This window comes from Somniosus microcephalus, chromosome 24 (assembly GCF_052327205.1).
Source record: "Somniosus microcephalus isolate GS21.2 chromosome 24, FLI_Smic_1.0, whole genome shotgun sequence".
In the NCBI taxonomy this organism is placed as follows: domain Eukaryota; kingdom Metazoa; phylum Chordata; class Chondrichthyes; order Squaliformes; family Somniosidae; genus Somniosus; species Somniosus microcephalus.
In genome coordinates this window covers 25,288,256-25,360,344 of record NC_141010.1, presented here as the reverse complement: position 1 = coordinate 25,360,344, position 72,089 = coordinate 25,288,256, and the positions used below count along the sequence as shown (strand labels likewise).

General features: G+C 44.0%; 1 protein-coding gene across 2 annotated transcripts; it reads left to right on the top strand.

Annotated features, from left to right (window-relative positions):
• Positions 1-27,625: 27,625 nt before the first annotated feature.
• tut1 (terminal uridylyl transferase 1, U6 snRNA-specific) lies at positions 27,626-66,969 on the top strand. 2 transcript variants are annotated; one of them, XM_085966325.1, is made up of 10 exons: positions 27,626-27,836; positions 32,320-32,414; positions 35,148-35,357; positions 40,522-40,636; positions 46,989-47,119; positions 48,213-48,451; positions 50,176-50,285; positions 59,602-59,724; positions 62,194-62,286; positions 63,546-66,969. In XM_085966325.1, the coding sequence occupies exons 1-10, from the start codon at positions 27,761-27,763 to the stop codon at positions 64,625-64,627; spliced, it is 2,274 nt and encodes a 757-aa protein (XP_085822451.1). In that variant the 5' UTR covers positions 27,626-27,760; the 3' UTR covers positions 64,628-66,969. The 2 variants fall into 2 exon arrangements, with proteins under 2 accessions (XP_085822451.1, XP_085822450.1); XM_085966324.1 differs by having other exon boundaries at positions 27,632-27,836; positions 32,320-32,510.
• The last annotated feature ends 5,120 nt before the right edge of the window (positions 66,970-72,089 follow it).

Below are 72,089 nucleotides of genomic sequence, written 5' to 3'. Positions count from 1 at the left end.
GATGTGTCTTCATGAGATTGTTCTGGCGGTGAATGACAAGATGCAGTTGCGGCATGGTCATCAATCTGCTCTTGAATAGTCTCTTGTGTTTTTAGGAGGGAACGGCGGTTCCTCCTGAGAATCTGTCCTTCCTCAGTTCTAACAGTGTATGACCTTGGTCCTACTTCCTCAAGAACTGTAGCTTTCCTGTTCCATGCATCTGGATCCTCAATCCTGACAACATCATCCCTTGTCAATGGTTTTAGAGTTTTGGATGACTTGTCATAGTATGATTTCTGTTTCAGCTTTAACAGTTGAAGTCTCTGTCTCAGTTCCTCACTTTGCTGTTCTTTTACACAGCAGGGTAGCGTGGTGCACAACTTGCGACCCATTAGTAGTTCAGCAGGTGACGAACCACAGTCTAAAGGTGAGGCTCGGTAGCTCAGCAGGGCGAGATAAGGATCAGACTTGCTTTCTGTCGCTTTTTTCAGTAGCTGCTTGAGAACTTGAACACCTTTCTCTGCCTTACCATTTGACTGAGCATACAAAGGACTGGATGTGATGTGCTGAAAGTCATACTGTGCTGCAAACTGTTGCCACAGCATCGGACCTGGGAGTGAGCAGTGAGGTGAGGCGAGGCGGAGCTTAAAACCGGCAGCGACCCGAGGCCCGACTACAGCATCGGACCTGGGAGTGAGCAGTGAGGTGAGGCGAGGCGGAGCTTAAAACCGGCAGCGACCCGAGGCCCGACTACAGCATCGGACCTGGGAGTGAGCAGTGAGGTGAGGCGAGGCGGAGCTTAAAACCGGCAGCGACCCGAGGCCCGACTACAGCATCGGACCTGGGAGTGAGCAGTGAGGTGAGGCGAGGCGGAGCTTAAAACCGGCAGCGACCCGAGGCCCGACTACAGCATCGGACCTGGGAGTGAGCAGTGAGGTGAGGCGAGGCGGAGCTTAAAACCGGCAGCGACCCGAGGCCCGACTACAGCATCGGACCTGGGAGTGAGCAGTGAGGTGAGGCGAGGCGGAGCTTAAAACCGGCAGCGACCCGAGGCCCGACTACAGCATCGGACCTGGGAGTGAGCAGTGAGGTGAGGCGAGGCGGAGCTTAAAACCGGCAGCAACCCGAGGCCCGACTACAGCATCGGACCTGGGAGTGAGCAGTGAGGTGAGGCGAGGTGGAGCTTAAAACCGGCAGCGACCCGAGGCCCGACTACAGCATCGGACCTGGGAGTGAGCAGTGAGGTGAGGCGAGGCGTACCAATTCAACAGCAGAGGAGAGAGGTAAAAAATAATCCAAGAGTGACGTCACCAGGAAGCAGGTAAGTGATTGGTTGGATTGGTTGGTGAGTATTTCTTTCTTCTTTTCATTACAAGCTTAAATTCTGCGGGTTTTTTCTAGGGTCTCTGTGCTGTAGTGGGGACAGTTGGTAAACCATTTAACTGGTGTAATTAGAGGGATTGATTTAATTTAAATCCAATTAATTAAAGGGGATACTAGCATCTATAATCGGGCAGAGGGTGTCCATAACTAACAATAAAAAATTTAATTAATTACATAGAATGGAGCAGGTGATGTGTTACTGTTGCAAGATGTGGGAGCCGGTAGACCCCATTGAGGCTAACGGTGATTACATCTGTGACAAGTGTCTGCTGCTACAGGATCTCCAGCTCCGTGTTGATGAGCTGGAGTCTGAGCTTCAGACACTGCGACACATCAGAGAGGGGGAGAAGTACCTGGACTCTATGTATCAGAAGGTGGTCACACCTATGAAGTTAATTAATTCAGATGTAGCCCATGGTCAGGGACAGGACAGTGTGACTACGAGCGAGGCAGGTACAGGGATCCAGGAGGTAGTTTTGGAGGAGGCGCAGCCCTTGCTCTTGTCCAACAGGTTCGAGGTTCTTAGTCCCTGTGGGGACGGGAGCAGGGGCTGCAGGGAGGATGAGCAACCTGGCCACAGCACCGTGGAGCGGGGGGCCATTCAAGAGGGGGGAGTAAATAGAAATGTTGTAGTGGTAGGGGATAGTATTATTAGGGGGATAGATAGAGTTCTCTGCAGCCAAGAGTGAGAGTCCCGTAGGCTGTGTTGCCTACCCGGTGCCAGGGTTAAGGACATCTCCTCTGGGCTGGAAAGAAACTTGCAGTGGGAGGGGGTGGATCCAGTCGTCATGGTCCATGTTGGTACAAACGACATAGATAGGACTAGGAAGCCGGTTCTGTTAAAGGAGTATGAGCAGCTAGGGGTCAAATTAAAAAACAGAACCTCAAGGGTAATAATCTCTGGATTATTACCTGAGCCACGAGCGAATTTGGCTAGGACAAATAAAATAAGAGAGTTAAATGCGTGGCTCAAAGACTGGTGTGGGAGAAATGGGTTTTGCTTCCTGGGACACTGGCACCAGTACTGGGGCAGGAGGGAGCTGTTCCGTTGGGACGGGCTTCACTTGGCCAGTGCTGGGACTAGAGTCCTGGCGGATCATATAACTAGGGCTGTAGAGAGGGCTTTAAACTAACTAGTGGGGGGGAGGTTCCTAGAGAACAAATAATAAAAATGACAACAGAGAAGGTCATAGACTTAGGTAGCAGTGGGGAAATTAAAAACCAGAGCGTGTCAGGAAGGGGCAGAAGGTATGGAGTAAAAGGTAAAGTAATAAAAAGGGCAAAAGCAGAAACTAAGTGTCACAAAACACATTTGAAAGTTCTCTATCTGAATGCACGTAGCATTCGTAACAAAATAGACGAGTTAATGGCACAAATAGCTACATATGGGTATGATCTTGTGGCCATTACAGAAACATGGCTGCAGGGTGACAATGCCTGGGAATTAAACATACCAGGTTATTTAACAATCAGGAAGGACAGGCAGGAAGGAAGGGGAGGTGGGGTGGCTATGTTAATAAAGGAAGGAATCACTGTAATACAGAGAAATGATATTGGGTCAAAAGATCAGGATAATGAAACAGTTTGGGTGGAGATAAGGAATAATAAGGGGAAAAAAACACTAGTGGGCGTAGTCTATAGGCCTCCGAACAGTCGCAACTCGGTTGGACGGAGTATCAATCAGGAAATAGTTGAGGCTTGTAATAAGGGAACATCTATAATTATGGGGGATTTTAACTATCATATTAATTGGACAAATCAAATTGGGCTGGGCTGCCTTGAGGATGAGTTCATTGAATGTATTAGGGATGGGTTTCTTGAGCAGTATGTAACTGAACCGACCAGGGGGCAAGCAACCTTAGATCTGGTCCTGTGTAACGAGACAGGATTAATTAAAAATGTCCTAGTAAAGGATCCCCTTGGAATGAGTGACCATAACATGGTTGAATTCCATATTCAATTAGAGGGTGAGGAGGTTGTATCTCAAACAAGCGTGCTAAGCTTGAATAAAGGAGACTATGAAGGTATGAGAGCGGAATTGAGTAAAGTGGATTGGGAAAATAGATTAAAGGGTAAGACGATACATGATCAGTGGTGTACATTTAAGGAGTTATTTTACAACTTCCAAAAAAAGTATATTCCACTGAGAAAAAAAGGGTGTAAAAGAAAAGACAGCCATCCGTGGCTAAGTAAAGAAATTAAGGATAGTATTCGACTAAAAACAAGGGCATATAAGGTAGCCAAATCTAGTGGGAGGATAGAGGATTGGGAAAACTTTAAAAGACAGCAAAAAATAACAAAAAGATTGATTAAGAAAGGGAAGATAGATTATGAAAGTAAATTAGCAAAAAATATAAAAACAGATAGTAAGAGTTTTTATAGTTATATAAAAAGAAAAAGGGTGGCTAAAGTAAATGTTGGTCCCTTAGAGGATGAGACCGGGAAATTAATGGTGGGAAATATGGAGATGGCAAAAACACTGAATGAATATTTTGTATCAGTCTTTACAGTAGAAGACACTAAGAATATCCCAACACTGGACAAGCAGGGGGCTATGGGGGGGAGGAGATAAACACGATCAAAATCACTAAGGAAGTGGTACTCAGTAAAATAATGGGACTCAAGGTGGATAAATCGCCTGGACCTGATGGCTTACATCCTAGGGTCTTGAGGGAAGTGGCGGTAGGGATTGTGGATGCATTGGTAATAATCTTCCAAAACTCCCTGGACTCAGCAAAGGTCCCGGCAGACTGGAAAACTGCTAATGTAACACCCTTATTTAAAAAGGTAGGTAAAATTTTGGAGTCCATTATTAAGGAGACAATAACAGGACATTTGGATAATCATAATTTAATAAGACAAAGTCAGCATGGTTTTATGAAGGGGAAGTCATGTTTGACAAATTTGCTGGAGTTCTTTGAGGAAGTAACATATAGGGTGGATAAAGGTGAACCAGTGGACGTAGTGTATTTAGACTTCCAAAAGGCATTTGACAAGGTGCCACACAAAAGATTATTGCTTAAGATAAAAAATCACGGGATTGGGGGTAATATTCTGGCATGGATAGAGGATTGGCTATCTAACAGAAGGCAGAGAGTTGGGATAAATGGTTCATTCTCAGACTGGCAATCAGTTACCAGTGGTGTTCCGCAGGGGTCAGTGCTGGGTCCCCAACTCTTTACAATCTATATTAACGATTTGGAGGAGGGGACTGAGTGTAACATATCAAAGTTTGCAGATGATACTAAGATGGGAGGGAAAGTAGTGAGTGAGGAGGACATAAAAAACCTGCAAGGGGACATAGACAGGCTAAGTAAGTGGGCAGAGATTTGGCAGATGGAATACAATACTGGAAAGTGTGAGGTTATGCACTTTGGCAGGAAAAATCGTAGAGCAAGTTATTATCTTAATGGCAAGAAACTGGAAAGTACTGAAGTACAAAGGGATCTGGGGGTCCTGGTGCATGAAACTCAAAAGGTTAGTATGCAGGTGCAGCAAGTGATTAAGAAGGCCAATGGAATGTTGGCTTTCATTGCTAGGGGGATAGAATATAAAAATAGGGAGGTATTGCTTCAGTTGTACAAGGTATTGGTGAGACCGCACCTGGAATACTGCATACAGTTTTGGTGTCCATACTTAAGAAAAGACATACTTGCTCTCGAGTCAGTACAAAGAAGGTTCACTCGGTTAATCCCGGGGATGAGGGGATGGGCATATGAGGAGAGGTTGAGTAGATTGGGACTCTACTCATTGGAGTTCAGAAGAATGAGAGGCGATCTTATTGAAACATATAAGATTGTGAAGGGGTTGGATCGGGTGGATGCAGGGAGGATGTTCCAGATGATGGGTGAAACTAGAACTAGGGGGCATAGTCTTAGAATAAGGGGCTGCTCTTTCAAAACTGAGATGAGGAGGAACTACTTCACTCAGAGGGTGGTAGGTCCATGGAATATGCTGCCCCAAAAAGCTGTCGAAGCTACATCATTACATAAATTTAAAACAGAAATAGACAGTTTCCTAGAAGTAAAGGGAATTAAGGGTTACGGGGAGCGGGCAGGAATTTGGACATGAGTCTAGGTTCGGATCGGTCATGGCCCTGTGGGTAGCGGAGCGGGCCCAGGGGCCGTGTAGCTTGATCCTGCTCCTGTTTCGTGTGTCTAATTCTGTTAGATTCAGGAGATAGTCCTGTCATAGTGGATTGGCGGTTAGGATCAGATCAGCCATGATCTTATTGAATGGCGGAGCAGGCTCGAGGGGCCAATTGGCCTACTCCTGCTCCTATTTCTTATGTTCTTATGTTATGTTCTTACAGTTGAAGCACGGACCATTGTCGCTAACGGCAGTCCTGGGAATTCCATGTCTGACGAAGATGGATTTCACATGCATTATGACACTGCTTGCTGTGGTGCTTGAGAGCAGCGCCATCTCAGGATAGTTAGAATAGTAGTCAATCACTATTAGATAGTCTTTACCATTTAAATGAAAAAGGTCCATACCAACCTTTTGCCATGGTGCTGTTGGTATGTCAGCTACTATCATTGGTTCCTTTGCTTGTTTGTTTTGGTGTTTCTGACATGTCTCACATTTGCCTATCATGTTCTCAATGTCCTTATTTATGCCAGGCCAATAAACAGTGTCTCTTGCTCTCCTTTTGCATTTTTCAATTCCGAGGTGTCCCTCATGAATCCTTCAGAGCATGTCTTGACGTAGAGCCTGTGGAATGACTATTCTGTTCTGTTTTAGTAATAGTCCACTTGCGACACTCAATTCTGACCTTATGTGAAAATATTTTGGACAGGAACCTTTTGGCCAACCATGATGAATGTTCTCTATTACTGTTTGTAATACTGTATCTTTTACTGTTTCTTCTGCTATTTGCTTTGATTTTGTGTCTGACACGGGCAGCGCAGCAGTGACCATACTCACATGAACATCCACATCTTCTTCAGTAGAGCTCACATGACTCATTGTGGGTGCTCGGGATAGTGCATCTGCTAACACTATGTATTTGCCTGGTGTGTAGATCAGTTCAAAGTTATATCTTTGCAGCTTCATCATGAGTCGTTGAATCCTTGGAGACATCTCATTCAGGTTTTTTTTAATGATGGCAACCAGAGGGCTGTGGTCTGTCTCAACTGTGAAGGTGGGAAGTCCATATATGTAGCCATGAAACTTTTCTAGTCCAACTACCAAGCCTAGACATTCCTTTTCAATCTGGACGTATCGACACTCAGTATCAGTCATAGACCTGGAGGCATAGGCAACAGGCTTCCAATCTTCACCCTCTGCTTGTAGCAAGACCGCACCTAGGCCATCTTTTGATGCATCCGTTGACACTTTGATTCTTTTGGTTGGGTCAAAGAAGGTGAGTACAGGTGTGGTTGTCAGCACTGTTTTGAGGTTTATCCACTCTTGTTCATGTCTTTCTGTCCATGCAAACTCATTTGTTTTATGTAGCAGGTCTCGCAGACAGGCTGTCTTGGCTGACAAGTTAGGAATGAACTTTCCAATGAAGTTTATCATCCCCATGATGCATAGCACTCCTTTTTTGTCAGTGAGTCGGGGCATTTTGAGTATGGCGTTTACTTTTTCCATATCTGGCTCTATTCCTTTACCAGATAGATTGTCTCCTAGGAAAGTAACTTCCTGGATGCCAAACTGACACTTGGCTTTGTTGAGCTTCAGTCCATTCCGGTGTATGCTCTGTAGCATTTTAGTCAGTCTCTCATTGTGTTCTTTCAGTGTGGAGCCCCAGATGATGACGTCATCAACATAGACCCGAACTCCTTCCAGACCTTCAATTATGTGTTCCATCGCTCTATGAAAGATTTCAGATGCAGATATTATCCCGAAAGGCATTCTGAGGAAACAATACCTGCCAAATGGTGTGTTGAAGGTACAGTATTTGGTGCTCTCTTCATCCAGTTTTAGTTGCCAAAATCCTTGTGAGGCATCGAGCTTTGTAAAGTATCTGGCACTTGACATTTCACTGGTGATTTCGTCTCGCTTGGGAATCTGGTAGTGTTCACGTTTTATGTTTGCATTTAAGTCCTTTGGATCCATGCATATTCTTAGATCATTGTTTTTTTTCTTTACACATACCATGGAGTTAACCCAGTCTGTTGGCTCTTCGACTTTCCTGATGACTCCTAGTGTGGTCATTCTGTCCAGTTCATTCTTGAGCAGGTCACGCAGGGGTGCTGGAACTCTTCATGGAGCATGTACCACTGGCTGAGCATCCTGCTTTAGCTGGATCTTGTAATTGAATGGTAGAACTCCAAATCCTTCGAACACATCCTGGAAATTATTCACTACAGAATCCACCGAGTCATCTGGTCTGCTTATGGCACAGTTTATACGGTAGACTCTCTTGACCAGTTCTAAGTCCTCACAAGCTTTGTCACCTAGTAGAGAATCAAGTCTTTCAGCCACAACAGAAAACATGAGATGATGCACTTTGTCTTTGTCACTTTAAGTCTGCATACACCTAAGCTATCTATTTTCTGTCCATTATAGTCCTTCAGTAGTACTGACTTTTTCTGTATTTTGGTCTTTTCTTTCATATTGTTAATGTCACTCATACTGATTAAGTTTGCTTTTGCCCCAGTGTCTAGTTTCAAGGTAACTAATGCTCCATTTACCTGCAGTGGGATCATCCATTTGTCCTCTTTTACTGCATTGACTTTATGTTCAGCATTGTCCATTTCTGAGGGCTGCACATTTTCTGTATCATTTTTGATATTGTCACATGACACCATTCGTACAAAATATGTCTCACTTAAATCAGTGTCCTCAATTACATTAACTCGTTGCCCATTCTTAGTTTTTACTTTTGAAAAGCATTGTTTGGCAAAGTGATTCTTTCCATTACACTTTGTGCACATTTTTCCAAACGCTGGGCATTGTTTTAACTGGTGTTTGTAACCACAGCGTTTACAATTAAAATTTTCATCCTCCGATTGCTTTTCATTTCTGTTCTGCCCACGTTTCTTCCCCTTGTAGGACACAGCACCGACAGCAGCATTATCACTCATTACAATCGCATCATTATTGATTTCACTGAAAGTCTTCGCGTGCTTTCGAGCTAGCTCGCTGGCTTGGCATATTTTCACCGCATTTTCCAAATTTAGTTCGGTTTCTCTCAGCAGACGTTCCCTGACTTTTTTATCATGAATACCAAACACAATCTGGTCACGAATCATGGATGCTTTGAGCTCAGAGAAATTACATGTCTGTGCTTTCAGTTTCAGATCAGTTATAAAGCTATCAAAAGTCTCATTTTGTTGCTGTGTCCGAGAACGGAAGATGTATCTTTCATACGTCTCATTCTTTTTGGGAGAGCAATGTGCATCAAATTTTTTTAGCACATCTTCTAATTTTTCTCTGTTCTCTGGATTAAATACAAATGTATTAAATACCTCTATCGCCTGTGGGCCTGCAACCGTAAGCAGCAACGCTATCTTCCTTGCGTCTGGCTTCGTACCAAATCCGATGGCTGCAATGTAGAGTTCGAATTGTTGTTTAAAAGTCTGCCAATTGTAGTCGATTTTTCCTGTGAGTTTCAAACGCTCTGGCGGCTTCAAATTCTCCATTTCGCTTTTCACAATTTTCAGCAGATCTTCACCATCCTGGTACCATCTTATGTTCATTAATAAATAGACATTCTTATTATGAACACAGCTAGCTTTTGCTAGTTACTTTATTGAGCACATGTGGACTAGGTACTGTATCTGTAGAGGCTTCCATCTTGACTGCTGCCTTGTGGGTAGCCTAGTGCCTCATGGGTAATGTAGTCTTAATATCTATACAACTGGGTAGTGTAGTCTTATACATACAGCTATATACAGCTCTACACAGCTCTGCGGCTCCACCTAGTGTCCACTATAGAATGACATGTTATTGATCATTACAGTTCCTCGGGTTGGTGAACTACTACCATAAGTTCTTGCCGAATTTATCTACAATTCTGCACCCACTGAATGCCCTCCTTCAAGCTGGTGTAACATGGAAATGGAGTGAGGAGTGTAAGCGTGCCTTTCAGGAATGTAAATGCCAAATCACTTCAGAAGAAGTATTGGCCCACTACAACCCAACACTACCGATTCGGTTGGCATGTGATGCCTCACCTTACGGCATTGGAGCGGTGCTGTCACACAAATTCCGTGACGGTTCAGAGAGGCCAATAGCCTTTGCATCGCGCTTGCTAACCTCAGCCGAGCGTAACTACGCCCAGATTGACAGGGAGGCCCTCAGCCTGGTGTGGGGGGTGAAGAAGTTCAATCACTATCTGCACGGGCAGAAATTCACCCTACTGACTGATCATCAACCCCTGGTCTCCATTTTTAACCCAAATAAGGGTGTTCCGGTGATGACGGCGCAACGGCTGCAAAGATGGTCACTTTTTCTAGGGGCACATCAGTATGACATAGAGTACAAAGGTACAAAACAACATGGAAATGCTGATGGGCTGTCACGCCTACCGTTGCCTACGGCGGAAGAAGCACCTGCAGTGGACCCTGTGGAGATATTCCATGCGACCATAGTCGAATGTTTGCCTGTTACAAACGCAAGTATTGAGAAGGAAACCCGAAATGACCCGACACTCTCTCGGGTCTATGATTTGACAGTGAAGGGATGGCCAGCATATGGCGACTCACTGTTGCCAGCATTCTCGCCAAGGAGGGAACAGCTGTCAGTGTGCCGGGGAACCTTGATGTGTGGATCCCGAGTGGTAATTCCACCCAAGTTGAGAGATTGAGTACTCAATGAGCTTCACGAGGGTCATCTGGGAGGGGTAAAAATGAAGAGCCTAGCCAGGGCGTTTGTGTGGTGGCCGGGAATCGATAAAGAAATCGAGGATATGACCAAGAGATGCACAGGATGCCAGAAGGTCCAAAAGGCTCCACCACAGGCCCCACTACATCCATGGGGGTGGCCCTCATCTCCATGGCAACGGGTACACATTGATTTCGCTGGTCCATTTATGGACTCAATGTTTCTAATTGCTGTGGACACCCATTCGAAATGGCCAGAGGTCATTAAAATGTCCTCCACCACCACGGAGAAAACTATTGCAGTCCTAAGAACCACCTTCGCCAGGAATGGGTTGCCAGAACAGATCTGTTCCGACAATGGCCCACAGTTTGTGTCTGAGGATTTCCAGAGATTCCTGAAGAATAATGGGGTGAAACATTACACATCTGCCCCATATCATCCAGCCACAAATGGATTGGCGGAGAGCGTTTGTTCAGACCTTTAAAAAGGCCATAAAGACAACGTATAATGACGACATACCACTGCAACACAAGGTGGATAACTTCCTGTTTGCTTACCGGAATGCAACACATGCAGTAACCAACCAAACTCCAGCTGTACTGTTTTTTAACCGGAGACTAAGATGTCACTTGGATTTGCTCAAACCAAACATAAGACGAGATGTTGAGGATAAGCAGTTCCAGCACATAAATGAGAAGCCAACCAGGAGCTTCAAGATAGGACAACCAGTCTTGGCCCGCGACTACCGAACAGAAAAATGGCAGCCAGGCACGATATGCACACAGCAGGGACCACTAATGTACACAGTGGATTTTGGAGAGAGCATCGTGAGACGCCATGCTGACCAGATTCTAGAGTCACAGGAACAAGCCAAACCTGCACCACAAGCATGTGCACCTGGTAATGAGCCCGAAGTACAGATTGCGTCTACCTCAGAAGCGGGGGTATTGGAAGCTGACAAACCAACCAATGACAATGAGCCAGAATTGACTCCACCGCCAGAACAGGATACTCGAGAAAGGCGCTATCCAGTCCGGATCAGGAACCCTCCTCAAAGACTGAACTTATAAATGGCTATTTCAGTTGATGTATATAGTACAGAGAAAATTGTAATTGTAATTAGTTATTATTTAGTTGTTAAATGAATGTTATGTACTGTTTATCTAAAAGGGGAGGAATTGTTGTGTATGTACCTTTAAGGGAATAACTGGTCTTAGACTGCAGTACTGGCAGTGATCACCCCTGTATAAAAGGCCTGAGCAGGCTTCTGTAGTTTCAGTTTCAAGCTGCCTCTTGTTCAGTAAAACTGTTCTCCCGAAGTCCGTGTATTATTGAGGCGCGGACTTTACAGTTTTGGCTATGTAGTTCAATATCCTATCAGCTTTGTTGATTGCCTAAGAAGAAGAGTAGGCTTGAATGGCAGTCACTCGGAACCGAGGATGACTTGCTTCCACATTAAAAATGAGTTTGCAGGTGACTGATGAGTCCAATGCGGGACCTACAGTCTCTGTCACAGGTGGGGCAGACTGTGGTTGAAGGGGCGGGTGGGTGGGGTGCTTGGGTTGACGTGCGCTCCTTGCGTTGCCTGCACTTGGCTTCCGCTTGCTCCTGGTGAAGAAACTCGAAGTGTTCGGCATCTTCCTGGATGCTTCTCCTCCACTTTGTGCGGTCTTGGGCCAGGGATTACCAGGTGTTGGTGGGGATGTTACACTTTTTCAAGGCGGCTTTGAGGGTGTCCTTGAAGCGTTTCCTCTGCCCACCCGGGGCTCTCTTGCCTTGCCGGAGCTCCGAGTAGAGCGCTTGTTTTGGGAGTCGCGTATCGGGCATGCGGACAATGTGACCCGTCCATCGGAGCTGATCGAGCGTGGTCAAAGCTTCGAAGCCTACTAAGACTTTTAGGTCTCTCAATTTTATCCGTAGCTATTTCAAACCATTCATGGAGTATGCATGTTATTTATTTTTACTTCCGATATGCAGCACTTTGCATTTGTCTGTATTAATTTTCATCTGCCATTGTTCTGCTCCACCCCTCTTAGTTTGGCATTGTAATGGTTGGTATGAGCATGCTCAGTTCGCTCTGGCCTAATAAAGCTAGCACGTCGACTAGCAACTTATCGTGTCTCTGTCCTTCATTTGTTCCATCCAATATATTACATTTTTGTGACGAGGATGGGATCCCAAAGCCATTTTAGGGATCATGGAAGAACACAGAGTTCAACGTTCGAGTGGAAAAGTTTAAGGTGAATTTATGACACCTAAACTGAATTTTTGTGATGTTTTACTGTTAATACTGATGCAGAATCATCTGTGCTTCGCCTTCACGTGTATGTATACACAGCAACAGTGGCATTGTTTCTCACAGGTACACAGGTAGCGTGCTGAGTCATGGGATCAGAACAATCATGGCCGCGCCTACGGGATTCATCAGAAGCCTCGGCATGTATGACCGAGCTCGCAAACCATTCAGTTCTTACATTGAGCGGATGGAAATTTCTTTTAGGGCCAATAACATTATTGAGACCGAAGGTGCAGATGAGAATGTTCAAGCTCAAAATATAGTCATTCATGAATGGAAGAAAGCAATTTTTCTAATGGAGATTGGGCCAGATGTCTACGGAACATTGACAAACATACTCGCACCAGGGAAAGCGAAGGATGCGTCATTTGAAGACATTGGGCTGAATTTTCCGGGGTGGTGGCAGGCGAGATTGGTGGCTGGTCGGGGGGCAATGTTGTTATTTTTGACAGTGGGTCGGGAACCTTCTGTCATCTCGCTCCCACGCACCTTTCCCACAGGCGCATCTGTCATCGTGGAGCCGACCCGACCGGCAGTGGCCCCAATTGAGATAATTATCAGGTAGCTAACAGGCACAAAAAAGCCTTTTTTCACTTACTTTTTAAATTTCCCTGCATGGCCACAGGATTCACATAGCTCGGGAACCACATCTGTCAACCTGAGGCGGGAGTTCCGTGGCCATTGCTCCAGCTGATTACTTGACAGCATGAAAAACAAACCAAAATAAAAACACACTGATTACATCAGCTAACAGATTGATGGAGATTCTGTTGTACTTGAAAAGCAACTGGTAAATGTTAATTCAGAAATTCCTGAAGGGATGCGAGTGCTGAAGGCTCCCATCCTACCCTGGATGGTGAGGGAAATACATTTTTCACTGGCCATTCTCGGCTTTTGCCTTCTAACTCAACAGTAAATACAGTGAATTGATCTGCAATGACATATACCATTTAGATAAATTTTTGTGTTGTCTCTGGTCAGGTTTTTCTCACAGTATACTGTGATTGTCCAGTTATACATTAAATCAAGTCATCAACCATTAACAATTTCATTCTCATCACTCATTCCACTGGTTCAATTTGCTTTCAATCCCTGAGTATGGCTAATTTAATTTTTCAGTCTGAGACTTTAGGGTGAATTTCTCACTTGTCCATTGTTAACTTCAACGGAAGAGCTGCAGAAATCCCAGAAAAACATAATAAGCACCGCTTACACTGTTTGTCAGGGATTCCGCAGCTCTTCCGCTGAACTTGCATAAGATTTTAAACCCACCCTTTTACAATTACATTTAAAATCTGCTTAATTTTATCTATTACCTACACACACACATCTTTTATTTGTACCAGTTACTGAGACAAAAGTCTATAGATTTGTGATTAAAGCACCAATAACTTCTCAATTAATGTACTTTTTAATTATGTTCTTGATCATATTTGTAGATGGAGTTATATTTCATATTATTTAAATATTTCTTTGTCACTCATATATAACTTTTATTAAATTATTGTAGAGTAAAGATTCAACACCCACTTTGTTAGATTAAATGTCAAATGGAATGTTGCCAGGGTCCCTTTAAAGATCCCGGATGAAAATGCGAAATGAATGGTGTCACCAAACCCGCTCCATATTATTGGGCCGGGTAATGTGCTGGGCAGGCTTAATAGGCCCCATTAAGGCAAGTTCATTTTTAGCAGCGGGATGGAGCCAGCAGTGGGGTCAGGACCCGCCACGGACACCGGCCGCACCGGATCCACCCAGGTAGGCAAAATTCCAGCCATTGTTGAGAAACTTGAGGACCATTTCAACCCAAAGCCATTAAAAATAGCAGAGAGCTATAAGTTTGGTACCAGGAACCAAAAACAAAGTGAAACCATCAGTGAGTACATTGTAGCTCTTAAGAACCTGTCTTTGCATTGTAGCTTCAGCACATTTTTGGATCATGCGTTGCGAGATAAGTTTGTGTGTGGACTGGTGGATGAGCGCACACAGTCCAAGTTACTGAACACTCCGAACCTAACGTTTGACATAGCATGCAAAATTGCCCTATCTATGGAGATGGCATCTAAGGTTGCAAGGGAGATCCGTCCAACTCAAGTAACTAGTGTAGCTGAGGTCTACAGTCACAAAGCCACCGCCAAATCTAAAGCTGTGAAACAGAGTCAAAAGCATGTTGGTGAGAGCAGTTCAGTGAATTGTTATCGCTGCAATGGAAATCACTCACCACAGTCCTGCCAATACAGAAATGTGAAGCTGGGACCTGTGGGAGAGCAGCAGCGCGACCGGCGGCACTTAAAACCGGCGGGTTCAGCAGAGGCGAGGTCAGAGAGCTTGGACCTGTGGGAGAGCAGCAGCGCGACCGGCGGCACTTAAAACCGGCGGGTTCAGCAGAGGCGAGGTCAGAGAGCTTGGACCTGTGGGAGAGCAGCAGCGCGACCGGCGGCACTTAAAACCGGCGGGTTCAGCAGAGGCGGGACCAAATCAACAGCAGAGCAGAGAGGCCCACAGCCCCGAGACCGGAGAAGCAGCGGACCTGCGCGGGAGCAGCCCGAGGCGGGAGAGCTTAAAGGCTTGAGAGGGAGCAGTCAGAGGCACCGACCAATCCAGGTTCCAGGAGAGAGCTGGGGCAGTCGGGAGAGCAGGAGGCCAGTAACTGGTGAGTTTAAAAGCTCACCTTTCGCGGGCTTTTTCTTTCACAGCTGGTGCAGTCAGGAGAGCAGGAGGCCAGTAACTCTTATATAAGTGGAGCTGTTGCTAAACCCGAAACACTACAGTGTAGTGTCTCCCACCCTTCCACCTCCTCTAACCTTTTAGGGGTTAGGGGAAGTTGAAAAGGTAGGTTCAATTTATTTTATTTCAGGAGCCTAACCTAGGTGGAAAAGGTTCCAGGACAGGAGGCGGCAGTGAAAATACAACACCAGAAAACAGGTAGGTGACTGGTTGGTGAGTACTTTCACAAACTTATTCTAAGTAGAATTCAATAATTAAGCTAAATCATAGTAAATAAAAGGGTCTTGTAAGGGTTAAGTCATGGAAGGGCAGCTCAGACCCGTGTCATGCTCCTCCTGTGCCATGTGGGAAATCAGGGACACTGTCCCTGACAACTATGTGTGCAGGAAGTGTGTCCAGCTGCAGCTCCTAGCGGACCGCATGGCGGCGCTGGAGCTGCGAATGGACTCACTCTGGAGCATACGCGATGCTGAGGATCTTGTGGATAGCACATTCAGTGAGTTGGTCACACCACAGGTAAAGGCTAGCTCAGACAGTAAATGGGTGACCAAAAGGCAGGGTAAAGGCAGGAAGGTAGTGCAGGAGTCACCTGCGGTCATCTCCCTCCAAAACAGGTTTACCGTTTTGGGTACTGTTGGGGGAGATGACTTATCAGGGGAAGGCACCAGCAGCCAGGTTCAGGGCACCATGACTGGCTCTGCTGCACAGAAGGGCGGGAAAAAGAGGGATAGGGCTATAGTGATAGGGGATTCAATTGTAAGGGGGATAGACAGGAGTTTCTGTGGCCGAGACCGAGACTCCAAGATGGTATGTTGCCTCCCTGGTGCAAGGGTCAAGGATGTCTCGGAGCGGGTGCAGAGCATTCTGAAGGGGGAGGGGGATCAGCCAGTTGTCGTGGTACATGTAGGTACCAACGATGTAGGTAAAAAGAGGGAGGAGGTCCTACAAGCTGAATTTAGGGAGTTAGGAGCTAAATTGAAAAGTAGGACCTCAAAGGTAGTAATCTCTGGATTGCTACCAGTGCCACGAGCTAATAAGTTTAGAGAGAGTAAGATAGATAAGCTAAATACGTGGCTTGAGCAGTGGTGCAAGGGAGAGGGATTTAAATTCTTGAGGCATTGGAACCAGTTCTTGGGGAGGAGTGACCTGTACCAAGGGGACGGTCTACACCTGAACTGTGAGGGAGCCGATGTCCTCGGGGTAATATTTTCTAGGGCGGTTCGGGAGGATTTAAACTAATTTGGCAGGGGGATGGGAACCTAGGTAGTGGAAAAGAGGGAAGTCATATGAAGTCGGAAATAGATGGTAGAAAGGTGAGAAGCAATAAGCAAAGGAGAGAAACACAAAGGGCCAAACTAATTCATAATGAGAGTGTGAAAAAAGGAAGCCTGAAGGCTTTGTATCTTAATGCTAGAAGCATTAGGAACAAGGTGGATGAATTAGTTGTGGAAATAGAGGTAAACAAGTATGATTTGATTGGGATTACAGAAACGTGGCTGCAGGGTGGGCAAGGCTGGGAACTTAACATCCAGGGATATACAATATTTAGGAAGGATCGGCAAAAAGGTAGGGGAGGTGGGGTAGCATTGCTGGTAAAGGAGGGGATTAATGCAATGGAAAGGAAGGATATTAACTCGGATGAAACGGAATCTGTATGGGTAGAAATGAGAAATAGCAAGGGGAGGAAAACGTTAGTGGGTGTGATATATAGGCCTCCAAATAGTAATATGGAGGTGAGGGAAGGCATAAAAAGGGAAATTAGAGAAGCGTGCGATAAGAGCACAGCTGTCATCATGGGTGACTTTAATTTACATATTGATTGGACTACCCAAACTAGTAAAAATTCTGAGGAGGAGGAATTCCTGGAATGTTTTCGGGACGGTTATCTGGACCAATATGTCGAGGAGCCGACTCGAGATCAGGCCATTTTAGACTGGGTATTGTGCAATGAGAAGGGACTTATCAGCAATCTTCTTGTACGAGGCCCCTTGGGTCAGAGCGATCATAATATGATCGAGCTCTCAGTCGAGATGGAGAGTGAGGAAATTGAATCAGAGACTAAGGTCCAGAACTTAAATAAAGGGAATTACGAGGGTATGAGACGGGAATTGGGTAAGATTGATTGGGTGGTGTTTCTGGGGGGATTGACAGTGGATAGACAATGGCAAGCATTCAAAGATAGAATGGAAGAATTCCAGAACATGTTTATACCAGTTTGGCACAAAAATAAACCTAAAAAGGTGACTCAACCGTGGATAACGAGGGAAATTAGGGACAGCATAAAATCAAAAAAAAGGGCATATCAACTGGCAAAAAAAAGCACCAGACCGGAAGATTGGGGGCAGTACAAGATACAGCAAAAGAGGACAAAGGGATTAATCAGGAAGGGGAAAATAGAATACGAAAGTAAACTTGCAGCAAACATAAAGACAGACTGCAAAAGCTTTTATCGGTATATCAGGAGGAAAAGACTGGTAAAATCCCAAGTCGGTCCCTTGCAGTCCGATTCGGGAGAATATATAATGGAGAATAAGGAAATGGCAGACCAATTAAACTCATACTTTGGTTCTGTATTCACAAAGGAGGACACAAATAACCTCCCAGGAATATCGGCAAACATAGGGACTAATGAGAGGGAGGAGCTGACAGAAATTAGTATCTCTAGGGATATGGTGCTGGGTAAGTTGAGGGGACTGAAGGCCGACAAATCCCCGGGGCCTGATAAACTACATCCTAGGGTACTTAAGGAGGTGGCCCTGGAGATAGCAGATGCTCTAAGGATCATCTTCCGGAACTCCATTGACTCGGGAACAGTACCCGTGGATTGGAGGGTAGCTAATGTTACCCCAATATTTAAAAAGGGGGGTAGAGAGAAAGCAGGGAATTATAGACCAGTAAGCCTTACATCGGTTGTGGGCAAAATGCTAGAGTCCATTATTAAGGATAAAATAGCGGAGCACTTGACAAATGGGGAAAGGATCGGACAGAGTCAACATGGATTTACAAAGGGTAAATCGTGTTTGACTAATCTGCTGGAATTTTTTGAGGAAGTAACTGGTAAAATAGATGGGGGAGAGCCAGTGGATGTGGTGTACCTTGACTTCCAGAAAGCCTTCGATAAGGTTCCACACAAAAGATTATCATGCAAAATTAAGGCTCATGGGATTAGGGGCAAAGTATTAACGTGGATAGAGAACTGGCTGGCGGATAGAAAACAGAGAGTTGGAATAAACGGCTCGTTTTCGGAGTGGCAGGCAGTGACCAGCGGGGTGCCGCAAGGATCTGTCCTGGGACCCCAGCTGTTCACAATATATATAAATGATCTGGATCAGGGAATTGGATGCAATATTTCCAAATTCGCTGACGACACTAAACTAGGAGGAGGGGTGGGCTCTGATGAGGATGTCAGGAGGCTACAGTGCGATTTGGACAGGTTGGGGGAATGGGCGGATACGTGGCAGATGCACTATAATGTGGATAAATGCGAGGTTATCCACTTTGGGGGTAAAAACAGGAGGGTAGATTATTATCTAAACGGCAATAGATTGGGAGATGGGGAAGTGCAGAGGGACCTGGGTGTTCTTGTGCACCAGTCACTGAAGGAGAGCATGCAGGTGCAACAGGCGATTAAGAAGGCAAATGGTATGTTGGCCTTCATATCAAGGGGGTTCGAGTATAGGAATAGGGATACCTTACTACAGCTGTACAAGGTGCTGGTGAGACCGCATCTGGAGTATTGTGTACAGTTTTGGTCGCCCCATCTGCGGAAGGATGTTCTTGCCATGGAAAGAGTGCAACGGCGATTCACCAGGCTGATACCTGGAATGGCGGGAATGACCTACGAAGAGAGATTAAATAGTTTGGGCTTGTACTCACTGGAGTTTAGAAGATTGAGAGGGGATCTCATCGAAACATATAAAATTATGGCAGGCCTGGACAGGCTGAATTCAGAGAGAATGTTTCCAATGGCCGGGGAGCACAGAACCAGGGGCCACAGTCTAAAAATAGCGGGCAAATCATTTAAAACAGAGATGAGGAAGAATTTCTTCACTCAAAGAGTGGTGAGCCTGTGGAATTCCCTGCCACAGAGGGCTGCGAAGGCTAATTCAATAAATATTTTCAAGAGAGAATTGGATATATTTCTGAAGGCTAAGGGGATTAAGGGTTACGGAGAAAAGGCGGGGACGGGGTACTGAACTGGTAAGATCAGCTATGATCTCAGACGAAGATCAGCCATGATCTCATTGAATGGCGGAGCAGGCTCGACGGGCCGAATGGCCTACTCCTGTTCCTATCTCTATGTTTCTATGTTTCTATGTTTTCACTGCCAGAAGCAAGGCCATATTTCAACAGCTTGCAGAGCTAGATCGAAAGCAGGAAGTAAGAACCATTCTAGTGGCAATGCAAAACAGCGACAATAAAAGGGAGGAGTTCACAATATTGAAGTGAAGACACCTGATCTTGAAGAACTAGGTATCTACAGTATCTGTGCCACTAGCGGCAATGCTTGCAGTCATGAGAAAGACTTCTGTATAAAACTTTATCAACAAGCAATATATTGATATGGGTATCGACACGGCGGCGGACTACTCTATCATGAGTAAGGACACATAGAAGAGTAAGTTTAATCAAGTACCACTTACAAATAGTTCAGTAGAGTTAAAAACCTACTCCGGGGAAATCCTAGTGACATATGGACAAATGGAATGTACAGTTCAACAAAATGGCCAGTCAGTAAAGCTGCCTATTATTGTAGTGAGCTACAACAACAGGGCAACTATCATGGGCAAAGATTGGTTGAGAAAGTTAAAACTAGACTGGAAAAACATCTTCAGTGTAGATGCTTCAAAGAAGCGACTCGACACAATGCTGAACAAGTACAAAAGCATGTTCACAAACAATTAGGAGGGCATCACTGGGTATGACGCGCATATCCGCATCAAGTCCAATGCGAAGCCTGTCTATTGTAAGGCAAGGCTGGTCTCCTATGCGTTGAAAAGTCAGGTGGAGGAAGAGCTAGCGAAGCTCAGAGAGAACAGAGTGCTAGTAAAAACTGACAAATGTGAATGGGCTACCCCGATTGTGGTAGTGCCTAAAGCAGACAAAACTGTACACTTGTGTGGTGACTACAAAGTTACTATCAACCAAGCAGTTGACAATGAGCAGTACCTGTTACCTACATCGCAAGATTTGTCAACAGCACTCTCTGGGTCAAAGGTTTTCGACAAGCTTGACCTGTCACACGCTTACGTTCAGTTGAATGTTGACAAAGAGAGTCAACAGTATCTCACCATCAACACACAAGGAACTGTACTCATACACCAAGCTGCCATATGGTGTAAAGTCCTCCCCCAAAATCTTCCCGGCTACGCTAGATAAGATTTTGCAAGGAGCTCCAAATTGCTTATGCAATCAAGACGATGTGCTGATCGCAACAAGTAGCGAGGAAGAAAATCTAGAAGCGTTAGATATAGTGCTTCAAATGTTGAATGCCCAGAATGTCAAATTGAAAAGGAGCAAATGTGCTTTTGTGCAGCCTGAGGTTGTGTACCTTGGGCTGAAAGTTGATGCAAATGGCTTGCAACCAGCGAAGGAAAAAGTTGATGCTGTCATCAATGCTCCAAAGCCACAGAACGTGTCTGAGTTAAGATCTTTCCTTGGAATGGTCCAGTACTACGCACATTTCTTACCACGGCAGCAGTGCAGCAGAGAATAAGATCAAAGCAGGGAATAATGGTAAAAAATTGAAATTAAAGGCTCTTTATCTGAATGCACGAAGCATTCGTAACAAGATAGATGAACTAATAGCACAAATAGAGATAAATGGGTTTGATCTAATAGCCATTACAGAGATGTGGTTGCAAGGTGACCAAGTTTGGGAATTAAATGTTCCAGGGTACTTGATATTTCGAAAAGACAGGCAGAATAGAAAAGGAGGTGGTGTTGCCCTGATAATAAATGATGACATAAAGACAATAGAGAGAAAGGATCTCGGCTCGGAAGATCAGGAAGTAGAATCAGTATGGATGGAGATAAGGAATAACAAGGGGCAGAAAACATTGCTGGGAATAATACATAGGCCTCCTAACAGTAGCTATACCATTGGACAGAATATTAATCAAGAAATAATAAGAGCTTGTATCAAAGGTAATGCAATAATCGTGGGGGACTTTAATCTTCATTGAGACTGGACAAATCAAATTGGCAAAGGTAGTCTGGAGGACGAGTTCATGGCATGCATTTGGGACAGTTTCCTAGAACAATATGTCAGGGAACAGGCTATTTTAGATCTTGTAGTGTGTAATGAGACAGGGTTAATTAGCAATCTCATAGTAAAGGATCCTCTGGGGAAGAGTGATCATAATATGATAGAATTTCATATTAAGTTTGAGAGTGACTTGCCTAAGTCCGAAACTAGAGTCTTAAACTTAAATAAAGCCAATTACCTAGGTATGAGGGGCGAGTTGGCCAAGGTAGATTGGAAAAATAGATTAAAAGGTAAGACGGTCGATAAGCAATGGCTAGCATTTAAAGAAATATTTCATAATTCTCAACAAAAATACATTCCATTGAGAAACAAAAATGCCACGGGAAAAGTGATCCATCTAAAGAAGTTAAGGATAGCATTAGTTTGAAAGAAGAAGCTTATAATGTTGCGTAGAATAGTAGTAAGACTGAGGATTGGGAGAATTTCATAAACCAGCAAAGGATGACCAAAAAATGATTAAAAAGGGAAAAAATAGAATGAGAGAAAACTAAGAAGAAATATAAAAACAGATTGTAAGAGTTTCTACAAGTATGTAAAAAGGAAGAGAGTAGCAAAAGTAAACATTGGTCCCCGAGAGGCTGAGACAGGAGAAATTATTATGGGGAATAAGGAAATGGCAGAAACATTAAACAAATATTTTGTATCTGTCTTCACAAGAGGATTTGAGTATAAGAGTAAAGACATCTTACTGCAATTATATAGGGCCCTGGTGAGACCACACCTGGAGTATTGTGTACAGTTTTGGTCTCCTTACCTAAGGAAGGATATACTTGCCATAGAGGGAGTGCAACAAAGGTTCACTAGACTGGTTCCCGGGATGGGGGGATTATCCTAGGAGGACAGATTGAGTAGATTAGGCCTATATTCTCTAGAGCTTAAAAGAATGAGAGGTGATCTCATTGAAACATACAAAATTCTTACAGGGCTTGACAGGGTAGATGCAGGGAGGATGTTTCCCCTGGCTGGGGAGTCTAGAACCAGGAGTCACAGTCTCAGAATAAGGGGTCGGCCATTTAGGACTGAGATGAGGAGAAATTTCTTCACTCAGAGGGTGGTGAATCTTTGGAATTCTCTGCCCCAGAAGGCTGTGGAGGCTCAATCATTGAGCATATTCAAGACAGAGATAGATAGATTTTTGAATATTAAGGGAATCAAGGGATATGGGGATAGTTCAGGAAAGTGGAAATGAGGTGGAAGATCAGCCATGATCTTATTGAATGGCAGAGCAGGCTCGAAGGGCCAAATGGCCTACTCTTGCTCCTATTTCTTATGTTAATACAAAAAAGCATACCAAAAATAGTGAGGAACCAAGGGTCTAATGAGCGCGAGAACCTAACGTAATTAATATAAGTAGAGAAAAAGTACCAGAGAAACTAATGGGACTAAAAGCCGACAAATCCCCTGGACCTGACGGCCTACATCCTAGGGTTCTAAAAGAGGTGGCTGCAGAAATAGTGGATGCATTGGTTTTGATCTTCCAAAATTCGCTAGATTATCGAATGGTCCCAGCGGATTAGAAGGTAGCAAATGTAACACCGCTATTCAAGAAAGGAGGGAGAGAGAAAACAGGGAACTACAGGCCAGTTAGCCTGACATCAGTCATCGGGAAAATGCTGGAATCCATTGTTAAGAAAGTGGTATCAGGGCACTTAGAAAATCATAACATGATTAGGCAGAGTCAACATGGTTTTATGAAAGGGAAATCGTGTTTGTCAAATTTATTAGAATTTTTAGAGGATGTAACTAGCAGGGTAGATAAAGGGGAACCAGTGGATGTAGTATATTTGGATTTCCAGAAGGCATTCGATAAGGTGCCACATAAAAGGCTATTACAACAACAACAACTTGTATTTATATAGCGCCTTTAATGTAGTAAAACGTCCTAAGGCGCTGCACAGGAGTGTTTTAAGACAACAAATTTGACACCGATCCACATAAGGATAAATTAGGGCAGGTGACCAAAAACTTGGTCAAAGAGATAGGTTTTAAGGAGCATCTTAAAGGAGGAAAGAGAGGTAGAGAGGCGGAGAGGTTTAGTCATGGAATTCCAGAGCTTAGGGCCGAGGCAACAGAAGGCACGGCCACCAAAGGTTGAGGGATTATAATCAGAGATCCTCAAGAGGTCAGAATTAGAGGAGCGCAGATATCTCGGGGGGTTGTGCGACTGAAGGAGATTACAGAGATAGGAAGGGGCGAGGCCATGGAGGGATTTGAAAACAACAATGAGAATTTTGAAATCGAGGCGCTGCTTAACCGGGAGCCAATATAGGTCAGTGAGCACAGGGGTGATGGGCGAACGGGACTTGGTGCGAGTTAGGACACAGGCAGCCGAGTTTTGGATGACCTCAAGTTTACGTAGGGTGGAATGTGGGAGGCCAGCCAGGAGTGCATTGGAATAGTCAAGTCTAGAGGTAACAAAAGCATGGATGAGGGTTTCAGCAGCGGATGAGCTGAAACAGGAGTGGAGACGGATGATGTTATGGAGGTGGAAGTAGGCGGTCTTTGTTATGCTGCGGATATGTGGTTGGAAGCTCATTTCTGGGTCAAATATGATACCAACGTTAGGAACAGCATGGTTCAGCCTCAGACAGATGTTAGGGAGAGGGATGGAGTCAGTGGCTAGGGAGCGGAGTTTGTGGCGGGGACCGAAACAATGGCTTCAGTTTTCCTAATATTTATTTGGAGAAAATTTTTGCTCATCCAGAACTGTAAGTCGGACAAGCAATCTGACAATTTAGAGACTGTGGAGGGGTCGAGAGAAGTGGTAGTGAGGTAGAGCTGTGTGTCATCAGCGTACATGTGGAAACTGATGCTGTGTTTTTGGATGATGTCACCAAGGTGCAACATGTAGATGAGAAATAGGAGGGGGCCAAGGATAGATCCTTGGGGGACACCAGAGGTAACAATGTGGGAGTGGGAAGAGAAGCTGTTGCAGGTGATTCTCTGGTTACGATTAGATAGATAAGAATGGAATCGGGCGAGTGCAGTCCCACTCAGCTGGACGACGGTGGAGAGGCGTTGGAGAAGGATGGAGTGGTCAATCGTGTCAAAGGCTGCAGACAAGTCAAGAAGGACAAGGAGGGATAGTTTACCTTTGTCACAGTCACAAAGGATGTTATTTGTGACTTTGATGAGAGCCTTTTCAGTACTGTGGCAAGGGCGGAAACCTGATTGGAGGGATTCAAACATGGAATTGTGGGAAAGATTACACAAGATAAGGGCTCATGGGGTTGGAGGTAATATAGTAGCATGGATAAAGGATTGGTTAATGGACAGAAAACAGAGAGCAGGGATAAATGGGTCTTTTTCAGGTTGGCAGGCTGTATCTAGTGGGGTGCCGCAAGGATCAGTGCTGGGGCCTCAGCTATTTACAATCTATATTAATGACCTAGATGAAGGGACCAAGTGTAATGTATCCAAGTTTGCTGACGGTACAAAGCTAGGTGGGACAGTAAGCTGAGAGGGGGAGAAATTTGGTATCGCTCTGTTTGGGGCGCAATTATCGGCCGGGCGCAAAGTTTAGCGCCTGGCGCTAATTATCACCTCCGACTGCAAACTTGGCTTCTATCGTCCCTGGAGGTGATTGGAGTGCTAAATCAGGCACTACACACCTCTCTTAAGATGCTAACGCCGAGGATTGAGGCGCTACTTCAGAGCGCTGGCGAAGCTCATGTGATGTCATTCAGCAATGGAACACAGACACAATGGCGCCGGCCAGTTCTTAAAAGGGAGGGTCGATCTTGCTCTCCATTCACACCCTGCTCATTGCAGCCTTGAATCTCGGCCTGGAGAGACCTGTACATCAAATCTGTTGGAAAGAACAATGGAGAGACCCAGGGAAAGAGCTCAGAGTGCAGCCTCCATAGTCTCTTCTAAATCGATGCAAGGAAGGTCAAATCAAAATGAACCTGCAAAGTGCTGCTCAGTACCCAAAACTCCTTCACACAGCGTTGAATCTCTCCAGAAGTCTCTCTCTCTCTCTCCCTGAATGCGTGGTGCAAAAATGTCACTGACAAAAAAAAGGCAGGGAGCGGTCGCCTTTAAATAGCGCTCCCCCAGTCCCTTCCACGACTGCAAAACGTTCCCCTCAACCTGTCACTGCTAGTGGCAGGCGGAAAGGCAGGGGGCGCCACTCAATATCCGGTCTGGGGCGCTGCATGCTCGACTGACGTCGCGATCTGCGGGCGCAGGAAATCGTGGCGGTAGTGTTTAGCGCCGCCGCAAAATGTCTGGTCAATATTGCGAGCGGCGCAAACATCGCCACGCCCGGGTGCTAGTTGCTTTGCGCCCCATTAGCGCCCTCTTAGGACGCTAACGGGAGGCGCAAATCAACCGAATTTTCCCCCCAAAGAGTCTACAAAGGGATATAGATAGACTAAGTGAGTGGGCAGTAAGGTGGCAGATGGAATATAATGTAGGGAAATGTGAGGTTTTTCACTTTGGTAGGAAGAATAGAAAAACTGAAATTTTTTTAAATATGAGAAACTTTTAAATGTTGGTGTTCAAAGAGATTTGGGTGTCCTCATGCAAGAAATTCAGAAAGCTAGCATGCAGGTACAGCAAGCAATAAGGAAGGCAAATGGCATGTTGGCTTTTATTGTAAGGGGGTTGGCGTATAAAAGTAAGGAAGTCTTACTACAATTGTACAGGGCCTTGGTGAGACTACACCTGGAGTACTATGCACAGTTTTGGTCTCCTTATCTAAGGAAGGATATACTTGCCTTGGAGGCAGTGCAACGAAGGTTCACTAGATTGATTCCTGGGATGAGAGGGCTGTCCTATGATGAGAGATTGTGTAGAATGGGTCTATACTCTCTGGAGTTTAGAAGAATGAGAGGTGATCTCATTGATACATGTAAGATTCTGAAGGGGATTGACAGGGTAGATGCTGAGAGGTTGTTTCCCCTGGCTGGAGTGTCTAGAACTAAGGGGCATAGTCTCAGGATAAGGGGTAGGCCATTTAAGACTGAGATGAGGAGGAAATTCTTCACTCAGAGGGTTGTGAATCTTTGGAATTCTCTGCCCCAAAGGGCTATGGATGATGAGTCTTTGAGTATATTCAAGGCTGAGGTAGAGAGATTTTTGGACTCTAGGGGAATCAAGGGATATGGAGATTGGGCGGGAAAGTGGAGTTGAGGTGGATGATCAGCCATGATCTCATTGAATGGTGGTGCAGGCTCAAGGGGCCGTTTGGCCTACTCCTGCTCCTATTTCTTATGTTATGTTCTCAGATAAAGAAGAACCGTACCGCGTGAGATCAGATGCGTGCATATGCTACTGTGCGTTGACGACAAGTTTGCTTTTGGAAGCAGGGACAGCAGCCGTGGGATGATTCAAAGCCCGGGGACCGGCAGGGACAGAGGCTTTGGCCGGGGGGGGGGGGGGGCGGAAAGAGGATTCAAACCCTGGATACATAACCAGGGACAAAAAGGAATCAAGTAACATCCCATCGGTCATCACGATTCTCAGACACAGCACGTACTTTGAACATTTTAAAATACGTGACGTCATCAAAGCGCAGCCTGTGGAGGAGCAGTGAATGACAGACTGCAACTTCAGGATTTCCGCGTTAGGCTGCGCCTGCACCAGATCCTGAAGGTGCGGTCAGTTTCAAAGGTGAAATGACGGCGAACACTGCCATCATCATGGACCGCAAATTCCGGGCTGTTAACTTTCTTTCTTCACAGATGCTGCCTGAGTATTCCCAGCATGTGGTGTTTTTATTGCAGATTCCCAGCCCCCGCTGTAGTGTATGTACTTTGCAGAAGGAACTATATTCTGCAGCCCCTGTATACTGCAGTACCAGTAGTGACCACCCCTGTATATAAGCCTGTGTAGTAACTTTGCATAGTAGTTCCAGTTTGTCTCCACTCAGTAAACACCTGTTGTAACCAGCTCCTGCAGTCCGTGTCTCAATTACACACGGACATAATACCCGCAGTATGTTGGCTTTTGTATTCCTGAAATACTGACAAGGAAGGGTGCAGGGATAGTGACAGAAGCCCCAGGGGAGGACTGGTGGGCACTGCAGGGACTGGAGTGCTTCATCATCCCCAGAAACCACATTTTAATTTAATTGTTGAGTTTCATTTGATGTATTTTTTGTTAAGTTACGATTTTTTGGGTTGTTTCTTGATTGCACCAAAAAGAGCAGCCCCAAGGGAGGAACTGCTCCCTCATCATTGTGAGCAGCTCGGCGGAACGTTTGCCCGGGCGCCGGGGAAGGGAGCAGACGGTGACACTCGGGGTGGGGGAAGGGTTTGAACAGCACGCCGCCGGATTTAAAAAAAGAAAGCAACCAAAAAAAGAGAAAAGCCTTTCAGAGTTGGAGCATGAGCGAGTCGGACATCGAGCCGCTGGTGCGCGGCGGTTACCGCTGCTCGCTGTGCGATGTCCGGATCCCGAACAGTAAGTGGCGGCAGGAGCCGGGCCTGAAACTTTCAACAGGGCCGGCGGAGCCTAGGCCTCAGGAAAATAACTCCTTTCTTTAAATGTTCCCACACGGCGCAACTCAAAGACTTACATTTATACAGCGCCTTTCATGACCACCGGACGTCTCAAAGCGCTTTACAGCCAATGAAGTACTTTGTTAAAGTGTAGTCACTGTTGTAAAGTGGGAAACGCTGTAGCCAATTTGCGCACAGCAAGCTCCCACGAACAGCAATGTGATAATGACTGGATAATCTGTTTTTGTTATGTTGGTTGAGGGATAAATATTGGCCAGGGTAACCGGGGAGAACTCCCCCCTGCTCTTCTTCGAAATAGTGGCCACGAGATCCTTCAAGTCCACCCAAGAGGGAGCAGACGGGGCCTCGGCTTAACGTCTCATTCGAAAGGCAGCACCTCCGACAGTACAGCACTCCCTCAGCGCCGTACTGGAGTGTCCGTTTAGATTTTTGTGTTCAAGTCTCTGGAGTGGGATTTGAGGTGAGAGTGCTACCAAGCGAGCCACTGGCTGACACACAGGCAAATCACTGTTAGTGGGAACTAAGTTGGAGCCAGTTATTGCTGCGCTGCCGCCGGCCCGGGTTTACGGTGCTGTTGGGAACGGGTCAGGCTGAACTCTTCACACTGATGTGAAGCTGTTTGAGTGGCAGTGTAAATGCAGCCCGAGCCTGGCCCCTGTAGGAGGTCATTCCACTGGGCTTGGCTTGGCATCAGTTTGGACCGTGCCACCTCATCTATACTTTGGTTCAGCATTGATGGTGAAGGGGTTTGGGTTTTCACACCAACGTTAAATGTGTGTGTGTGTGAAGGGAGCGAGAAAGTACCAGCCGCCTCTAGGAGGCAGTGTTTCTGCTTCACACGTGCAGATCCGCACGATGCCAGTTTTATTTTGTGGAAAGGTTACAGGTGGTCCATTGGATTACTTGGGAATTGAGGGTACAAACTTACACGCAGTCTGTTCTCACATTAAATGTGCACAGCTCCTTTTGTCGCTCGGCAAAATGTAACGGGTACCAAAAAAGTTGGGACTCTCAACTATACCGAGCTCCCGGTGGCCTGTCACTTTAATTCACCGCCCCATTCCCACTCGGACCTCACCGTCCTCGGCCACTTTCATTGTTCCACGGAAGCTCAGCGTAAGCTCGAGGAACAGCACCTCGTCTTTCGATTAGGCACTGTACAACCCTCTGGACTCAACATAGAGTTCAACAATTTCAGATCGTAACCTCGGCCCCTATTATTTAATCCACACTTTCGTCTGGGCTTTTTTCCTTCCCTCCCACACGGCAGCTGTCCTTCATTCTGCCAGGGCCATTCACACTTCATCTGGAGCCATCCTTTGTTCCTTGAATATCTCTCAATGTCTCTTAATCTCTCCTGCTTTCTATCCTATCACTGACCTTCCCTGTTGTTCTTTCATCCCCTCCCCCTTTCCCAGCCCCCACTTGCTTTAAAATCTATCCCTTTTCCTGCTTTCCTTCCAGTTCTGACGAAGGGTCTTCGACCTGAAGCGTTAACTCTGTTTCTCTCTCCACAGATGCTGCCCTGGTCTGCTGCGTTTTCCCAGCATTTTCTGTTATTTCGGATTTCCAGCATCCGCAGTATTTTGCTATCATTATACTCTGCAGGTACTGGTTTGAAACCTGGAGTATAACATCTGTGAAGTATCTTGCCTTAAAAAAAAAAAAAAAAAAATCCACAGTGGATTTGTGGTCTCTTATCCTTACCATTTCCATGATGGCAACTCTGATATGTTGCATTGCCAGACCTGTGCACAGAACCTGTTACTCCAAAAACATCTATTAGAGTTATTACAGTAAAAGAACTCAGTCCTTTTGTAGTTAATCATTTCTTTTAGGGAAACTTCAAACAGAAAAAAACTGATGTGTAATAGTTGCTATGAGATCTTATGGACAGAAGCTTAAAGAGACACTTAACTGAAGTGATATAAAGGTTTAAAAATAGTTGTACATATTCAAATAACTGCTAATGACTTTTCATGTACTTGTTAGGAGAATGAAAAACTTGAAATTCAATTAAAATGGAGGATATATTAAATACACATACCCACTCACCATTTAGATGTATGACTTGTTTCAGTAGGAATAGATTGAGGAGAATGAGTCAAGGGTACTGTTCTGGGCAGTAATGGTAAATCAGTACTCCTTGCACTGAGGAGGAGCTGAACCTAATTGGTCCAATTTCTCTACGGCTTCCAGCTGTGAACTAGAAAAAATATTTAAATTACATAAATCAAATTTATAGTTGTTGAAACAAAGTCTAAAAATTCTTTTAAAAGGAAATTAGTTGCTTGAAAAAGAATATTATTAAAGGGTATGGGTGCACACACGAGAGTGGGATTTGACTAGGTGTCTCATGGAATCACACAGCACAGAAGGAGGCCATACAGCCAATCGTACCTGTGGGAGCTTGCTGTGTGCAGTTGGCTGCCGCGTTTCCTAAATTACAACAGTGACTACATTTCAGAAGCACTTCATTGTCTATAAAGCACGTTGGGACATCCTGAGGTTGTGAAAGGTGTTAAATAAATGGTCTGTCTGGCTTTCTTTCTCAAATGCCTTTTTAAAGTCCATATACACACATCAACCGCCCTACCCTCATCAACCATCTCTGGTACTTCATCAAAGAACTTGATCAAGTTTGACAGCTATGATTTGCCTTTAACAAATCTGTGCTGGCTGTCATTTATTAACCCATGTTTTTCCAAGCAAGAATTAATTGTGTTCGGGATTATTGTCTCTAGAAGTTTCTCCACCACCGGCGTTCGGCTGACTGGCCTGCAATCAGAGTTTCTCCCTTTTGAACAGGGATGTAACATTTACAATCCTCCAGTCCTCTGGCATAACTCCCATATCCAAGTAGGATTAAAAGATTGTGGCCAAAGCCTCTACACGGACCAGTTGACTTTTCTACTTTGAGCAATGCCAAACTTTTAAGTACAGTAAACTCTTGTTTAAACGGCACTTTATCATCCGGAATACTTTAATAACCGGCAAAATAGATATACAGGAAACTTTGGTTTATCCGGAGGTTAACTGTCCGGAATGCTCGATCCACCGGCAAAATTCAGGAGTTGGTTCAGTAAGTTTTTTTTCTTTTCGTTGCTTTTTTTCACCAGTCAGGCTCTGCAAGGTCTAGCTAAAGCTGTTGCTTAGCTACAGAGACGCTTGCAAGCTACGGCCGACTGTTTAGAAGCTGTGCAACAGGGTTTGTTGCTAGATACGGAGCTCAAGCTCCGTATGTTTTAACATTACCGCTGGTTTGTCCGGCAGTTTTGATGGGATGGCAACAGCTCGGTCCCGTCGGTGTCAGATATCACAAAGTTTCCTGTATCTCAATACAAAACAACCCCTCAATAACCGGTAATCTTGCCGAATCCATCCAGCACTCGTTTTGCTGAGTCCGAGTCTCCCGCGGTGGCCGAGTTAGTCAGTGGTGACGGTGAGTGGAAAAGCAGCACCGTGGTAGGTATACCCCTCTGTTATCCAGAATTTTGCCATCAATCGGCACCATCCTGGTCCCATAGATGCCGGATAAGAAAGAGTTTACTGTACCGCTTTATTTATTTTTATCCTATCCAATTTATCTACTACCTCCTCCTTTACTGTGACATTGGCAGCATCCTCTTTAGTGAAGACAGATGTAAAGTACTCATTTACTACCTCAACCGTGCCCTCTGCCTCCACAAGAAGGTCTCTTCGGTCCTTAATCGGCCTCACCCTTCCTTTTGCTATCACTTTACTATTTATAAGTTTATAAAAGACTTTAGTGTTCCATTTTATGTTACCCAATCATCTTTTCTCATACACTCTCCCCCTCTTATTTCCTTTTTGAGTTCTCCTCTGAACTTTCTGTATTCTGCTTGATTCTCGACTGTATTATGAATCTGACATTTACCATAAGCCTCCTTATATGATTCATTTTAATCTCTATATCTTGAATTAGCCAGGGAGCTCTAGCTTTGGATGCCCTTCCTTTCGTCCTCATAGCAATGTGTCTAGTCTGTACCCAAACTATCTCCTCTTTGAAGACCTCCAATTGCTCATTTAATGTTTTGACCCGACAATCTTTGTTTCCAATCCACTTGGCCAGATCCCTCTTCAGCTCACTGAAATGAGCCCTCTTCCAGCAGAGTATCTTCACCTTTGATTGTTCATTGTCCCTTTCCATAACTCATATAATCAATGGGCCAAATTGCCTGTTTCTGTGCAGTAACATTCTACAGATTCCCCTGTTCTGCTCTGGGGTGATTGCTAGTGTCTGAATTGCAGAACCCCGATGCTTTGTTACAAAATGCCTTTAAATCAAAAAGTAACTGTACACAAAGATAGATTTGTCTAAATTTGTTTTAAGAATACTCTGGCAAAGCAGGGTAAAGGCGGTTGGTCTCTTTTTATAGTTCATGCACTTTTTATGTTTTTAGGTCCCACCTTAAATGATCACCTTAAAGGAAAGAAACATCAAAAACTTCTGTGTGTGAGAAGTACCAGGAAATCCCAGCAAGAGAAGAGTGTGTTTGTGAGTGGTTTCCCCAAAGGCACATCCAATCTGGAGATCACTGATTACTTTCAGAACTTTGGCACAGTTGCAAGTGTGATAATGGACAAAGACAAAGTAAGGCCAGTGCCAGATGAGTTCATTACGATCCTAAACTAGATCTGATATCGGTGGAGCAGATTAAAAATTGAGGGAAAATAGTGCGATGGAATCTTTAAAGTAAATTGGAAAGTGCCAATTCCAGTTTTCCGCCACTAGAGTGAGCTCTAATTACACAATTTTATTGAGGGTGTCTAAAAGTAAACGTGTCTATAAATTACGTTGAAACGCTCAATGCCTTATAGCTGCAAATAAAAAAAACAAATTGATGGCTTGGCTATTGATTGCCGCTGTAAGCATCATAAATTTAGAGAAGTCGGATAAACAAAAATACAAAAAGAAAATACTGCAGTTGCTTCACACTGGAGAGTTTCTCCAGCATTTTCTGTTTTTATTTCAGATAAACAAAACTCAGCTTCAGGCTCTCTGCTGTGTCAGCTGGTTAAGGTACTGGGTAGGGTGACCAAATCTGGTTGGAGGCATTTTTTTGGTGGGGGGGGGGGGGTAATCACATGACATTCTGGCCACATGGCCTGTGATCACGTGACATTTGCAATTGTTGTTGCATTTACCTTATAAAGGTTGGCTTCCTGTAGTTGAGCATTTTTGCTTGTGGTTTTATGGTAGCAGCTGCAGTGAGAGAAATTCTGAGAACGAGGGTGCTGCCCCCGAGCAGGCGAAGGGGAGGGATTCGCAGAGGGGTAACCAGAGGTTGGAGGAACTTTGGTTCCACCAGTAACTAATATTAACTCGCCACAATTAAGGCAGCACGGTGGCATAGTGGTTAGCACTGTTGCCTCACAGCGCCAGAGACCCGGGTTCGAATCTGGCCTCGGGTGACTGTCTGTGTGGAGTTTGCACATTCTCCCCGTGTTTGCGTGGGTTTCCTCCGGGTGCTCCGGTTTCCTCCCACAGTCCAAAGATGTGCGGGCTAGGTTGATTGGCTATGATAAATTGACCCTTAGTGTTAGGGGGATTAAATACGTGGGGTTACGGGGATCGGGTGGGATATGTGTCGGTGCAGGCTCGATGGGCCGAAATGGCCTCTATCTGCACTGTGGGGTTTCTGTGATTTCTGTGAATTGTGCTGATAACTAATAATAATACTAGTAACACTCAGATTTGCCTCATAACCAATAATAATACAATAACTCACGGATAGTCTATATGTAACTGGTAGTAATAGGTGTAACGCTTCAATATCCGACATGTAATTAGTAGTAATCCTATAACCTGCTGATACTCACCCTGAAACCACTGCTAGAATCCCCCTGCACTGCTCAAGGTGTGGTCCAGCTCCTCAGTCGATGCCATTTTTAATCTTTCTCCCTATCTCTGGTTTGGACTGTGTGTGAAGGTGACAACTCTGAACTGGGAGCCTCAGTCAGAGCCAATCTGTACTTGGACTTCACATGTCAAAACCGAGAGATCACACAAAGGGCAGCGGGCTTTGTGTTTGGGGCATTTCTCACAGGGCACGTCGTCATAAACGCAACTCAGCACCAACATTTCTAAACCACTACCTGGGCTCTTACTCCATAAAGGAGAGTTTTCATAGAAGGTTAGAAATTACAGCACAGGAGGAGGCCTTTCGACCCTCCGTGTCTGCTGGTACTAGCACTCCCTCCTATAAGCCCATTTCCCTCCAGATCATTTTCTATTCCTCCTTTTCGAATATTTATCCCATTCTGTTTTAAAGATGTTTTAATCTCTACCTTATAGTCACTGGTGGTGAAGCATCCCATGGTCTAATAGACCTCTGCAAGAACCTTTCTTCTCCCTTCCCTCTTAGTTCTTCCTGTGAGAATCTATTTTCCCCATTTATCTAGCGATGGAAACAATCTTTCACTGTTTACCCACAGTAAAGTTCCCAGGTTTCACTCACCACTTTACTGGCTGCTCCTCTCTCGGTGCCGCTCCCAGTCACCGCGTTGCTGCTCCTGGCTCTGCAGGAAATGCTGGGCCTCATGCCCACCCCAACCCCATTCCTCAGTCTCACTCTCTTACCCTCCCCGTTCAAGCCCCATCCCCCTGGACCCCAATCCCTCACTCTCCACCTGAACCCACAAACCCCCCATTCCCTGATCTCCCATCCCAGACCCCATAATCCCCCCATTCCATTGCTGCCTCCTTCCTCTGACTCCCGAGTGCCCCCGCTGGACTGTCGATTGTTCTCGTGACACCAGCTGGTCGTAGCTCTCTGTGACAGTGACATCACGGAGCGGGGATGGGGCTGCTGTGGCAGGAAATTTCAAGTGTGAAGATCTCCTGGGCTACTAGCGGCAAAACCCGAGAAATCCATACCCCATTCCAGGAGATGGGAGGGCTGGCAACCCATTTAGTGAGTAGTTAAGCCATGCAGGTGAGGAAATTCTTGTTTGATCCCTAGTTTGTGCTTTTATATGCAGCCTAGTTAGGCACTAAAGGGAACTTTATTGGTAACATTACCTTTGTTCTGATGCAGCAGATGATATGATAGTTGTCTATTTGAGAAACTTGTGATTGGTTAGAAATAGAACCAATTCACTGACTTGAATATAACTTATTAATGGTTTCCATGTAAGGTCACTATGAAGCTACTTTTTTATTTATGAAACCTTTGTGTAATTTATTTGTCTTCTGTGGTTGCACAATGTATTCTATTACCATCTGCAGGGTCTCTATGCAATTATAGAGATGGGAAGTACTGAGGAAGTGGAAAAAGTGCTGTCTATCACACAGCACTGTATGAATGGTCAGAAACTACGAGTGAAGCACAGAGAGAATAAGGAGTTCAAATATATTCCAAAGAAGAAGCAGAACCCTGGGAAAAAACAGTTGATTGATTTTGAAGAACTGTCACAGGCTCTCTGTCAAGCAGTTGATGTAAGTACTTTACCAGTCAATTAAAATAATGGTTTCAGATTTTTGGCATGTAATGGTGCAGCTTGAAGGTGGAATGCATTAGTCTACCCCCGAAGTGTGTTTTCCCTATAGTTCTTTTCCTGACCTCAGGCTGCTGGAGAGGCTCAGGGAGGGAAGGAAGATTGGAAGACAAGTCAGCGAAGACACTCTTGTTCATCTCCAAGCAGTGAAGGCCTCGGAGCAGGTGGCCTGAATGCTGCCTTGGTTAGAGGGAAGAAAATGCATTTAAAAGGGGGTTTCAAATGTAAGTTTGCAGCCAATAGAAAATTAAAAGCAGTAATCCGCGGGGAACTTCCTCGGGTGTTCTCCAGATCGGCTGCTCTAACGGCATTTATAACAGGATATAAATGGCGATCATGTTAGTGAGCCTGTCGTGGTGCGATGCTGAGCATAGGTGTGTTCTGTTTAGATTATTTTCTCTCGGTCAGTGTAATTTTGATCAAACACTGATGGACATTTTATCCCTAACTTGTTACTATTAATTCCATACTGTTTTTATCTGCTGTGGCTAGCATTTTAAGGATTAAGAGCAGTATTGGGTTGATTCACTGTGTACTTTGAAAATTCAGATGAGACTTTACAAGTGCCACTTATCCTTTGGAGGTTAATTCATGTCTCGTTATGAAACTTTTACCCCTCCTTATTCTGACACTAGAGATTAAAGGTGGCATTAGGTTTAGATGAAGTGCTCAGCAATTTCCATTTTTTGTTTTGCAAAAAGTTATATTTTTGATGATTACTTTTCTGGCTGTTCCAACCTATTGCTGGTTAAGACAATGGACAGATGCTTTGACTGCAAAATGTGATTTGAAACAATCAATATATTCCGTGTTAACCTTCATAACTGTGTAGAGCAATGTGTTGTCACTGGAATGAGCCTGATTTGGAATATTGATTATAAAAATAATTGGCCTAAGCTGTTCCATACATAAATATGTTAGGTAATAAAGGATGACATTAGCAACATGTTATCACATTGCAATCTAAAGATGATGTGGTCAGATAAAACCTGAGCAAGCCTTCCATTTTTTATTTGAGCTTGTATTCAAATTTAATTAAAATTTGTTCCTTGTGCTGAGTTACATAAGAACATAAGACGTAGGAGCAGGAGTAGGCCATTCGGCCCCTCGGGCCTGCTCCGCCATTCAATAAGATCATGGCTGATCTGATCTTGGGATCAGCTCCATTTCCCTGCCCGCTCCCCATAACCCTTGACTCCCTTATTGTTCAAAAACCTGTCTATCTCAGCCTTGAATATATTCAATGACTCAGCCTCCACGGCTCTCTAGGGAAGAGAATTCCAAAGATTCACGACCCTCTGAGAGAAGAAATTCCTCCTCATTCCCGTTTTAAATGGGTGCCCCCTTATTCTGAAACTATGTCCCCTCGTTCTAGATACCCCCATGAGGGGAAACATCTTCTCTGCATCTACCCTGTCAAGCCCCTTCAGAATCTTATATGTTTCAATAAAATCCCCTCTCATTCTTCTAAACTCCAATGAGCATAGGCCCAACCTGCTCACCCTTTCTTCGTAAGACAACCCCTTCATCTCCGGAATCAACCTCGTGAAACTTCTCTGAACTGCCTCCAATGCAAGTATATCCTTCCTTTAAATAAGGAGACCAAAACTGTACGCAGTACTCCAGGTGTGGTCTCACCAACGCCCTGTACAGTTGTAACAGGACTTCCCTACTTTTATACTCCATCCCCTTTGCAATAAAGGCCTTCCATTTGCCTTCCTAATTACTTGCTGTACCTGCATGCTAACTTTTTGTGATTCATGTACAAAGACCCCCAGATCCCTCTGTACTTCAGCATTTTGTAATCTCTCCCCATTTAAATAATTGCTTTTTTATTTTTCCTACCAAAGTGGATAACCTCACATATTCCCACATTATACTCCATCTGCCAAATTTTTGCCCACTCGCCTCTCTATATCCCTTTCGAGATTCTTTGCATCCTCCACACAATTTGTTTTCCCACCTATCTTTGTATCATCAGCAGATTTGGCTAAATTACACTTGGTCCCTTCATCCAAGTCATTAATATAGATTGTAAATAGTTGAGGCCCCAGCACTGATCCCTGCAGCACCCCACTAGTTACAGTTTGCCAACCTGAAAATGACCCATTTATCCTGACTTTGTTAGTTAGCCAATCCTCTGTTTTCTGTTAGTTAGCCAATCCTCTGTCCATACTAATATATTACCCCCAACCCCGTGAGCTCTTATCTTGTGCAGTAACCTTTTATGTAGCACCTCATCGAATGCCTTCTAGAAATTCAAATACACGGTATCTGCTGGTACCCCTTTATCCACCCTGCTCGTTACATCCTGAAAGAACCCCCCCCACTATTTAGTTTAAAGCCATATCTACAGCCCTAGTTATTCGATTCATAGATACATAGAAGATAGGAGCAGGAGTAGGTCATTCGGCCCCTCGAGCCTGTTCCGCCATTTAATGAGATCATGGCTGATCATCCAAATTCAGTACCCTGTCCCTGCTTTTTCCCCATATCCCTTGATCCCTTTAGCCTTAAGAAATATATCTAACTCCTTCTTGAATATATTTAATCAATTGGCCTCAACTGCCTTCTGTGGTAAAGAATTCCACAGGTTCACCACTCTCTGGGTGAAGAAATTCCTCCTCATCTCAGTCCTAAATGGCTTACCCCTTATCTTTAGACTGTGACCCCTGGTTCTGGACTCCCCGACCATCAGAAACGTCCTTCCTGCATCTAGTCTGTCTAGTCCTGTTAGAATTTTATAATTCGCCAGGACACTGGTCCCAGCCTGGTTCAAATGCTCGCAGTCACTAACAGCAACCAGGAGCAACATTAGCATTAGAAGTTTTTGCAGTCAGAAAATACACTTTTTTTTAATTGTGGATTTAACTGGAAGTTAAGTTTAATACTGCAAAAAGGAATGATGGGAGATGTTACCGCTGAATTGAGAACAACTTGCTCTCAGATTGCCTTCATTTCAAGTGGTGTTTCTTTGCAATAGGAAGCTGCATATCTAAACAGCATACATCTGAACTGACCAGTCTGTCTGTGGTTAATGCAACCGGAGTGGACTGGGCCTTATTTTTATTTTAAATACCAGCTTCAGCTATTACGTGAAGAATTCTACATTGTAGCGTTGCCCACAAAGAGCACCATTGCTTCTCCTTCGCCCAGTGATTCTAGGGAATATGACTCTTGTAATTTTTGCTTTATGGTTTTCTATATAATTTTCATTTCAGGGAATGGCATACTTTCTAAAAAAGTTAAGTAAACAACGTATTCTAATGAAAGTACTTTACTAGGACAGAATCTTGCTATGAACAGGTAATTTAGCTGATGCCTCTCACCTGAATCTTAGTTATTGATGTTCATCAGTATATTGGAGAAAAAACAAGCGAATTGGATAGCAATTCCAAATGAGATTTTGTGGTGTGGGACAAGGCAAATAATGAATAGAGAAAGTAACATGTCAGTTTTGAAAAGTGCACCTTAGCAACTACTCTGTGGATTGGGAGGAAAGCTGTCAGAGAACAGTCTTCATTGATATGGAGCAGATGCAATATTTCTACATGTCTTATGCTATGCTAGCATGCCTGCATCATTAATAGATTGATACTGAGATCCATGGACATCCTGTAATTAAAATTGCTTTTTGAAACAAACTGTTGGAGAGAAATGATGCCAAGGAAGTTGAACGCCTCATTGTAGTTTCCTCCTATCGTAAATTCCTTGTTAGCCAGGGGACCAACCCTGGTTCAATGAGGAGTGTAGAAGAGCATGCCAGGAGCAGCACCAGGCATACCTAAAAATGAGGTGCCAACCTGAGGAAGCTGCAACACAGAACTACATGCATGCTAAACAGTGAAAGCAGCATTCTATAGACAGAGCTAAGTGATCCCACAACCAATGGATCAGATTAAAGTTCTGCAATCCTGCCACATCTAGTCATGAATGGTGGTGGACAGTTAAACAACGAACTGGAGTAGGAGGCTCCATGAACATCCCCATCATAATGATGGTGAGTGCAAAAGACAAGGCTGAAACATTTGTAACCATCTTCAGCCAGAAGTGCCAAGTGGATGATCCATCTCGACCTCCTCCTGAGGTCCCCACCATCACAGAAGCCAGTCTTTAGCCAATTCGATTCACGCCACGAGATATCAAGAAACGGCTGAGCGCACTGAATACAGCAAAGGCTGTGGGCCCCGACAACATCCCGGCTGTTGTGCTGAAGACTTGTACTCCAGAACAAACTGCACCCCTAGCCTAGCTGTTCCTGTACAGCTACAACACTGGCATCTACCCAATAATGTGGAAAACTGCCCAGATATCTCCTGTCCACAAAAAACAGGACAAATCCAATCCAGCCAATTACCACTCTGTCCGCCTACTCTCAATCATCAGCAAAGTGATAGAAGGAGTCATTGACAGTGCTATCAAGCGGCACTTACTCACCAATAACCTGCTCATCAATGCTCTGTTTGGTTTCCGTCAGGACCATTCGCTTCCAGACCTCATTACAGTATTGGTTCAAACATGGACAAAGGAGCTGAATTCCAGAGGTGAGGTGAGAATGCTTGCCTTGTCACCAAGGCAGCATTTGACTGAGTGTGGCATCAAGGAGCCCTAGTAAAATTGAAGTCAATGGGAATCGGGGAAAACTCTCCACTGGCTGGAGTCATACCTAGCACAAAGGAAGATGATTGTCGTTATTGAGGTCAATCATCTCAGCCCCAGGACATCGCTGCAGGAGTTCTTCAGGGCAGTGTCCTAGGCCCAACCATCTTCAGCTGCTTTATCAATGACTTTCCCTCCATCGTAAGGTCAGAAGTGGGGATGTTTGCTGATGACTGCACAGTGTTCAGTTCCATTCGCAACTTCTCAGATAATGAAGCAGTCCATGCCCGAATGCAGCAAGACCTGGACAACATTCAGGCTTGGCGACACTCACATCCCATGCAATTTATTTTTATAGCTTACTTTGTGGCTGCCTAACCTATCTCTGCCATCAGCTCACACTACATGATTGGATCCAATTGAATTTACCTATATACAAGTAAAGCTGTTGATTACTGCTCTTCTTCAGAGTAATCGCATCATAGCTATACTTTCTTGTGTGACAGGTTGATGAACAACTGAAGCAGTTGCTGCAGTTGTTTGAGTTTACAGACAGTGAGAAAATGCTTCGGAAGCTGATTGTGTCGCTGATACAGGAGGTCTTCTTAGAATTCTTCCCAAGTAAGTGGTCTTAATTTATTACCTTAATGTATTGTCGCTTGATCTTTAACAATTGTGTTGCACTACAGATATGAAGTGGACCAACATTAACAGTGGGGCCTGCTGTTCACAATGTATATGTTAAGAACAACAAAAATTAAAAAAAATTCTCACAATGTCCTTGTTGCCAAAAAGATAATTGTTGTAATATCATTTTTTCCAGTAGATGAAATCACTCTTCAAGGCTTTTGGAGCAACTTTCACTTAAACGAAGGATTGTAGTAAAATTCTTTCATATTTAACTTTCATATTGACTGGACAAATCAAATTGGGCAGGGCAGCCTTGAGGAAGAGTTCATAGAGTGCATTAGGGACGGGTTCCTTGAGCAGCATGTAACTGAACCAACCAGGGGGCAGGCAATCTTCGATCTGGTCCTGTGTAATGAGACAGGATTAATAAAAAATGTCCTAGTAAAGGATCCCCTTGGAATGAGTGACCATAACATGGTTGAATTCCAAATTCAGTTGGAGGGTGAGAGAGTTGGATCTCAAACCAGTGTACTAAGCTTAAATAAAGGAGACTATGAAGGTATGAGAGCAGAGTTGACTAAAGTGGACTGGGAAAATAGATTAAGGTGAAACCTATGTAGTGAAATAGAGGAAAGTGAAAGGCAGACAGAAATAAATGATAAAAGGGTGAGGAACAAAAAACAAAGGGCCAAACTAATTCATAAAAAATGTGAGCATAAAAAAAGCCTGAGGGTTTTATACCTTAATGCGAGAAGCATCAGGAACAAGGTAGATGAATTAGCTGTGGAAATAGAGGTTAATAATTATGATCTAATTGGGATTACGGAAACATGGTTGCAGGGTGAGCAGGGCTGGGAGCTTAACATACAGGGGTATTCAGTATTTAGGAAGGATCGACAAAAAAGAAAGGGAGGAGGGGTAGCATTGCTAGTAAAAGAGGGGATAAATGCAATTGAAAGGAAGGATATTAACTCAGTTAATACAGAATCTATATGGGTGGAGCTAAGAAATAGCGAGGGGTGAAAAACATTAATAGGAGTGGTATATAGGCCTCCAAATAGTAAAATAGAGGTTAGGGAGGGCATCACGAGGGAAATTAGAGAAGCGTGCAATAAGAGCACAGCTGTCATCATAGGTGACTTTAACTTACATATAGATTGGACTAGCCTAATCAGTAAAAATAATGAGGAGGAGGAATTCCTTGAGTGTTTGAGGGATGGTTATCTGGATCAATATGTCGAGGAACCAACTCGGGAACAGGCTATATTGGACTAGGTACTGTGCAATGAGAAGGGACTAATCAGTAATCTTGTTGTACGGGGACCCTTGGGTCAGAGCGATCATAACATGATCGATTTCTCACTCGAAATGGAGAGCGAAGAAATTGACTCAGAGACTAAGGTCCTGAATTTAAACAAGGGGAATTATGATGCCATGAGACGGGAACTGAGTAGGTCTGAGTGGACAACGTTCCTGGGAGGACTGGAGGTAGATAAACAATGGCAAACATTTAAAGATAGAATGACAAAATTGCAAAAATTGTTTATACCAATCTGGCATAAAAGGAAATCTAAAAAGGTGACTCAACCGTGGATAACAGGGGAAATTAGAGACAGCATAAAATCCAAAGATAGGGCGTATAAAATAGCCAAAAAAAGCGCCAGAGCGGAAGATTGGGAACAGTTTAAGATAGAGCAAAGGAGGGCAAAGGGCATAATCAAGAGGGGCAAAATAGCTTACGAAAACAAGCTGGCGGAAAATATAAAAACTAACTCCAAAAGCTTTTATAAGTATATCAAAAGGAAAAGACTGGTGAAAACCAAAGTTGGTCCATTGCAGTCAGATACGGGGGAATATATAATGGGAAATAAGGAAATGGCAGATCAACTAAATGCATACTTTGGGTCAGTCTTTACGAAGGAAGACACAAAAAACCTCCCTGGGATATCGGGAAAAATAGGGACATTGGCAAAGGAGGAACTGACGCAAATCAATATCTCTAAGGATATGGTGTTAAGGAAGCTAAAGGGATTGAAGGTGGACAAATCCCCAGGGCCTGATAACATGCATCCTAGGGTACTGAAGGAGGTGGCCCTAGAGATAGCGGATGCACTAAGGATGATTTTTCAGAATTCATTAGACTCGGGAACAGTACCGATGGATTGGAGGGTAGCTAACGTTACCCCACTATTCAAAAAGGGGGGTAGGGAAAAAGCAGGTAATTACAGACCTGTAAGCCTTACATCAGTTGTGGGCAAAATGCTGGAGTCCATCATTAAGGATGAAATAGCGGAGCACTTAGCAAATGGGGACAGGATAGGACAGAGTCAACATGGATTTACAAAGGGTAAATCGTGCTTGACTAATCTATTGGAATTTTTTGAGGGAGTAACTGGTAGAATAGATGGGGGAGAGCCAGTAGATGTGGTGTACCTGGACTTCCAAAAGGCCTTCGATAAGGTCCCACATAAAAGATTAGCATGGAAAATTGAGGCTCATGGGATAAAGGGGAAAGTTTTGGCGTGGATAGGGAACTGGCTGTCAGATAGAAAACAGAGAGTTGGAATAAACGGCTCATTTTCTGAATGGCAGGCAGTAACAAGTGGGGTACCACAGGGATCTGTCCTGGGCCCCCAGCTGTTCACAATTTACATTAATGACCTGGATCAGGGAGTCGGATGCAGCATTTCCAAATTTGCAGACGACACTAAACTAGGAGGGGGGGTGGGCTCAGAGGAAGAGACCAGGAAGCTCCAGAGCGATTTGGACAGACTGGGCGATTGGGCGGATAAATGGCAGATGCACTATAATGTGGACAAGTGCGAAGTTATCCACCTTGGGTGCAGGAACGGGAGGGCAAATTATTATTTAAATGGCAATAGATTGGGAGAGGGGGAAGTACAGAGAGACCTGGGTGTTCTTGTACACCAGTCACTGAAGGCGAGCATGCAGGTGCAACAGGCGGTCAAGAAGGCAAACGGTATGCTGGCCTTCATAGCAAAAGGGTTAGAATACAGGAACAGGGATACCTTGCTGCAGCTGTACAGGGCACTGGTGAGACCACACCTCGAGTACTGTGTACAGTTTTGGTCGCCTCATCTGAGGAAGGATGTTCTTGCCATGGAGGGGGTGCAGCGGCGATTCACCAGGCTGATACCAGGAATGGCGGGAATGACCTATGAGGAGAGACTATGTAGTTTAGGGATGTACACACTGGAGTTTAGAAGATTGAGAGGGGACCTCATAGAAGTGTATAAAATTCTGACAGGTCTAGACAGACTGGATGCAGAAGGAATGTTTCCCTTGGCGGGTGAGAACAGAACTAGAGGACATAATTTAAGGATAAGGGCTAAACCATTTAGGACAGAGATGAGGGGGAATTTCTTCACTCAGAGAGTGGTGAACCTGTGGAACTCATTGCCACAGAGGGCAGTGTACGCCAGCTCATTAAATATATTTAAGAGGGAATTAGATATATTTCTACGGGCAAAAGGGGTTAAGGGTTACGGAGAGAAGGCGGGGACGGGATACTGAATTAAAGGATCAGCCATGATCTCATTGAATGGCGGAGCAGGCACGAAGGGCCGAATGGCCTACTCCTGCTCCTATCTTCTATGTATCTATGTATCTATGTGTAAGACGGTACATGAGCAGTGGTGTACATTCAAGGAGATATTTCACAACTTTCAAGAAAAATATATTCCACTGAGGAAAAAGGGGCGTAAAAGAAAAGACAACCATCCGTGGCTAAGTAAAGTAATAAAGGACAGTATCCGACTGAAAACAAGGGCATATAAAGTAGCCAAATCTAGTGGGAGGATAGAAGATTGGGAAGCATTTAAAAGCCAGCAAAGAATAACTAAAAGACTAATTAAGAAAGGGAAGATCGATTATGAAAGTAAACTAGCAAAAAATATAAAAACAGATAGCAAGAGTTTCTACAGTTATATAAAAAGAAAAAGGGTGGCTAAAGTGAATGTTGGTTCCTTAGAGGACGAGACTGGGAAATTAGTGGTGGGGAACATGGAGATGGCAGAAACGCTGAACAAATATTTTGTATCAGTCTTTACAGTAGAGGACACTAAAAATATCCCAACACTGGACAAACAGGGGGCTATAGGGGGGGAGGAGCTAAACACGATTAAAATCACTAAGGAGATGGTACTCGTTAAGATAATGGGACTTAAGGCGGATAAATCCCCTGGACCTGATGGCTTACATCCTAGGGTCTTGAGAGAAGTAGCGGTAGGGATTGCGGTTGCATTGGTGGTAATTTTCCAAAACTCCCTGGATTCAGGAAAGGTCCCAGCAGATTGGAAAACTGCTAATGTAACGCCCTTATTTAAAAAGGGAGGTAGACAAAAGGCTGGAAACTATAGACCAGTTAGCCTAGCATCTGTGGTTGGTAAAATGTTGGAGTCCATTATTAAGGAAGCAGTAACAGGACATTTGGATAAGCATAATTTAATCGGGACAGAGTCAGCATGGTTTTATGTATGGGAAGTCATGTTTGACAAATTTGCTTGAATTCTTTGAGGATGTAACAAACAGGGTGGATAAAGGGGAACCAGTGGATGTGGTGTATTTGGACTTCCAAAAGGCATTTGACAAGGTGCCACACAAAAGATTACTGCACAAGATAAAAAATCACGGGATTGGGGGTAATATACTGGCATGGGTGGAAGATTGGCTATCTAACAGAAAACAGAGAGTTGGGATAAATGTTTCATTCTCGGGTTGGCAATCAGTAACTAGTGGTGTTCCGCAGGGTTCAGTGCTGGGACCCCAACTCTTTACAATCTATATTAACGATTTGGAAGAGGGGACCAAGTGCAACATATCCAAGTTTGCCGATGATACAAAGATGGGAGGGAAAGCAGTGAGTGAGGAGGACATAAAAAAACCTGCAAAAGGACATAGACAGGCTAAGTGAGTGGGCAGAAATTTGGCAGATGGAATATAATGTTGGAAAGTGTGAGGTTATGCACTTTGGCAGAAAAAATCAAAGAGCAACTTATTATCTAAATGGAGAGAAACTGCAAAGTGCTACAGTACAAAGGGATCTGGGGGGTCCTGGTGCATGAAACACAGAAGGTTAGTATGCAGGTACAGCAGGTGATCAGGAAGGCCAATGGAATCTTGGCTTTTATTGCAAGGGGGATGGAGTATAAAAGCAGGGAAGTCTTGCTTCAGTTATACAGGGTACTGGTGAGGCCACACCTGGAATATTGCGTACAGTTTTGGTTTCCATATTTAAGAAAAGATATACTTTCTCTCGGCAGTTCAGAGAAGGTTCACTCGGTTGATTCCGGAGATGAGGGGGTTGACTTATGAGGAAAGGTTGAGTAGGTTGGGCCTCTACTCATTGGAATTCAGAAGAATGAGAGGCGATCTTATTGAAACATATAAGATTGTGAGGGGGCTTGATCGGGTGGATGCGGGGAGGATGTTTCCACTGATGGGTGAGACTAGAACTAGGGGGCATAATCTTAGAATAAGGGGCTGCCCTTTCAAAACTGAGATGAGGAGAAACTTCTTCACTCAGAGGGTAGTAAATCTATGGAATTTGCTACCTCAGAGCTGTGGAAGCTGCGACATTAAATAAATTGAAAACGGAGATAGACAGTTTCCTAGCTGATAAGGGAATTAGGGGTTACGGGGAGCGGGCAGGGAAGTGGACGTGAGTCTAAGTTCGGATCAGCCATGATCCTATTGAATGGCGGAGCAGGCCCGAGGGGCCGTATGGCCTACTCCTGCTCCTACTTCTTATGTTCTGCTGAGTTGATTTTCTATTTTTGAGTTTTGTGCTCATCATTTTAGATATTAGCGCTGAGAAATGAATCACTTTTCCCACTTTGGGCACCTGGTATCAGCATCACGCACTCACTGCACGGGGTGCTGATGTCCAAAGTTCCGTCTTTTTCTCTGTGCTAGCAATGTGCCACAGCACCAATCTTAGACGAGCGCCTACTACGGCACGAGAAGTTCCCACTCTCGGAGTCCCAACATTGTGCCTAATTAGGGGTAGTTTTTACGGTGTGGGCCCATGGGCAGGCTCATTTCTCATTGGACCCTTATGGCCTACAGACAGAGGAGACTTTCATCCCATCAATCTGGGGTGGATTCAAACCCAGATTTCAGAGTTGAAAGACCGGTACTTAAACCCCCTGCACCATACAATTCTTCTCGGCAGGCATTATTTCAACCATATGTTGGTAGAACTTATTTCAGACAGGGAATGGTTTCTCTTTAGGTTGTTTGAAAGTATTTCTATCTTTTAATTTACTGACAGTTGGAACATGGGGCCGTAGTGGCAAGTGGCTTAATGTGTTTTTGTATTTAGGTTGTAAAATCTTGCCCTTTGGATCATCGGTGAATGCGTTCGATATCCATGGCTGCGACATGGATTTGTTTCTGGATCTTGAAAACACAAAGACTTTCCAAGCTAATGCCAGTGCCACAGCTGAAACCGAAGTACGTTTTACATTTACCAGATTCCTCAATGTTCAAAAATATCAGAGGGCTAGAATTTCTCCAACTCTTGTGTATATGTCTGTGTCTACATACTGAATCCTGTTTTAAAGAACTGAGCATCCCCAAAAGAGTACAGGAAGCTCTCTTTTAACCGACACCTAAATAACTGGAAATCCCTGTTAACTGGCAAAATTCAGGCAAGTTTTACTTCATATTAGTGGCAGTTCCTGGATCTGTGGCTGTGTAACTGGGGTTTGTGCACTTGTTGCTAAGCAACAGGGAAGCCTGGATTTGTTGCTGTGTACGGAGCTCTCGTACCTTTTAAACTATACCTCTCTGTAATCCGGACTTTTTGATAAACCGGCACCACGCCGGTCCCGTTGGTGCCGGATAATAAAGAGTTTCCTGTATTTGTCAATTCCTGTGTCAACTTGAACTTGCATTAAAGGAACACCCTAGAAAGATGTTCAGAAAACAAGCTCAAGCACGGCCATATATTCACTTTAGATGGGATATGGTCAGTTTCTAGCTGTTCCATTGGGGGGAGGACATTGGAATTGACCATGCTTGACCAGCTACTCCGCACTGTTTTCCTGAATTCGAACTGGATGAGTGAAGATGCTCTGAAATGAAGCACTATTATTTTTCAGTCTTAGAAAGCTATCTTGCTTTACTAGAAAATGTTCATGACAAACTTTGAATGATGTAAAGAGACCAATGTATCCACTTTTGTTAATAGATTTTGTTAGGAAATGTATTGCTAAATAATTGTATACGTGTAGCCTGCATAATCTGTCAGCTGCAGCCCTTCAGTTTTTCTGTTGGGAACTCTTAGAGTAACCATAGTATTGGTGTGAATTCATTTCTGAGAGGACTGTCTCACTCCTTTTGCTCTGGTGTCTTGACTATGGATTTCCACTATAACTAATGTCTGGTTTGTAACTCTGTTAAAGTTGTAGTAAAGGCACCCTAAATCCCACCCATGAAGGTTTATAACAATTGAGAAGCCGAGTGAAGGGCTATGAGACAAAAGGTGAGAGTTAAGAACAGTAATAACAACGGATCCAAGTAACATGCTTTTATACTATTACAGGAGGTTAAAGGAATTAAACAAGATGCTCAGTCTGAAACTCAATCTGAGGACTCAATCTTGTCTGACATAGACCTCGAAACTTCAACAACAGCTGAGGTGCTTGAACTTGTAGCGACTGTGTTGCAGAAGTGTGTTCCAGGTGTTCACAAAGTTCAAGCTGTCACCACTGCCAGGCTACCTGTGGTGAAATTTATCCATAAGGAATCAGGCTTGCAAGGAGACATCTCTATTAATAATAGGTATTGTTACATCAAACTAAAATAGAGTTTTATATATATAAATTGTGTATATCAGGACTATCTTGGAAAGCAAAGATAACTTTATTTCTCCACTACCAACAGTTTCCGTAAACCTCCTTTCTGTCCCCTCCACCCTCGTCTTCAAGTGCGAGGCGCTCATGGACTTCTTTGTCACTAAGATTGAGACTATTCATTCAGCTGGCTTTGTTGCTTCCCCAGCACCCTCATCCTGAACCCACATCTCTCTAGTTTCTCTCCCATCTCCCTGATACCTTCTCTGATCTCATCTTGTCTACGAGCGCCACCTCCTGTTTCCTTGAGCCCATTGCCACTAAACTGCTGACCTTCCTTCCTTGCCTTCATTCTAGCTAACATTGTAAATGGTTCCCTCTCCTCAGTTACTATCCTCAAAAAACCCAACTGGCTTGCCTTGTAAACTACTGCCCCATCTCCAACCTCCCTTTCCTCTCCAAAGTCCTTGAATATGTTGTTGCCCCCCTCCACCCCCTCCCAGGTCCGTGCCCATTTGAATTGGCACTTACCAAAGTCGCAGATGACATTCTCTGTGACTCTGACCGTGGTGCATTATCTCTCCTGACTCCTCTGCAGCCTTTGACATGGGGCCAACGACACCATTCTCCATTACAGGCCCTGCAGCCAGCCAGGTGGAGAGGCTGGCTGGCTGCGGACAGGTGGGTTTGTGGCACTAGGCTGCAGTGAGGAGGGAGGGTTTGGGTCGGGCCGAGGGGTGGTCGGGGACTGGAGGAGGATTGGTGGGGGCAGGTGGGGATGGAGAAACGGGCCCGGTGCATTGGGAGGGGGGGAGGGAAGAATGGATCGGGGCCAGGCTCAGACGCATTGGCAGGGAGGAAAGAATGGATCGGGCCGGACTCTGGAGCATCAGGGAGAGGGAGAGAACATGGGGTTGGGTGGGGGAGTGAGGGACGGGGCTGGCCTGAGGATCATTGGTGGGGTGGGGGGAGGGGGAAGTCCGGGAAGGCGTGTGGAGGCCTCATGGGATCTCCGATCGCGGGGGGTGGGTTAGGCACTTACCTCCCACATCCAGCAGTCCTCGCCTTATTTTAGCTGATGGGTTTCATGAGGCCTGCAAAACCCGACCAGCTACAGTTAAATTTAAAATGGCAGTTAAATCTGAGGCATGCCAGCCTCATTATAATATTTAAATGAGTGACCTGCCTCCTGGGAGCGGGTTGGCTGCCCGCACCGTGTCCCACCTCTGTTAAAACCAGAAGTGGGTGGATTCCGTTTTTTAAATATTTTAACTTCCCACCCAACCCACCCATTTTTTGGGGTTAAAATTTCCCCCATATCTTTGATCAAGCTTTTGGTCACTTCTAATATTTCCTTCTTTGGCTTGGCGTCCTCTGATATTTTCTTCATTAAAGGGCAGTAGTGTGGTTGTACATTTGGCTTCAGTGCTCCTGAGTACTCTTTTCCTGTCCTCTCTCTATCTGTCACAAACATACACATCATAACGTACAAGTTGGGTGTAACTTGATATACTGAGAACGTAAGTAACATTCTATGTTTCCGAGATGGGCCTCTCTATAAACCAATGATCTTTAATACAATTTGTGGCAATTTTAGTTATCTGTATAGTTACAGTTATCTTTGCATTTTACATGCACAACAAACTAAAACAAATATTTTTGATGGCTTGCTTGAAATTATGACAAGAATAATAGAATGATCTGTTTTAATAGGTTGGCTGTACGCAACACAATGTTTCTTCAATTATGTGCTTCAATGGATCAAAGAGTGAGGCCTCTGGTTTATGCTGTCCGCTACTGGGCAAAACAAAAGCAACTAGCTGGTAAGAAAAGCACCCTTAGCTGCAGCTCAGTGTATGTAGTCTTGAGGACTATCCGTATGGAGTGATCACCCAACCAGAGTTAATTAATTGAGGATGAAGACTTCAGACTGAATGAACAGTTTAACCTAATTGAAAGACCATCTAAAGTTACTATCCATAACGGCTTGGGTACAGCATATCTAGCAATATTAAAGTGTGATTGGGCAATTTTTTCCCCCAAATTGAAACAACCAAGCCTTTTTGTTTTTTAGTCTGACAATTGTTTCTTTCAAAGTGATTTTGATTAATAAAATCATATCTAATTTGCTTTACCCCAAAGATATCTATTTTAGTAAATATTTTATAATAACTTGTTAGCAAAATTAAAGTCCATGGGATTAAAGGGACAGAGGCAGCATGGATACAACATTGGCTAAGGGACAGAAAGCAGAGAGAAGTGGTGAACGGTTGTTTTTCAGACTGGAGGGAAGTATACAGTGGTGTTCCCCAGGGGTCAGTATTAGGACTACTGCTCTTTTTGATGTATATTAATAACCTGGACTTGGGTATACAGGACATAATTTCACAGTTTGCTGATGATACGAAACTCTTAAATTTAGTAAAGTATAGTAACAGACTTTAGGAGGACACAGACAGACTGGTAAAATGGGCAGACACTGGGCAGATGAAATTTAATGCAGAGTGTGAAGGGATACATTTTGGTAGCAAGAATGAGGAGAGGCAATATAAACTAAATGACACAATTTATAAAGAATGTGCAGAAACAGAGAAACCTGGTGTATGTACACAAATCTTTGAAGGTGGCAGGACAAGTTGAAGAAAGCAAACAAGATCCTTCACTTTATAAATAGAGTACAAAAGCAAGGAAGTTATGCCAAACCTTCATAAAACACTGGTTAGGCCTCAGCTGGAGTATTGTGTCCAATTCTGGGCACCGCACTTTAAGAAGGATGCCAAGGCATTGGCGAGGGTACAGAAGAGATTTACTAGAATGGTATCAGGGATGAGGGACTTCAGTTACGTGGAGTGACTAGAGAACCTGTGGTTGTTCGCCATAGAGCAGAGAAGTACAAGAGGAGATTTGAATAGAGGTGTTGAAAATCATGAATGATTTTTGATAGAGTAAATATGGAGAAACTGTTTCCAGTGACGGAAGGGTCAGTAACCAAAGGACAAAGATTGATGGTGATTGGTAAATGAACCAGAGGTGACATGAGGAAACATTTTTTTACATAGCGAGTTGTTGTGATCTGGCATGCATTACCTGAAAGGGTGGTGGAATCGGATTCAAAATCAATAGAGAATTGGATAAATACTTGAAGGGAAAAATCGACAGGACTATGGGGAAAGAGCAGCGGGGTGGTGGGATTAACTGGAAAGCTCTTTCTTTCAAAGAGCCGGCACAGGCACGATGGGCCGAATGACCTCCTTCTGTGCTGTATCATTCTATGAACTTGCAGAAAATAAAAGGAAGAATGTATTACAGGTGTATAGTAAGCATACTTGTTTGTAAAATACTAGTGACTTAGCTAATGTTTCTTCAGTATAGAGGAGTTTGCTATAATGCAATGCAAAAGGCTGTAAATTGACTGGCTTGATTTCTTTCATAATTGCTAATGCTTTTTCTTGTATTATTTCACTGACCTCTATCTGCTGTACTTATTGTTAGCGATGCCTTTTCAGAAAAGCTTGAAAACAACGAAGGAAAATTTATCAGGAGGCCTGAATGGTGCAGTGGACTAATACATTATCCTGTTGCCTTTTGTAATTTTGGTTTTGAATTCAGCCACAAATAATAGAGCAAGTCTTATCTGAAATGTGTTTGCAAAGTGTCAACCCACTTCAGGGTCCACAATACAAAATTGCTTATAATTTTACACTACTTTTCCTCTGAAGTGCCAGCCTGAGCAAAAGGGACTATAATTATAAATAAGGACAGGAATCAGGAGAAATCACACTGGCAAAATAAGGGGTTGCTCCTCTGAGTTTGTAGTTAAGGCACCATATGAGAACAGAGTAGAGGCAGGTTTACTATTTGTGTGACCTTTGCTATACCTGAGCAGCGCTCAATTTCCCAGCAGTGAGATTCATAGAAGATAGGTATTATGTCCGTGAATGATTGAGACACGGACAGCAGGAGTTGAACAAAACAAGTCTTTACTGATTGAAGTCATTCGGGAAACTGAAACTACAGAGACTCACTAGTGCCTTTTATACAGGTGTGGTCACTGCCGGTACTGCAGTCTGAGACCAGTTATTCTCTTAAAGGTACATACACAACAATTCCTCCCCTTTTAGATAAACAGTACATAACATTCATTTAACAACTAAATGATAACTAATTACAATCACAATTACGGTTGCTAGATACATTGGTTAAGTTTAAGCAATTATAAGTTCAGTCTTTGAGGAGGCTTCCTGATTCTGTCTGGATAACGCCTCTTTGGGGTATCAGGTTCTTCTGGCAAGGTTGAGTCGGGATCAATGTCGTTGTTTGGTTCATCTGCTTCCAATATCACCGATTCTGCGGTAGCTGCAATTGGTACGTCGATTTCATTGCCAGGTGTATCAGATCGTGGTGTGGAGTTGACGTTTTCCAGTGACTCTAGAATCTGGTCAGCATGGCGTCTTACAATGCTCTCTCCAACGTCCACGGTATACATGAGAGGTCCTTGCCGTGTACAAATCGTTCCTGGCTGCCATTTCTCAGTGTGGTAGTCCCGGGCCAAAACTGGTTGACCTATCTTAAAACTCCTGGTCGGCCTTTCATTCATATTCTGAAACTGCCTGTTCTCCACATCTCTTCGGACGTTTGGCTTAACCAAATCCAAGCGGCATCGTAGTCTTCGATTGAAGAACATCATGGCTGGAGTTTGGTTGGTAACCGCATGTGTCGCATTCCGGTAGGCAAACAAGAAGTTGTCCACCTTGTGTTGTAGGGGTACATCTTCATTACACATTGCCTTGATAGCCTTCTTGAATGTTTGAACAAACCTCTCGGCCAATCCATTAGTGGCTGGATGATATGGGGCAGATGTGTAATGCTTAACACCATTGTTCTTTAAGAACCTCCGGAACTCTTCAGACACAAACTGTGGTCCATTGTCAGAGCAAATCTGTTCAGGCAGCCCATTCCTGGCGAATATGGTTCGTAAAACTGTGATAGTTTTTTCCGTGGTGGTTGAGGACATTTTTATTACCTCTGGCCACTTTGAATGTGCATCCACCGCAATTAAAAACATCGAGTCCATGAAGGGACCAGCAAAATCAATGTGCACCCTTTGCCATGGAGATGAGGGCCACTCCCATGGATGCAGAGGAGCTTGTGGTGGGGCATTTTGGACCTTCTGGCATCCTGCACAGCTCTTGGTCATCTCTTCGATTTCTCTATCGATTCCCGGCCACCACACAAACGCTCTGGCTAAGCTCTTCATTTTTACCCCACCCAGATGACCCTCATGAAGCTCATTGAGCACTCTATCCGTCAACTTAGGTGGAATTACTACTCTGGATCCACACATCAAGGTTCCTCTGCACACTGACAGCTGTTCTCTTCTCGGCGAGAATGCTGGCAGCAGTGGTTCGCCATGTGCTGGCCATCCCTTCACCGTTAAATCATAGACCCGTGATAGTGTCGGGTCATTCCGTGTTTCCTTTTCTATGTTTGCATTCGTCACAGGGAGACATTCGACTATGGTCGAGTGGAATAACTCCATTGGATCCACTGCAAGGTCTTCTTCTTCCACCGTCGGCAACGGTAGGCGTGACAATCCATCAGCATTCCCATGCTGTTTAGTTCCTTTGTACTCGATGTCATATTGGTGTGCCCCTAGGAAGAGGGACCACCTCTGCAGCCGTTGTGCTGTCATTATCGGTGCGCCCTTCTGAGGGTTGAAAATGGAGACAAGAGGTTGATGATCGGTTAGTAGAATACATTTTTGACCGTGCAGGTAGTGATTGAACTTCTTCACCCCCCACACTAGGCTGAGGGCCTCTCTCTCAATCTGGGCGTAGTTACGCTCGGCAGAAGTTAACGAGCGTGACGCAAAAGCTATCGGTCTCTCTAAACCATCAAGGAATTTATGTGACAGTACCGCCCCAATGCCGTAGGGAGACGCATCACACGCCAGTCTGATCGGCAGTGCTGGGTTGTAGTGAGCCAATACTTCTCTTGAAGTGATTAAGTCCTTACTCTTCTGAAAGGCCCGCTTACAGTCATTGCTCCATTTCCATGCTACTCCCGTTCGTAGCAGGACGTACAGTGGGTGTAGAATTGTCGACAAATTCGGCAAAAACTTATGGTAGTAATTCACCAATCCGAGGAATGACCTCAGTTGCGACACATTTTCAGGCGCTGGGGCCTTAACAACCGCTTCAATTTTGTCAGGGGACTTATGTAACCCCTCTTCATCAAGTACATGGCCACAATACGATATCTGTTTCTTAAAAAACTCGCACTTGGGGCGGTTGGCTCGTAGCCCATGTTCCCGTAGTCTAGTGAGCACCTGTTCTAGGTTGTTAAGGTGTTCACTGTCATCTTCACCTGTCACAAGGATGTCGTCCAAGTAACACTGAGTCCCCGGAATCCCTTGCAGGACTTGTTCCATCGCTCTTTGCCATATCGCCGGAGCCGATGCTACTCCGAATAACAATCGATGATACTGGTAAAGACCTTTGTGAGTGTTTATCGTGAGATACTTCCTAGAGGATTCTTCAACCTCCATCTGCAAATATGCTTGTGCTAGGTCAATTTTTGTAAAACGCTTCCCTCCAGACAGTGAGGCGAAGAAGTCTTCTATCCTTGGAAGAGGATATTGTACTGTCTGAAGGACTGGGTTCACCGTCACCTTGAAATCCCCACAGATGCGAACCTTCCTTGGCTCCTCAGACTTATTGCTTAACGTTTTCTTCATGACAGGAACGATGGGTGTCGCCCACTCGCTCCAGTCGACCTTAGACAACACGCCTGCCTTCTCCAGATTCTCCAGCTCTGCCTCGACGGCTGGGCGAATTGCATATGGTACCGGTCTTGCTTTGAAAAACTTGGGAATTGCATTCTCTTCTATTTTTATCGAGGCGGTTACGCCTTTAAGAGTGTCCAGTTCTTGTTGAAATACCTCTTTGGCGTTAGCTAAGATTGTTGACAATCGTCCAGGAGTGACGTCGTCATCTTTTTTACCGTCCACCGTCATTGCCTGAATGGAGTGCCAATCTAAGCTTATCTTCCTGATCCATTCACGTCCCAATAACGGTGGTCCACCATTTTGCAGTATGTAGAGATACAATTTCCGTATTTTCTTGCCGTTGTATTCGACAGGCACCCTTATTTTTCCTCTGGGGTATACTTTTTGCCCCGTATACGTCGTCAAGACGATGGATGTCTCTCTCAAGGGTATGTGTGAGAATAGCCGCTTGTAGTCTCGTTGATTCATGACGGTTAGCGCTGATCCTGTATCCAATTCCATTTCAACTTGGGACCCTGCTATCGTGAGGGTGACCCAAATGGTTCGGTGATCCTCTTTTGCGATTACATTGTGAAGTTTGAGACAGCTTAGTCTCCTGTTCCCGGATTCACTATCGCTCATCTGGTCTTCGGAACTACTGTCCGTCATCTTTTGTACTTTCTTGTACGGTTCCTTAGTAGCCTTTTTGTTGTCGCTGGTCTTCTTCCCAGACCTGCAAACTCGTGCAATGTGTCCCATCTTTCCGCATTGCCTGCATATTTTGTCTTTGGACCAGCAGTCCTTCTGGTCATGGTTAGTTCTGCCGCAGCGATAACATTTTGCAAATTTTCGTGGGTGCCGTATTCCTGTGGCTTTTGTTGAATTTCCGCAGCTCCCCTGGCTGCTGCTTCGTACGATACTGCCACGCTGAAAGCCTTATCTAGCGTCAGCTCTTTCTCTGAGAGTAACTTCTTCTGTGTTCCTTCACTCAGGAGTCCACAGACAAATTTGTCCCGTAGGGTATCTGCCAGTCCTGCTCCGAACTGGCAGTGCTTTGATAGCTTGCGTAGTTCCGTAAGGTACTCGGCATTGCTCTCATCTTTATGCTGAGTTCTCCTGTGGAATTTAAATCTTTCTGCTATCAACAGCGGTGCAGGGTTTAGGTGTTCCTGTAGGACAGCAACAATTTCGTTAAAACTCTTCGCCTTCGGTTTGGCTGGAGTAATCAGGTCCCGCAATAGGCTGTACGTTCTAGCGCCCATTAAGTTTAGCAATACCGATGCCTTTTTTTCATCGGCTATTTCGTTTGCCTCGCAATATACCTCGACTCTTTCCACATACGTGGTCCAGTCCTCTATTGTATTATCAAAGGCAGTGATACAGCCAGTCTTCGGCATCTTGAAAATCTAAAATGGCGCCTCCCGCGATTTGCCTTCTTCCCCGCTGTTGCTAGCGCTGCTTTCCGCGGTTCCCATTGCAACCTGCAGCTCCTCGCGGTTTCTTGCGCGTTTAATATTTCTTTTTAAAATTATTTTCCCGTCGTGGAACAACCCTGTGGGACTCTTGCCTCCCTCTTCTCGGGTCTATACGCAGCCCGGCTTCGTAGCACCGGCCGCGCCCTGTGTGCTCCACCCTCTCTCTCTCCTCTTCCCGACAACGCTGCTCGGCCCTGTTGCAAACCACCCGCTCGAGTTCGCGAACGCCGCAGCCCAGGAAGGATCAGTGTACTACCTGCCACCAGCCCGATTAGCTGAAGCACCGTCGACAGGAACCAGGCCCCGCTTTCGACAGCTTCTCCAGCAATCTTCAACTCCGCTAACACAGGGGCGGATGCCCACGGTCGACGCCCGTTTCTACTGCTTCTTCCTTCTGGCCTCGTCCTATGCTCACTTCGCTGCAGGAATGGATCCCAGGAGGTGGTGCAGACTGTAGGTAAGTTCGTATCTGCTCGTCGCCAGTATTATGTCTGTGAATGATTGAGACACGGACAGCAGGAGTTGAACAAAACAAGTCTTTACTGATTGAAGTCAATCGGGAAACTGAAACTACAGAGGCTCACTAGCGCCTTTTATACAGGGGTGGTCACTGCCGGTACTGCAGTCTGAGACCAGTTATTCTCTTAAAGGTACATACACAACAATAGGAGCAGGAGTAGGCCATTCGGCCCTTCGAGCCTGCTCCGCCATTCAATGAAATCATGGCTGATCATCCAAATTCAGTACCCTGTCCCTGCCTTCTCCCCATATCCCTTGATCCCTTTAGCCTCAAGAAATATATCCAACTCTTTCTTGAATATATTTAATGAACTGGCCTCCACTGCCCTCTGTGGCAGAGAATTCCACAGGTTCACCACTCTCTGGGTGAAGAAATTCCTCCTCATTTCAGTCCTAAATGGCTTACCCCTTGTCCTTAGACTGTGACCCCTGGTTCTGGACTCCCCGGCCATCAGAAACATCCTTCCTGCATCTAGTCTGTCCAGACCTGCCAGAATTTTATAGGTTTCGATGAGATCCCCTCTCAATCTTCTAAACTCCAGTGAGTATAAGCCCAATCGACACAATCTCTCCTCATACGTCATTCCTGCCATTCCAGGTATCAGCCTGGTGAATCTTCGCTGCACTCCCTCCATGGCAAGAACGTCCTTCCTCAGGTAAGGTGACCAAAGCTGCACACAATACTCAAGGTGCGGTCTCACCAAGGCCCTGTACAACTGTAGCAAGACATCCTTGTTCCTGTACTCGAACCCTCTTGCTACGAAGGCCAACATACCATTTGCCTTTTTAACTGCCTGCTGCACCTGCATGCTTACCTTCAGCGACTGGTGCACAATAACACCCAGGTCTCTTTGCACTTCCCCTTCTCTCAATCTATTGCCATTCAAATAATCTGCCTTCCTGTTTTTGCCACCAAAGTGGATAACCTCACCTCGAAAGGCTAAAAGATTCACCCAACAATGTGAGCAATAGATAGTGCTGGGACTGCACCGCAGGTCTGTTAGTCTTTATGAAGAGAAAAGATTGGTTAACCTTTCATCAGAACTAGAAGCTGGGAGATAAGTAAGCTGTTTTTATATGACTAATCAAATGAGAAGGGAATGGTAGAACAGGTTAACAATATGTACTAACTCCTGCCTTAAAAAGTAGTTAAACGGTTAAAGAGCCTGTGAATAGTTTTTTTTTTTAAAAAGCTTGAAAGAGGTAAGAAAATGGTGGCTGGTACACCGCTCAGTCAGTCACTCAGTGAAAAGACACTGGAAAAACAAAAAGGGTGAAAGTAGTCCCAAAATGGAAGGGAATGAAGGGGTGAAAATGGAGAAGACATCTAGGGGGGAAAATTCGGTTGGTTTGCGCCTCCCATTAGCGCCTTAAGAGGGCGCTAATGGGGCGCAAAGCAACTAGCGCCCGTGCGCGGCGATGTTTGCGCGCTCACGAAATTGACTAGACATTTTGCGGCGGCGCTAAACACTACCGCCGCGATCTCCTGCGCCGGCAGATTGTGACGTCAGTCAAGTGTGCAATGCCCCGGTTGCACCCCGGACCGGATATTGAATGGCGCCCCCTGTCTTACCGCTGACCACTAGCAATGACAGGTTGAGGGGAGCGTTTTGCAGTCGGGAAGGGACTGGGGGAGCGCTATTTAAAGGTGACCGCTTCTTGCCTTTTTTTGTCGGCGAAATTTTTGCACCACACATTCTGAGTGAGAGAGGGAGACTGCAGGAGATATTCAAAGCTGTGTTGAGGAGTTTTGGGTACTGAGCAGCACTTTGCAGGTTATTTCTGATTTGATCTTCTTTGCATCGATTTAGAAGAGACTATGGGGGCTGCACTCTGAGCTCTTTCCCTGGGCCTCTCCATTGTTCTTTCCAACAGAATTGATGTATGGGTCTCTCCATGCCGAGATTCAAGGCTGCAATGAGCAGGGTGTGGATGGAGAGCAAGATCGACCCTCCTTTAAGAACTGGCCGGCGCCAGTGTGTCTGTGTTCCATTGCTGACTGACATCACATGACCTTCACTAGTGCTCTGAAGTAGCGCCTCGCTCCTTGGCGTTAGCGCCTTGAGAGGTGTGTAGTGCCTGATTAGCGCTCCAATCACCTCCAGGGGCGATAGAAGCCAAGTTTGCAGTCGGAGGCGATAATTAGCGCCAGGCGCTAAACTTTGCGCCCAGCCGATAATTGCGCCCCAAACGGGGCGATACCGAATTTCTGCAATTGAATACTGCAAAATTGCAGGTTGTTTATATTGTAAAGTCTGATTTTTCATTGTTAGTGAACTAATAACATTGTGGCTGCTATTTAACTCTTCAAATTGTGGTTTGACAAAATTGCTTATATCTCTTTGGCTACATATGATTTATTTTTCACTTTTATCTCAGGAAATCCTTTTGGAGGGGGGCCATTGATGAATAATTATGCAGTGACTCTCTTAGTTGTGTTCTTCCTTCAGAACAGGACGCCTCCAGTTCTCCCTACTGTGAACCATTTAAAAGAGCTTGCAGGTATGGATATAAAAAAGCAGAACTTGTGCTCAAAACTGCTACTAAAATACAGCTAAAAGACAAGTTGTAAAGTTTGCAACAGATCACCAAAAGATTTTTCAATGGGTTAACCAAACAAGTTTCAAAATTTCCTAACTATTGGCAGTTACTTCAGTTGAGTAAAATTCTAGAGGACAGTGAATTTCATTTCTTGTTCTTCATGTTTTACTCGATACTTTCAAGAACCCAGAACCACCTCTTCAGATGCACTTTAAACCTGCACTTTGTAGTTTTGCTGAACTGGTCATTTTTATAAAAGTACAACAGTGCCACTTTCTGGTAGAAATATGGTACTACAAGAACAACAAAGTTGTGTTTGAGCATTGTCTTTTCAAATCTGGGATGGATTTGAATTGAGCCCAGACTGCTGGGCTGGAAGCCTTCTCTTTTTGGCTGCAAGGGTCCTACACGAAATGAGATTGAGCAGAAAATTGCGTATCAGACAGTACTAATTGGGCAATCTTATTTAGAGTGGTTACAACGGAAGTGGAAGTGTCACACTGAAGCAGTGGGGAGCGTTCTGAGGATGGGGGTAAGGCATATTGTTGAGGCAATGTAGGAGGAGCCTTCCCTAACCTTGAGGGTGCTTGTTACTATCAGTAGGTGCAAACATTCTAACATTGCTTACCTCGATGAGCACAACATTTAGCATCTCCAAACACGAAGTACAAAAGAGAACAAAAGCAAAATACTGTGGATGCTGGAAATTTGAAATAAAAACCAGAAAATGCTGGAAACGCCCAAAAGGTCAGCATTTGCGGGGAGAGAAACAAGGCTAATGTTTCAGGTTGATGACCTTTCATCAGAACAGGGCTTTAAACTAATGAAGGGAGGGTGGGAGGATTCAGGAAAGAGTAAATTTAAAAGCAGCGAGAGAAATGTCAAGGCTCCAGAGCGGAGTAGAGTTTTGGGTAAAAATAAGCAAGAGTGGGTCAGGAAGGGACAGAGAGAGTAACCAAGTTAATAAGGCATCAGTGACTAAGGTGACCTCAGGGAAAAATAGAAATAAGTCAAAGCTAAAGGCACTATATCTGAATGTGCAAAGCATTCGCAACAAAATAGATGAATTAATAATGCACATAGAAATTAACAGGTTTGATCTAATAGCCATGTGGTTGCAAAGTGGCCAACTAAATATTAGTTACATAATTATGTGTGCACATAATGAAAAGTGCTGCTTGTTTGTTTTTCAAAACTTTAAAATTAGGGGGACTGGGTGGTGCAGTGAATTTCTTTTAACATTTGTTGGGAACTAAATATTCCAGGATACCTAACTTTTAGAAGAGATAGGCAAAATGGAAAAGGAGGAGGGGTAGCCCCGATAATAAAGGATGGGATAAAGACAGTAGAGAGAAAGGATCAAGAAGTAAAATCCGTTTGGGTGGAGCTAAGAAACAGCAAGGGGCAGAAAACATTGGTGGGAGTTGTTTATAGGCCCCCAAATAGCAGTTGTAATGTAGGGCAGAGTATAAATCAGAAAATTAGAGGCGCATGTAACAAGGGTAATACAGTAATCATGGGGGACTTTAATCTAGATATAGACTGGGCAAACCACATTTGCAGTAATAGTGTGGAGGACGTGTTCATGGACTGTATGCAAGATAGTTTTCTAGATCAGTATGTTGAGGAACCAACTAGGGAACAGGCTATTTTAGATCTAGTATTGTGCAATGAGAAAGGGTTAATTAATAACCTTGTAGTAAAGGGGCCTTTAGGGAAGAGTGACCATAATATGATATAATTTTATATTGAGTTTGAAAGTGATTTTGTTAAATCCGAAACTAGGGTCTTAAATCTAAACAAAGCAAACTATGTAGGTATGAGGGGCAAGTTGGCTACGGTAGATTGGGAAACTACATTAAAAGGTATGACGGTAGACAAGCAATGGCTAGCATTTAAAGAATTAATACATAATTTACAACAAATAAACATTCCTTTAAGGCACAAAAACCCCACAGGAAAGGGGAGATGATGAGTGGGTAAAAGATAGTGTTGTCTGCAGAGGAGGATGCATACCCTCAAAGTACTCCTAACTCCATAAAGTATGTGGAACATTTTGATGAGGCTGGGATAGCACAACATTTTGTAACTCACTCAAAAAAAACCTGTCTTATGGTTGCATTGGTATTTTATGTAGATTCTCCATCAGGCATTTGTGGCTGGTAAAGCGGAAATGGTCGTCCAAACTAGAGCACTTTTATTTTGGCAGGCATGCATCGGGGAAAATGAACACTTGGTGGGTTAGTCCCTGAAGATACCCCTAGCTTCAGTAGATAATTGATCTTGGAGAAATGTATATTGTACCTTGCAATTTGTCATACCTTGTAGGTAATATAAGTTTTAACTTTAATCATATTTTTCATGTCTATATTTAAGTTCTGTACAACCTTTTAGTGAAGTGGAAATTAATGTGAGGATTTTTTTATTAAGGTGAGGAAGACCAGTGTATAATTGATGGCTGGGACTGCACTTTTCCAAGTGACCGCTCTAAAATTGAACCAAGTGCAAATTCTGAAAGAATATGTAAGTATTTAGTTGTTACTGATTTTTATTTTTAAAACAAATATTTAATCATTTTTAGTTTAATGCAGTATATTAGTTACATAATTATGTGTACATAATGAAAAGTGCTGCTTGTTTGTTTTTCAAAACTTTGAAATTAGGGGGACTGGGTGGTGCAGTGAATTTCTTTTAATATTTGTTCATGGGATGTGGGCGTCGCTGGCAAGGCCAACATTTGTTGCCCTCGAGAAGGTGGTGGTGAGCCGCCGCCTTGAACTGCTGCAGTCCGTGTGGTGAAGGTACTCCCACAGTGCTGTTAGGTAGGGAGTTCCAGGATTTTGACCCAGCGACGATGAAGGAATGGCGATATACTTCCAAGTCAGGATGGTGTGTGACTTGAAGGGGAACTTGGAGGTGGTGGTGTTCCCATGTGCCTGCTGCCCTTGTCCTTTTAGGTGGTAGAGGTTGCGGGTTTGGGTGGTGCTGCCGAAGAAGCCTTGGCGAGTTGCTGCAGTGCATCTTGTGGATGGTACACACTGCAGCCACGGTACACCGGTGGTGGAGGGAGTGAATGTTTAAGGTGGTGGATGGGGTGCCAATCAAGCGGGCTGCTTTGTATTGGATGGTGTCGAGCATCTTGAGTGTTGTTGGAGCTGCACTCATCCAGGCAAGTGGAGAGTGTTCCATCACACTCCTTACTTGTGCCTTGTAGATGGTGGAAAGGCTTTGGGGAGTCAGGAGGTGAGACACTCGCTGCAGAATACCCAGCCTCTGACCTGCTCTTGTTGCCACAGCGTTTATGTGGCTGGTCCAGTTAAGTTTCTGGTCAATGGTGACCAGAAAATTAAACACTGCCCCTTCAGTTCTGTGACCTGGGTTTGACTCCATTCCAGACTGATGGCATGAAGTTCTGCTCTGCCTGCAGGCTGTCGGGGTCCTGCATGAAATGTGTTTCGGTAATCTTCGTCCAGCCCCAGTACAAAACTGCTAATTTTGAACTAATTGCCAGTCTTACTCCGAGCAACCGTAGAATGATTTGTATGGAAAGTGGAGGAATGATCATCTGAAGTTGGAGCAGATTAGAGGCATCTTCACTCTGCATCTAACTGCTTCACCTGACTGTGCTTGTTGCTAATAGTGGGTGCCTGAAATGGAAACTTTTCCTTCCCCAGCACTTAAAACCTTCATCTAGATAAGGGCAATTAAAAAAAAAGTTTAAATTTTGCACTGAATTTGTAAATCTGTCCCTGGATGTCTAATAATTTATTTTTTCATGACAGGTGTGCTTCTCACAGAGTTCTATAAATTTTATGCACAGTTTGACTTCGCTGGAACTGTCATTTCACTGAAGGAAGGTAAAGTTCATCTTGTAACTGACTTTATTGGTCCTGAATCAGACAAAAAGCTCCGACTTGGGCCAATTAATATCCAGGATCCGTTTGAATTGAGTCACAATGTTTCTGGAAACATTAATGAAAGGACAGGACAAAAGTTTAAGCGACAATTGGATGAAGCCTCCAAGTACTGTCGTAGCCTGCAGTATCAGAGAAAATCCAACAAAGGGAAGATCTGGGGCATAGTCAGATTGTTTCAACCTCTGAGTAGCACTGACTGTTCCCCTGCATCTTCTCCAGCAGTGGATCGTAGTCCAGGCAAAGAATCGAGCCATGATGAGAACATGTTAACTATTCCCTTCAAGCTGTCGTGCCTTTCTGAGCAAACCAGGGAAAGATTGCATGGATGTCCAGATTTCAGAGAAGTCTGGTTTGACAAAGTGTGTCACGCTGTTCTATATGTGATGGAATCTGTCCTTAAATGTAGTTGTTCATGTACTGAGGGAAATCATGTACAAACCGATGGTGTAAAGATTAATAGCTTTAGTGGAACTAGGAGCAAAGAGGAAGAGAAGGACAACTTTGGATTGAAGAGACCGTATCCTGTGGAAGAGATACCAGAAACATCAAGCACCAAAAAAGCAAAGATTGAAGCCCTCCAGTACCAGAGAGAAGTGACATGGCACTGTGCTGTTTGGAGCAGAGTATGGCTTGGACGGAGAAAAGTGAGACGTCAGCTCCATTACAGAACAAATGAATCTGCTGCAGACACTAGTGTGATTATCAGTTCCTTGGAAGTTGAAGCAAAAGTTACTGAAGCTATATTGCAGCAGGAAGAGAATGGGGATAAATCCAGCCCGTTAATAATGTTTACACTCAGTGCCTTTCTGGTTGGAGGTAATGAAGACACAAGGACTATGATCAGAGTCACCCCCATTCAACATACTACTTTATTCCTGGAATTCTTTCATTTTCTAGAATCATTTGTTCCTAAGATGACTGAAAAATGCTTTGAGAAATCTGACTAAAACTTTAAGGACGTGGCATTGATGTGGTTGCATTTGATATGTCTGCATTCTTAATAGCTATTTTTTTATAAAATACTGAATTGACCTCTGAAGTATTACTGAAAGCTTTTTTTCTCTAATGTACAATGAGGTTGCGTGTTTCTTGGCAAAGCATTGAGTAAATCTGAACAGGAGTAGATCTATCATATAAATAGTACAGGAAACTTTGTTATATCCGGCACCGACGGGACCGAGCTGTTGCCGATCTATCAAAACTGCCGGACATACAAAGTTAATGTTGAAGCATACGGAGGTTTTCATCTCCGTATCTGACAACAAACACTGTTGCTTAGCAACCAGTCGGCCCGTACCTTGGAAGCGTCTCTGTAGCTTAGCAACAGCTTCAGAGAGACTTTCCAGAGCCCGACTGTTGAAAACAAAGCCACGAGAAGAAAAAAAACCTAACAAAACGGCTCCTGATTTCTGCCGGTAGATCGAGGTTTCCGGACATACAACCTCCGGATAAACCAAAGTTTCCTGTATAACTATTAAACCAGGGATCAAAATAAACATCTGTATTGGAAAGCAAAAATGCAGTGGGGTGACCCTGGTGATGAAGCTCATTATTGCACCAGCTTTCTGCAGCAAAGAATGATGGTATGTGGCTTCTTTCCTTTGCACAGTGAACTGATCTGAGCTGGGGTTATCCGGGGAGAAATCTAGTCGAGGTGTTTCCTCTAATGGAGAGAAACATCCGAGATTTCTACATTGACTTTCTGATTTTACTGACTTGGCAAGATTGAGCTTAACGGGGATCTCGAGCTTATTTAACAGACTACATTTCAAGATGGGAATGGAATCTTCTCTCCAGTTTATGGACATGTGCTTGTGACACTGCGCTCGGATTCATCAACAGTGAATTTTGCCTGTGTGAAGATCTGTTTTTGGGCACTGTAAATGCTCTTTCCATGACTAGCCTTCTATTTTCATTCTGCGGTAGATTATCTGCTTCTTGGTACTGATTTGTTTGCTTTTGTTCTTGTACTGATCTGGCAAAGAAAGTTTTTTTCCAGACTCTTGTACTCTTGCATCAATAAAAAGATTCTCGGCTTATATGTCAACGGTTACGTTTTCAAATATCACTGAGAATATTGGATTTGGGATTTTGCCCATAAGCAGGTATTTGGCTGATACTCACTATCTGAACATTTTATATTGATGCATAAGTACAACAATGCAGGAAAAAGCTAATCTTGTAAGACAGAGCAAACTATTAGAGATAAGGAAGTGATGTGTGGCCTTCCTTCCTCCCGCTTCCTAATTATTTCTCAAACTTGGATTAATTATATCACTATCATTAATTCTTCAGTGTGAATGTCCTTCATGAAAAACATCAGAGTGTGAGGGTAGTCATCCATATTAAAAGATGCTGTTCGTGTGGAATGGGCAATAATCTGCTCCATAAACTTGGTGATTTTGTGGCTGTAATCGAGTTTGAAGGGTCCGATGGCAGTTACTGCGGGTGCATGTCAGAGCGGGGGAACCCATTCGGACTGGTAGGTGGTGGATAGGACACAGGTGGCCAATATTGGGAGAGGAGAGGAATCTTGCTGAGCATCATCACGCCATGTAAATTTTTTTTTTAAACATTGTTGAGGATTACAATTATCACCATTTTTCATACTCGACAATTGCACGAATGATTCGGAAAACATTTGGAACAAGCTTATTTAACACCTTTTGAAATGTAGTGCGTGAAACACAAATGGAATTCACTGAAAATCTATATTCACGTGTTTCCTGGAATTCTGCAGCCATTTTAATTTTGAACTTTCCCATCCTCAGAATTACATTGTGGATCTGATGAATGTTTAATCACTTTGGGTTTAGCATTCCAGGCCCCATCGTATACACATCTTTAAAATGAAATCATCAGCTTTATAATGAACACATAGTAGTGGATATCCTGTGGTATTGCTCCTGGTAAGTTTGATGAACTGTTTTGTAATGAAAGGTGGTTATACCATCTACCTTGCAATGCAGGATTCTGCTGTTAAAAGTGGAGGTGTGCTTAAGGTGGCCTGTGCCTTTAAGAGCACAAAGTTTAATTGCTGTTTTGTAAGTGAAGTTTGCAAGTCAGAAGGTGGATGTATATTTCCGGCACCATGTCAGAATAAAATGGCTTGAACATCTTGATCTCTCGTGTTTTTGACACTTGGAAGTGTGACATTTGAAATGTGGATGCTCTCAACTTTTATACATATGTGTGTATTTTTATAGTTTGAAATTTGTTAGATTTCTACAAAGTATGTTTTAAATTGCTTAAATGTTAATTCTGAAAATAAACTTTTTTTGATGCTTGACCTTTTATGGTGCTGATATTTTACTTACCTATATTTTCTCTCCCCAGCCATTGAATGTTGTTAAACAAGGCTGCACTGATCAGAACATTTAGCTTCTGTCTGGCTGTTCACAATATTGGCCCAGAATTTGCGGTCGGAATGACGGCGAACTGGCAGCATTTGCCATCATTCTGCCTTTGAAACTGACCGCAACTTCAGGGTTTAGCGCATGTCTGTCATTGACAGCTCTGAAACAGGCTGCGCCGTGGACCCCCACCCCCCCGAGCAGGCAGTGTGTGTAATCAGCCAAATCATTGAAACTGACGAAAACATCGGCTCTTCCGCGGTAAGTACGCTGTTAAATTCCCCACTAAAAGTTAGACTCAAAGGGATTAGGTGTAACTGGGGTTTTAACAGTGTATTGACTGCTAAACAAATGTTAGGGCCCTGAAAAACTAATTTAAATTTTGTGCAGTGTCAAATTTGTCAATTTTAATAAAAATTAAATTTTTTAAGAAACTTTTCCAAAAATTAATTTTTTAAATTTATTTATGTTTGTCCATCTTTATTTCAGGTTTGCCTTTTCCCTGTGTGAGAGCCCCAATCTTTCTTTTGCTCTCTCAACTATTTTAAGAGCTTACTCACTTCCTTTTTTGGTGTCTCTTGAGAATTCTGCCTTTTGATTGGCTGCTTAGACAGCCTGTTGACGTCACAGCAGTTCGAACAAGGGGATCCCCATCACAGTCCGTTAAATTGAAGGTCAGAAAACCCGAAGTTCTTGACACAGGGATTGCGAGATCCGTGTGCGGAGCAGACTTCGGGGCCAGCAGCAAATGACTTTGCTTTGCTGCTGACTGTATTGCTCTTATCCTGATATCACAGAATACTGCTTGCAGCAGAATACAGCTAAATATTGAGAGAGAATTTCCTTCAGCTTGTTCACCTTGAAAAGATGCTACTGTTTGCTGATATGATTTTCCCTCAACTGAAAAGGACAATGAATGATGAAAGTCCCTTCTGGCCTTTCCCGTCTCTTTCTCTGTAAATATCCTCCAGCTCTATAACCACCCCATTCCTCTGTGCATCCCCCTCCCCATTTGCCACAACATTGGAAGCTGTGACGTCAGTCTTCTATGCCCCATGCTCTGAAATTCCTTCCCTAAAGCCCTCTGCCTCTTCACCTCTCTTTCCTTTTTAAGACCCTCCTTAAAACATACCCCTTTGACCATGCTTTTGGTGATCCTTCCTAATATCTCGTTTGGCCCAGCATCCATTTTAGATGATTATGCCGCTGTGAAACACCGTGGGATGTTTTTCTATGTTAAAGGCGCTATATAAATGCAAGTTTTATTTTACAGCGGAGATATCTTTAAGGGAGTCCAGTGGGGTTTTTGATGTTTAATAAATAGAGCTTAATAACAGTTAAGGAGCTCAAAAATTACACTGTACACTTGTGCGGTGACTTAACACCCAACCCCCTTTCCAATCTCCTGCATCCAACCCCCCACCCCCCAAGAAAAAAAAATGCTATTTAATAGGTCAGGTAAGGTAAACAAAATTATGGTGTAAATTTTCATCTTTATCAAAGTAACATGCAGGGGCCACATAACTGGAATTCAGACTTTGATGGCCTACAATTTCTGAATATTAAAATGAGTGAATGGAAGATCGTGGGCTCATGAGTCAGCCATGCGCCCAAATGCCAACGCACGTTCCTAATGCGCAATGCATTTCACCGGGAACATGAAAATTGTAAACTTACCCTATAATTGTTAGAAATTAGAGCTAAGCGTAAGAGTTGCTGCCAATAGAATGCAAAGATTTTATATATCCTGTGTAACATTAACCTTTTGTGTTTATAATTGTGGGTATGAGTATTACAGGGAATAATAAGATTTGGAAATGAGTCCCATTAGCCTGTGCCAAGCTGAATTGACTGCATCTGCCACTGCAATTCTGCACGTGATCAGTAGGAGATGCTTGAGGTAACTCGCCTGTTACTTTTTCCATAATTCTTGCTAGGGATGCGCCTGGCCTCTGGAGCTTCTCTTTTATGACCTGGCGGAGATCAGCAATTTGATGCATGGGGAATCCTAGCCATTGACTCATGCTGTACACCTCATATTATAGCATCAGCACACAAGCGAGCTGCTTCAAAGAATCAATAATGAACTTGCCTTCTTGAATACCTTCACGTGTGGAGCATAACTCGTTGCATAATAGTCCACACGAAGACTGGCGCAGAACTTGAATGTGGGATTGAAGGAACTTTGTGAAGAATTGAAAGATAAGGTTTGCAATGCCTCGTCAAAGGTATAGAGATCAAAATGTGATTTAGCCTGTCAACTCTGAAAGAAATAAAGATTTTGTGCACGGAGGATGTCTGGTCTGAAGGAAGGTAACAAATGTGGAGTGGAATCAATAGAAGAGTGAATAGCATTGGATAATGAATAAAACAAGTCACTGATTACGAAGCAGCCACAGAGAGAGAGAGAGAGCATAGTGGCAAAGAACTGCTGTTTTGAGTTGGAAGAGAATGTGAGCTGTATTTTCAATTATCTCTTAGAGAACTGGCAACTGAAACCAGCAAGATAGAAGAAGGTTGGATTAACGTAAATTTAAAAATAAAGCTTTGGCAATGGACTTAAAGATTGCAGTTACAGAAGCAGGAAGTCTGCAGTTGATAATTCTTTTCAGTAAAATTGTGTTTAGCTGCTCTAAGAGGAGACTTGGAGGCGATGAGTGAAGGTAAGATTGGCTTGGTACCTTGCCAGATATGATGAGCAGAATTGTACTGAGATGCACTGGACTACTAGGCATAACCAGACTGAATCATGTCAGAATGTGGTAGAGGATGTGCTCATTAGAATGTTATTTCTCTGGCATGAGAGATGTTTAAAGGGAGCAATAGGTAAATGTGTTTCATGCACAACCCTTCTGGTGATGCTGTTTACTTCAATAACCAGAGTTGCTGAAAACCATAAAACAGGAGTTCACTGAGGCACCTCAGGTGCAACTTAACGAATTAAATGCCAAACCTCTTTGAAAAATGAATTAAGTATCGTATACTCCAAATAAAAAGACAAATTGTGGATTAAAATGATTGAATCTTAGAAGATGTCATATGTGAGTCGTACATAAAACAATTACTGTGCAACTCACAAGAGGATTACAGATGAGGAAGACCATCCAGAAATACCCTACATTTTCCTCTCCAATGCAGCATCTAATTGCCTCCAGTATATCTAGAAATCCATTTCATGTGTTGGTCACTCAGAAGAAAAACTTGCTGTTATCAGTCTTAAATGTATGTTTTACTTGTTTCAACCTGTGTTCCTATGACCTCACAATAGAGTTAATATTCTGAATTTACCTTTTCCATACCCTTATCTGCCTCGTATTCTTATTGCCTCTTGGATGCCGCCTTTGCAGGCTGAAAAGCCCAGGTTTCTCTAGTCTTTCCTTGTAACTCGGATCTCTGACATTGTGGCTCTCCTCTGCACTGCCTCCAGTGCTTGAATCTCTCCCTTGTTTCTTGGTGATCAAAACTCAAGCTGCTGTCTGACTGAAGCACTGTACCATTTAATCATGGCCTTCTCTAACTTATAGTCTACTGCAGACTGTAATTTTACATTCTATTGGCTTTGCTAATTGCTGCTTTGCATTGGTTGGATGTGTTAAGCAACAAATCTACTAAAACCATTCTGAAGTCTCTTTCAACCTCATCCTTCGCTATTTCAACACCGTTCATGGTGTATGTGTGTTGTCCATGAATCCTTCCTATGTGCAGTAATTTAGACCTATCTGTATTAAGTTTATCGGTCATTTTCCTGCCTGGGTATATATCTTGTCCAACTGTATTCTGTAATTTCTGAGCTGCAACTTTCAATTTCACTGTCCCTCTTGAGTTTGGTATCAATGGAAAATTGGATGAGTTAAAAATCAGGATGACTTACTCAAACTAGTTGAACAATTGTAGTACGCTGGCGTTATTATACAGTAAGGGAGAGAAATTGGCCAACCCTCAAACGGGCGTGGGGATCGCGGACGCGATTAACCTGCGCTCGTTCATTGCGTTTCAGGCAGAACGGTAAATTGGTGCTGCCTGCTGCTTTATATGATTGCTGCGTGCAGCCAGCGCCACCTGTGCTGTTCATTGCCTGCACGCATCAGCAGAGGGCTCGATATCATGAGTGGCTAGCGCTACTTAAAGGCAGCCTGCACCTCTTAAAGGGATGGTGTGCTGTGGCTGCGATAAGTGGTGGGAGTCATTTGAAAACTGAATCTGTGCTGTGATTCTTTGAGCAACGGCTGAACATAGGAGAGAGAGCGTGCACCAAAGTTTTCAGACACTGCACTGGAGGTCTTGGTGGAAGAAGTGGAAAGAACGATAGATGTACTGTATCTGCAGGGGGGCAGGAAGTCCTCCAGGCAGATGCACAGGAGACCAGTGGGAGCAAGTAGCAGCGGAGGTCAATGCCAGGAGTGTTGCTCCAAGAACATGGATGCAGTGCAAGAAGAAGTTTAACGATGTGACATGAGTTGTCAAGATCTTCATCTTCAAATGGCATATGCTACCAGTAGATGGTGTAGCTCTGTTAATAAGGGATTGAGATCAGTGCAGTAATGAGAAATGATATTGGCCTAGAAGATCAAGACGTAGAATCAGTTTGGGTAGAGATAAGAAATAATAAGGGTAAAAAGTCACTGGTGGGAGTGGTCTACAGGCCCCCAAACAGTAGCCACACTGTAGGACCGAGAATAAATCAAGAAATAATAGAGGCTTGTAAGAAAGGTACGGCTGTAATCATGGGAGATTTTAATCTTCATATTGATTGGACAAAACAAATTGGCAAAGGTAGACTTGTGGAAGGGATGGTTTCTTGGAACAATATGTTGTGGAATCAACCAGGGAGAAGACTATTTTAGATCTGGTAATGTGTAACAAGGCTGGATTAACTAATGATCTTGAAGTGAAGGATCCTCTTGGGAAGAGTGATCAAAGCATAGTAGAATTTCAAATTCAATTTGAGGGTGAGAAAGCTAGGTCTCAAACTAGTGTCCTGAACTTAAATAAAGGTAATTACAAAGGTATGAAGGCAGACTTGGTTAAAGTGGACTGGGAAAATATATTACAGTGG

Coding starts and splice junctions, on each gene's coding strand:
- tut1 (XM_085966324.1), top strand. CDS start 27,761: ATGAGCGAGTCGGACATCGAGCCGCTGGTGCGCGGCGGTTACCGCTGC. Junction 50,286..59,601: donor AAAACAAAAGCAACTAGCTG/GTAAGAAAAGCA, acceptor CTTTTATCTCAG/GAAATCCTTTTGGAGGGGGG. Junction 62,287..63,545: donor TGCAAATTCTGAAAGAATAT/GTAAGTATTTAG, acceptor TTTTCATGACAG/GTGTGCTTCTCACAGAGTTC.